Genomic DNA, 72,089 nt, shown 5'->3' with positions numbered 1-72,089 from the left:
ATAGAGAGTTCATCCAAGCAAGACGAGATGTGAGATAAAGCAGAAGAAAGAAAGGTTTGGTTCAATCCATTTCTCATTTCATATGCAAGTGTAATATTTATCGTCCATATAAGTGAAATAACTTCTTTATATATTAGTGATTTAAAAGAAGAGAAAATAGCCAAATAGAAAATTTACTGGAAATCTTGAAGAATATAAGGTAAATATTGTTTTCATTTTCTTTATTGCCTTTTATAATTACTCTACCCATTCAAATTTATATGTAAAAGTATATAATTAAATGATTGTATGTTTTCTTACCTGAAAAGGACGGGAAAGCTTCAAATGCACTTGCAATTGTAGTGCAACAAAATAGGTATAACTACTTTATGCATTGGCCACATGGCCTAATTGTATGCAGTGCAACATAAGAATTCTTGGAGGACTTATTTACATAAATTCGATCAAGGAGCTTTTAAGATTCTACTGCTTATTTTTAGTTGTTTTGACATTTGATATTGTTGACCTCACTTTTAGCCAACGACAACGAGTCAAATTTAGTAAGTGATAAGTGATTTGTAGCAATCGATATATAATAAAGCAATGTAAATACACAAGAATTTTATAGAGGTTCAGTCCCGAGCAGTTCGGTAATAGCCTAATCCTCGTTACTTGTATTGACTTAAGAACAAGGAGAAAGGTTCCTTTTCTTATAGCTCTTACAACAGTATCTCTAAATATATAATTCTTAGATAATATCTTTAGGGTATAGTCTCAACTGAACTATTTTCGACCCTTTGCCCAGTGAACATGCATCACTATTTATAGGGCTAGTAAGCTTGGAGAGGAAGTCTTTCCCCTCTCATTACAATGTGTATAAACAGAAAGATCGTTGGATCAATGCTGAGTACAAAGATCGTGGGATTGATGTTGAATACACTGATTGTGGGATCGTGTGTATGCCATATCCATGTAATCTGATCCCCAAGTTCTAGGGATTTTGTTAATGACTCACAATGCGAAAGCTGAATTCGCTAAGTGTTGGTTGCTCTGCGCGGATTGCTGATTGCTTTGCTCTGGGCATGCTAGCGAGGCATCCTGCTCGGACTATTCCCTCTGAGCAGATACTCCAAGTGGATTCCACGTGTCACCATTATGCGATGCCACGTCAGAGTGTAAAAATTGGGATAACAGATATACCATTGAACATATGAATTGGCTACTTTATTTTTGCAAAAAAATTATATTGGATGGGGTGGGTAAAAATTTAAAATGTTATCCTGTGCTTGTTAGAAATTTGGTTATCCTCTGCTTAATAGAAATTTGAGTTAATAGAGCCTAATTATATGATTAAATATTCTTTTTACATGTGTGATAATTACTGGTTCAAATAACATAATTATTATGAACCAACCAAATAGCCACTGATTAATTGTTATTTGAATCAAATACATGCCTATTGTTTGAGAAAAAATTGAATTTATATTTGGAGGATGTATTTTGATAGGATGTACTAACTATTAAATTTTGACCAGAAGGCAATATAGCTTTGTGGCATGGCAATATTAGCCATGTAGAACATTCAAATTCCTATTGTTGAGGGTCAGAGAAGTGAGGTCAAGTACTTCTTTCGAAAGATCTATTATCCGGCAATGTACAACACAGGCTCTACTCTTCCTTTATCTTCTCCTCAGCTCGGTGCTATCTCTGGTCTCTGCTCAGCCTCAGGATCCATGGTTAACTCTTAATGGTACTGTATATTGTGTTTCTATGGCTCTCCTAATTCTAATGCATTTGTTTTTACTTCAAAGATACACTGTTCCTTTTTTGACAAGCTCACTTTAGTACTACACTGTTAGATATGATTACGATTTGCTTGGGGACTTGGTTAAAGGGATTTTTCTAGCCGTCGCTATTTTTCAACATTATGGTTATTAATATTTCTTTATCATTGCTCGGTGGAGAATTTTGCCTATTATTGTCTATCATTTCCAAGTGTCAGGTAAAACAAATTTTGCCTATTAAACATTCAAACTATGTTGCGTACAAGTTCACATTGATAGCTAGCTCACCCAATACAGTGTTGTGTTGTGATGTCTAATGAATAAAAGATGATATTGATATCAGGCTTAACAATGGTTTTGATATTGTTGCTTACTTTAGGAGCAAGCAACCATCCAAACCTAAAGGTTACCTATTTATCACTATATAAACACTACTACTGAACACATTCAAGATGATATTTGTCTCATGTAAATTTGGCTTTCTTTACTTCGGTTGTATGCAAAAATCTCAAGTATTCTATACAGTTGATAGTCCAATAGAAAATTGGAAGGCGAGCAAAGGTTTTATCTCAAAGGAGTCCTAGTGAAGACTCTCTCATTCTTGTAAGTGTTACTTTGAAAATGTTTTGTATAAACCAAATTTGTATTCAACATACTTTTATTCACTATAACACTGTTGTTTTCTCCCGATTAGAATTATTCATTATGCGGGGTACTTTGCACACTTATATGTAATAAGTTTACGATTGAACTTGTAATTGAATTTACAAGCACCAAGTAAAACATATTTGAATTCCTTTAGTAGCAAGAATTGTATGTAGCGGTTCATATTTAAATTCATTTCCCTTTCTTGTGATGCAACCTTATATATAAATGTATAAATTTGAAGATAAATATTTACACATAAAAAATACACGTATATCATGTATGCAGACACCTTTCTTACTTGTGTAGGTATGTGGCAAGACTGGTCACAAAAAGAGGTATAATGGCCATATTTAAATTGTGGTACGATTTTAAACTTTTGAAATAACTATGATTTCAAGTTAAGTTTATTTTGATGTGTGGCACGTTTTATGTCACTGCGAGTATTTCTTAAAACTTTAGACAATATTTAAATTTAATTTACTTTTCATTTTAAAAATCAAAATACATAATTTAAAATAAAATCTAATTCAACACTATCATATTCTTTTAAATATTTAAAATTTAATTCAAATTTAAATTTAAACTTGTATCATATTTATATTACATTTTATCATAATTTTTTTAAAAAAAATAAAATTTTTGTAACATTTTTAGTATTAATTATTACGAAAAATTAAAAAAAAAAAACATTAAACCAATAATTCTTATAAAATAACATATTTTATATATTTATATATGTGGACATTTGGTAATCAATGAATAGTTATAAAAAGAAAAATAATGTGTACACTAAATATTTAGGAGAAATTTCGGGAATTGTATATAACAAAAAATTTTAAATATCTATTCTATATAAAATGTGTCTATATAACAGAATTCTTGGTTTGTGAGAAATTATTGGGTGATTTTTTTAAATAAAAAAAATAACAAATTATTAGATGTTGTCACGTAAAGGGTGAGCATCATGTAGTTAATCCACCTAAAGTGTTGCAATTAATAATAAATTTGTTCATATTGTTTATTTAATTTTTTATTAAAAATTATTTTCAAATTTTGATATTTAGAATTAGTTAAATTTTAAATATGATTTTAAATTAAATTTGAATGTTTTGATAGTTTAAGTAGATGAGCATTTTAATTGCGAAGATAAATAAAGGATGAATAATTATTTTTTTTAATTACTATTACAAAGTATAATAGTAATTTTTGTTTTTATTTAAATCACTATTATGCTTTCAAATTTCAATGATTATCAATACATTGAATATTATTAATTTTAAAATTATGATATTAAAAAAAACTAAAAACTAAAATAAAATTAACATACGTGGCTTGGCACGTAACTTCTATCTAGTATATGGGTGCACTCTTAATGTGTATTACCCATGAATGGGTAAAATTAGAAAATTTTGAGTTTTTATGCTTAATTTTTCTATTTAATTAAAAAAAATCTCTCATTTTTATATCATATGGGCGGAGATTGTTCCATCGGTAAAAAAAAATTAAAAAAAAAATTAAAAAAAAAATTTTAGCAAGAAAAATAAAAAGGAAAAAGTTGAGTTTGAGTTAAATATTTTTGTATGAACATATTTTTGATATAGTGTAAAAAAAAAGATATTTTTTGATATATTTTTTTAATTAAGTAGTTAAATTAAGCATAGAAATTCAAATTTGTGATTTCATTATTCGTTATTAGATCAAAATTCGACAGTTTGATATTTTAAAAATTAATATTTATAGTTAAATTTGTTAGGTACCGTTCATGGGTAATACGTGTTCTATATATTTGTCTTTTACACAGTTTTGACTCTTTAAATATTTTTTCCTTAAAATAAATTCTCTTGAAATATAAAATTATTAATTTTTTTTAAGGTAAATATTAATTTTTTTTACAAATATCTCCTTTTAGTTACATTTTATTTATTTTTTGAAACATTTGGTAATGTGTTTATACATCAAGAATATAATTACAGAGTGAATGTTACTTAACAACTTTAAATTACCTAAAATTCACTTTATTAATATTAAATGTATAAATATTAACTGGGTAGATACGTATTCCAATAACTTTTATAATTAAACTGTTATTTTGGTATTTTATTAGACTCTTAAATTAAGTAGACTAGTGCTACATGAATAATTTTTTTTAAAAAAAAAAAAAAATAAATTAGCATAATGTAACTAAAGGAGATACGTGCAACAGTTTAGTTTGGGAAAAAAAAATTATAAAATGCTACAAATGTTTTTTTTTTTTTCTGAAGACAAATCATATTTATTAAAATAAAAATGTATATCTATCGGTTTTGAATGGTTTGGCTATTGTTCTCCTACAATGAATTCTCCCTGTGGACGGCCATTTGCCCTACATTTTTACGGGTGCAATGTAAAAAGGAATTTCAATACCATATATTATCATAATAATAACAATTATTATCTGATCTTCCAAAAAAAAGATATAAAAAAAAAAATCATTATCTGTGGCTAAGGTTAAAAGAACAAAATACAGGAAACATCTATTTCGTCACCAACCTAATTGAATTATTTCTTTTTTTTTTTTTTTTAAATTCTAATTGAATTATTGGGTATAGCTATTAGAATAAGAAGAAGAGCCATAATGGGAATGAAGAAATTTGGCCACTTGTTGGAAAACAAAATATTATGTTTGGTTTTGCTTTTCTTTTTCAGGAAAACATGTTTATGTAGTATAAGATAGGCCTGTATGTTATATAAATATATAGGAGAAATCTACTGTACCACCTCTTATTTCTTCCTCATAGTATAGGGAATAAAAATTGACCAATCAAAACATATCTAATCATAAATATAAATATTTTATTAAAAAGGATAGGTAGCTGATAGAAAAAGAATGAAGAAGTACTTGCGCGTGGGAGAGTGAGAGAGGACAAGTTTGTTTCTATGGACCTACACTGGTAGAGGAGCTTGGAGCTCGCCACGTGGCAGTTAAAGAATTGTGGGCTGGTATTTTTTGGGTTATATTTAGAGAATTACTAAAGAGTACCAGTGGTGACTAGCACCCTCTTTAGTGTCATACTGCTATTGGTGTAATTAAATAGCGTCTCATATAACTTAAGAAAATAAGTTTTAGTAAGAAAATAAATTTTAGGGAATATCGCTAACCAATCATAGGGTGACACCTATAGAAGGTGTTGGGCACCACTGGTGGGACTTAGCATAAGTTCCCTACCGGTAGGGAAGCTTTTTTGACCATTGATTTTAGATCATGTGATTATTAAGATGTAAGGTATATACTCTTACGATAGGACTGTGTTGACCGAGGTTTTCGGCAACCAATAAAATAATAGAAGATTAGAGAGCTGTAAGAAATTAAGAGAAGGATTTTTACGTGGTTGGGGCGTTAATGAGTCTTAGTCCACGAGTCTGTGTATTTATGAGTGTATTAAATACAGAGAATATTATTGGTGAGTATTTACTCTTCTTGCACTTATGCAACCCAAAATTCTCGACCCCATTAATGAGCTTTGAGGGGCTATTTATAGTGTTTTTGGTAGGGTGATTCCCAGAATTATAGTACATGTATTTCTGTCACTATCAATAAAGTTGGGTATTCCCAATGAATATACCATGGGTAATGCATGGTCAAATCCCTAGGTGTTGTAGGGCTTTTATGTGGAATGTCCTTATTGCCTTTTGACTGACGTGACCCTTCACAGTGTAGCCGTCAATAGACTTAAGTGGTCATAGCTTCGTAGGTGCAGATTGGGGGTTGTGTCGTCAGAATTTATTGTGTGTGGAAATCGCAACACGTTTCCTCCCATGCGGCATTAAATGCGAGATGACTGCTCAGGGGATGCTTGACACCTCGCGGAGATGCTTTGATGTTACTTAGGCCTCCGGGAGCATAGAGGACTCCGGATGCCTTCTCCGGGAAGCAGGTCCCGGAGGACGCCTTTCTTCATCAAGACTTAGCAATTAATTTGAATGTTAAGATCTTTTGGTCCACGTGTCCCTGTCCGGTTGGTCCACGTATATTGGGCAAAATCAGGGGCAACATTTACCCCCCAAGCCTTGTTTATTTGAAAAATGAATCAAGGCTTGTTCAAGTGCCTCCGGTTGACTCCTCGGTTTCCTGGCACGTGCTTTGGGCGCGTGAAGGTGTATTTAATGATCACCATTATTGCAGCGATTCACTTTTTGCAGGCGTTGATTCGTTTCATGCCCATTGATTGATGCGGCGCATTAATGTGTGTCAGACGGATACTCAAACGTTTCCACCGCCTTAATTGCGAATCAATCTAACCGTTGATTCTTGGGAATTCGAATCGTGCGCCTCCCCAGCCGTTCGATTGGTAGGTGATTGTGCCTGTTCCACATGCACTTTGGACTATAAAAGCCACCACCTTTCCTTCATTTGGTTACTTTCATCCCTTCGCCAAATTTCTTCGAGTTTCCCAGAGAGACAGAAATTCTCAGACCAGAAAACCTTCAAACACTTTACAGATTTCTTTGCTAACCTTTGCTCGTTACTGTCAGTCTACATCTCTTTGTTGATCAACAACAACCCCCAGTTCCAACACTTCATGTAAGTCTCTCGCATCCCTCACTTTACTGTTTGGTGTTTATGGCATCCTTTACTGTTTACTTGTTTTTCTGGGTTTGGTGCTTGAAGTTTCTGGGTATGTATCACCTTGAGTTCTCATGTAATACGTCTAGATTTCCCTTCCCTGGTGTTAGGGTCACTCTTGTTACACATTATTGTTATTTATTTTTTTTTTTTTTTGTGAAGGCTCACTTATTCTCTGTGTGATGACCTTCGAGGGTATAGAGAAGACTTTGTCTTTCTCGATTTTCTGTCCTTCCCCTTTCCTTTTCTTTTATGCGCAATCTCACTTCCTATGAGACTTTTGCACCAGACTTTTGTCCAGGAAATCCTTCCAAGGCTTTCTTATTGACAACCGTCCGGAGGGGGCCTCTTTCCAGCGGTTAGGGGACCCCCATTCCCTTTTTTTGACTTAGGGTTTGGTATGGGACCTAATTGCTGGAATTTTAATTCTTTTTCAGAACCAAAATGTCTGCATCCGGTTCCAAATCTTCCAAGAAGGGTGGAAAGCGTCTGGCCACCTTGGAAGAAGTCATGGTGGGTCCCGTTGCCCAGGAGGGGTATAGACCCCGTGCCACGGGATGGGAGGCGGCTGAGCTTCACTCTACCTTGACTTGCCCTCACCAACTGGAGAACATCATGGAGGTGGCTGGTATCAAGCCCTCGACGTCCGGGACGTACCACCGGCCGCCCCGAGATGCGGAGACCCCTAACCACAATTACGGAGGCTTCGGGGCTTGGAGCCAGACGCATCTGATGACCGGGGCTATGCTTCCCCTTCAAGATTATTTTATTAATTTCCTTGTATTTGTCGGCCTCGCGCCATACCGACTTATTCCTCAAGCTTACCGCCTGCTTTCAGGCTTGTTTATTTTTTACTCCGCCCGGGGATGGGGCTCTCCCAGTCTTGCGGAGATTTTGTATTTTTACGAACTTGTTTCTGTCCCCAAGAAGGGGGACAAACTTAAGGATGGTTTTTACGGCTTCTGGGCCCACCCTTCGAATGAGGGCGCGGTCCCTTATAACCAGCAAAAACACGTCAAGGAGTACCGCCATCGGTTTTTCTTCTCCTCCGGGTTCCGAGCTGTGGAGCACCCGGAGCTTCTTACGGAGTGGGTTAGGATCCCTCCGTACGAGCGAACCGCGCCTACTCAGATCTTTCTTCAGCGGGCCAAGACCTTCGCGACTTATGATAGGGCAGATCTCAACGTTGGGGGATTGGTCACGACGGAGAATTGCCGAAAGGCCAAGCTAATCCTGGCACACCAGTCGGTGGAGGACTCTAACCTTTCCAAGGTCTTCTGCCCGAACGTGAGGGTTCTGGCAGCGGAGAAGACCTTCTGGGATGAGATCATTGCCACCGCGGAGAAGAAGTACCAGGATTATCTCTATCGGAAGGCCCAGGAGAAGGCTTATACTAAGGCCCAGGCGGCTTCCGGGAGGCCCCTTCGCGTTGGGAGCCCGGTCGAGAGGAGAAGCCAAACAGCTGCCGGGAGATCCCTTCGCATTGGGAGCTTGGTTGAGAAGAGGGCTCCCAGGCAAGGCCTACCGTCCAGGTGCCGAATACAAGGGCTCCTGACGCCAGCACTTTCGGGTCCGGTAAGTCCCCTTTAGCAATACATTATGTCCCTCCTGTTAGCGAATATGCTAGCCTTAGGCCTGTAGGGTTCGATGAACGTCTCCTAAGGTTTAGGATGCCCTCAACCCGGTGGGGGGATCACGCAAAGGAGTATTATTTCTCCAACTTAGGAGGAGTTTACAGTGCCTCCTAACATTGTGCTGACTCCGGTTCCCGGAGATGAGGCGAGGCAGGAGCTTCAGATAGCCAAGTACAATTATGCCATGGACGAATACTCCCGGGGGCATGCTGAGGTGGAGGCCTTGAGGAGGATTTTGCGAGAGGAGATGCGAAATTCCCTTAACGATCAGAACTACCAGAACCCGTGGGATCTTAACCTGGACCCCCTGACGGACTGGTTCAATCATTTCCTAGGTCCTACCTTGGCTCCTTTTGCTGCGGAGATGACCGGCGAGTTCGTCTCCCAGCTAACCCGGTGTGCGCCTAAACGGTTCGCTGCTTGTGCATCCTTGAACTCCGTCTTTCAAGTTCAGGATTTCAGCCATTCCCTGACTGTGGTAAGTATTCTGTGGTTTACCTCTTTTCTCATTATTTTTCTTAAGGCCTTCACTCACTCTTGCCTCCTTTTCCAGCTTGCTGCAGAGGGCGGCCGCCTTTCCAAGAACCTAGTCAATCACGGCTTTCTCTTGTCCGAATTGGGGACATAGACGAAGTCGTGAAGACCCTGCAGGACCTGTCTGCTGAAAGGCGGGCGTTCCAAGAGGAGGCTGCACGGCAGGAGGCCCTTGCTAAGGCCAAGTTTGAGGAGGAGGCTAAGCAAAGGGAAGCCCAGGCGGAGGCGATGATCCGAGAAGAGGTCCTTCAGAGGGATAGGCTGGAAGCCAAGCACCGGGAAGCACTAAGGGCGGAGGGGGAGGCTGTTGCCAAGGCCAGGCGCGAGCTCCAGGAGGCTAGGGAGGCCTTAGACGAAATGGCTGCCAAGGTGAAGTCCTTAGAGGAATTGCACCAGGCGGACTTGGAGTCTAGGGCAAACTTGGCCATGGAGCTAAAGGAGCTTAAGGACTTTAAAGACCAAGCCTTGAAGAAGGCTAAGAAAGATGAGCTCCTTTCTCCTGTCTCTTGCAGCCGGTGCATCAAGTGGTTCGACGATGGCGTCTACATGGCCTGGTCAACAAATGGCCAGAGTATCAAGCTCAACTTCTACCCAAACCCTGCGGAGATGATTGCTAAATTCCGGGAGAAGAAGAAGAAGCTTGGCGCCATGCTGGAGGCTCGCATTGGTCCTCGCCTTCCTCCTCGAATTGACTAGGCCGTTTTGAATACAACCCAGATTTTTCTTATCTCTCTTTTTTTATTTACAGCTGATTCTCTTTTATTTAAGACAATCTTTATTTACAGCTGTTTTATTTTCTAAGGGGAAACAATGGTTAAGGCCTGTCCCCGGGCCCTTTGTATAAATTTACAATTATTTTTTGACCTGGCCTTAGGGCTAGGATTTTTATATATATGTGATCCTTCTTGATGCACATATTTTTCTTTTTTGGACCTGCCCTTTGGGTCAGGATGTTTATACATATGCTTTTGTTTTTTGTGCATACTTTTTTTTTTCTTTTGGACCTGCTCTTTGGGTCAGGATATTTTACTTTTGGCCTGTTTTTTGTCTGTCTGTGTGGTATGCCCTAGTACCCCTCTGAGTGGCATAGAAATTTTGTTTTTAAGTCACTCAGTTTTATTTAAATACAGAGGCTGTATACACTTAGACGGTACAAACCCTTTAAACAAAGCCTAAGTTACACTTTTGGACTATTGGTAATATTTTTTGAGGTGATCGGCATTCCAGGCCCTTGGCACAATGGTTCCGTCCATCATTTTTAGCTTATAAGTGCCTGAACCGATTTCGTCCTCGATTTCATATGGTCCTTCCCAATTTGGCCCAAGTACCCCCACTCCGGGTCTTGGGTTGCTGGGAAGACTCTTCTTAAGACCATATCCCCAATAGAAAATTTTCTGTTTTTAACTTTGGAGTTAAAATATTTGGTCACCTTCTTTTGATGAGCTGCCATCCGTATTTGTGACTTGACCCGGAGCTCTTCAACTTGATCTAGAGCTTCTTGAAGTAAAGCTTGATTTGTAGCTGGATCGTAAGTCGTTCTCCTGTGGGACGGGAATAACGTTTCTACCGGGACCATCGCTTCACAACCGTACGCCATTGAAAAAGGCGAGTGGTCGATCATCGTTCTTGGGGTCGTCCTGTAGGCCCATAACACTCTTGGCAACTCTTCGGGCCAGTTGTTTTTGCAGGCCAGCAGCTTTTTCTTTAGGGTAACCTTTAGGATTTTATTGACTGCTTCTGCTTGTCCGTTTGTTTGCGGCCTTGCCACCGCAGAAAAGCTTTTTACTACTCCGTGTTCGTTGCAAAAGTCAGTAAACTCTTCGCAATCAAATTGCTTTTCATTGTCAGAGACTATTTTGTGAGGCAAGCCATATCGACACACTATGTTTTTGATAACAAAGTCTAGTGCTTTTTTAGCAGTTATAGTGTTCATGGGCTCAGCCTCCGTCCATTTGGTGAAGTAGTCTACTGCTACTATTGCATACTTTACTCCTCCCTTTCCTGTTGGCAGGGACCCAATAAGATCTATTCCCCAGACCGCGAAGGGCCAGGGACTAGTCATTAGGGTAATTTCATTGGGAGTAGCTCTCGGTATGTTCGCGAACCTTTGGCACGAATCACATTTTTGGATGTAGTCTATGAAATCTTTTTTCATTGTTGGCCAGAAGTATCCCTGTCTCAATATTTTCTTTGAGAGACTGGGTCCTCCTGTATGATCTCCACAGAACCCTTCATGGACCTCTAGCATAATTTGTCTAGCTTCAGGGTCCGATACACAACTTAAATAAGGCATGCTGAGTCCTCTTCGGTAGAGAATTTGATCCATCATTACATAACGATGAGCCTGATACTGGATCTTTCGAGCCAGTTCCCTTTCTTGGGGCAACTCACCTTTTGTTATGTATTCTATGATGGGGACCATCCAGTTGGGTTCTTGCCCAACCGTTATTATGGCCTCTTTTACTTTGATGCTTGGCTCTGCCAAGCGTTCCAGGGGTACCACCCCCAGCCCTTCGATTTCACTATCTGAAGCTAACTTAGCCAGACAGTCTGCGTGAGCGTTCTTTTCTCGGGGGATTCTTTCTACTTTGTAGTCCGCGAACTCGTGGAGCAGCTCCCGGACTATTGTTACATATGCGGCCATTCGCTCGCCGTGTGTTTGGTACTCTCCCGATATCTAATTTACGACCAGCTGGGAGTCGCTGTAGACTTCTACTCTTTTGGCCCCTACGGCTTTCGCTAGCCTCAGCCCTGCTATCAAGGACTCATATTCAGCCTCGTTGTTTGAAGCTGAAAAGTCGAACTGTAGGGCTGCCTAGAGTCGAAGTCTGGTTGGGGATATCATTGCGACCCCCGCTCCGGATCCGTTTTCATTGGAGGCTCCGTCCACAAATACTCTCCATGTGGGGATCGATGGTATCGGCGCATTCACGGTTGCCTCGACTTCATTGCATTCAGTGATGAAGTCTACCAAGGCTTGGCCTTTTATGGAGATGCGGGGGATGTATTGCAAGTCGAATTGACTCAACTCCATTGCCCATTTGAGGAGCCTTCCGGATGCTTCTGGCTTTTGTAGGACTTGCCGGAGTGGGTGATTGGTTAGTACCTTGATCGGGTGTGCTTGGAAATACGGCCTTAACTTTCTTGAGGCCATTAGGAGGCAGAAAACTAGTTTTTCGATGATGGGGTACCGCGTCTCCGCTCCTATCATGCGCTTGCTGACATAGTACACGGGATGCTGAGTTTTCTCTTCTTCTCGGACTAGGGCAGCGCTGACCACGTGCTCGGAGACGGCCAGATATAGGAATAGGTCCTCTCCGAGAACGGGTTTTGAAAGGATCGGAGGTTTGGCCATATGTTCTTTCAACTTTTTGAATGCCTCCTCGCACTCGTCCGACCATTCGAACTTTTGGCACTTCTTCAATATGTTGAAGAAGGGGATGCACTTGTCTGTAGACTGGGAGATAAAACGGCTCAGGGCAGCAACCTTTGGTTAGGCTCTGCACGTCTTTATGCTTCTTGGGGGATGGCATGCTCAGGAGAGCTTGGATTTTTTCTGGGTTTGCCTCAATCCCCCTCTGGCTGACGATGAAGCCCAGGAACTTTCCTGATTTGACCCCAAAGGTGCATTTCTTTGGGTTGAGCTTCATGCCATATCTCCGAACTACCTCAAAACACTCTTCTACGTCGTCTGCATGGCTATTGCATGCTTTAGACTTGACGAGCATATCGTCCACGTACACCTCCATGTTTCGCCCCAAGAGACCTTTGAACATCCGGTTGACCATTCTTTGGTAGGTCGCTCCGGCGTTCTTCAGTCCGAAAGGCATGACCAGGTAGCAGTATACCCCCTTATCGGTCCTGAAGCTAGTGCATTCTTGGTCCGCCGTGTGCATCTTTATTTGGTTGTACCTGGCGTAGGCGTCCATGAAGGACAGTAGTTTGAATCCGGAAGTGGCATCTACCATCTGGTCGATCCTGGGTAGCATGAAGCAGTCCTTCGGAAAAGCTTTATTTAGATCAGTGAAATCTATACAAACTCGCCAAGTCTCGTTCGGCTTTGGCACCAGGACCGGATTGGCTAGCCATTCCGGGTAGTACACGTCGCGGATCATGCTGTTTGTCAAAAGCTTGTCCACCTCTTTCTCTAGGGCCTCGGCCTTTACTGAATCGAGGGGGCATTGCTTTTGTTGGACTGGTGGCATGTCCGGGTTGACGTTGAGGACGTGGGTGATGACATGGGGACTTATGCCAGTCATGTCCTCTTGGCGCCATGCAGAAATGTCGATGGCGCCCTTCACTGTTTTTATTATTTTTTCTTTTTCCTCCGGATCTAGGCTCTTTCCCAGCCGGAGTACTTTGGTGGAGTCGAGGTCACACACTGATATCTCCTCGACATCCTCCATTGGTTCAACAATTTTTTCGGACCCCACTCGGGGATCCAACTCATCTTCTTCAGCCAATTCTGGGTCAATGGTTTCCCGGACCATCAGTACGGGCAGGTGGGTTGCAACGTTGTAACATTGCCTAGCCTCCCCCTGATTTCCTCTCACCGTTCCTATTCCAGCTTCCTGGGTAGGGAACTTTAAGCACAGGTGTCGTATGGACGTGACTGCGCCGAAATCTACCAGGGCCGGTCGGCCGAGGATCGCGTTGTAAGCGGTCGGGCAGTCCACCACCACGAAAGTGCAGTATTTGAATGTGCTTTGGGGGGTGTCCGGGCACAAGGTGACGGGAAGTCTCACTTTCCCCATTGGGATAAGCGTCGTTCCGTTAAACCCTGTGAGTTGAGAACCACTGGGTGAGAGGTCTCGGTCTGTCAGGCCTATTACAGTGAAGGCCTCTTTAAAAAGTAGATTCACGGAACTTTCGTTGTCAATCAAGACTCGGGCCACCACTTTATTGGCGATGGGGGTCTCTATGACCAACGGATCATGGTGGGGAAAACGCACAGTCTTCGCGTCCTCTTCCGTGAATGTGATGGGTTGACCCATCAGCCAGGGCCTTTGAGCTGGGAGTTGAGCAACCTCCCAAACCTCATTGTGTTTTACGGCTCCCGCGTACTGCTTCAATTCTTTGCGGGTAGTTCCCCCAATATGGGGTCCCCCTGAGATCATGGCCACTCTCCCATTAGGTCTAGGTGGCAGACGGGGGATATCCTGGGCAACTCCGGTGGGAGCAATTGGAGCCAATACTCCTGCTGCACCCCCTGGTGTTCCCTGCAGCAAAGCCCATGTCGCCTGACCCGGATTAAGGTGAGGCAGCTGATTCTTGATCCATTCATAGAGGTGCCCCAATCGGATTAGGTTTTCAATCTCATCCTTGAGATTTTTGCATTCATTGGTGCTGTGCCCAATTTCGTTGTGGTACTCGCATCTTTTATTGGGGTCCCTCTGGGAGCTATCCTTGTACAAGGGAGGTGGTCTCCGGTAGTGCGTATTTTGCCTGGTAGCAAAGTACACACGCTCTTGGGAGTCCGCCAACTCCGTGTACTGGGTGTACTGTGGAGTGTACCGCCTCTTTTGTCATTTCTCCTCCGTCCGGGTGCTGCCTTTGGAGGATCGTTTACTCCTCGAGCCCTGGGAAGGACCTGCCAGGCTGGCGGTTGGAGCGGAGTGCGAGGGAGCTTGTCCATTTATCCCTGAGGGATTTCCAAAATGGGACGATGCGGGGGCCAAAGTCTGGCCCTGACTGTATCCGGGAGTGGTAGAGAATTGTATGCCGCTCATTGGTGGAGCCGCGGTCGGGACAGTACCCGACGGCGGGGCTCCGGGCATATACCCTGCTATCCCGGTGGGATAGTATCCTCCATAGGCCACTATTTGGGCCTCTTCAAGGTTGATGTATTTTTGGACTCTCTTCTGGAAGTCCTGAAGGTCTGTGGCTCCTTCCTGTTGTAGTCGTTCCAGAATGGAGTCCCTGTACGGATGCCTGCTTGGAGAAGGGCAAGCTGCTGTCCGTCATCAACTTTTTTGGTCTTCGAGGCTTCCTCTCGGAACCTCTTTATATAGTTTTTCAAGGTCTCTGTGGGCAGCTGCTTGATATTAGTCAAGGCACTGACCTCCAGGTTGACCTTTCTTGTGGCGACAAACTATCTCCGGAAGTTGGTCTGTAACTTATTCCAACAGCCCACAGATCTGTTGGATATTATTTTAGCAGGATCTTAGATCTACTCACAAGTATGTTGTTTAACACCCTAAATATGAACTTTCTAAAACAATAAAATAAACACATATAAAGTTAAGAAAACCTTACATTGATGCAGCGGAATTAATGTCTCCTTCCACTCAGATCTCTAACCCTTGTATCCTTTCTGTCGCAGAGTATAATCAAGATCTGAGCCCGAATGTCCTTCTCTTTGAGTTTGATCCTTCACAGTCTTCCAATCTATGATTGAGTTACTGCTTGCTGTGTGTGGGCACTCACTCTTTCACTAGGGTCGAAATTTAGGAGAGGAAAAGAGAAGAGAGGGGTTCGGCCAAGGTATAGAAAAAGGGAAAGGCTCAGTTTTTTTGAAGAGAGTTATTTCTGTCAGAAAAGGTTATTCAAAGTTATTATTTTGACTGAGCCATCACTTTCTATTTATAGGCAACTACTAGGTTTAGGTTAGGAATTATTTGGCATTAAAATAATGAAAATATCAATTTGAAATACCACATAAGGTGGCAGGCCAAGGTGTAAGTAATGGGCTCCCACTTGATTTTGCAGTTTTAACAAATTTTATTTCTATTTTCTCAAAAACGCCAATTTTCCAATTCTAACCATTTAAATGCCAAAACTAATTATTTAATAACTAAAATAGATTATTAAATAATATTGTCATTTAATTTAATTATTAACTAGACATATAAAGTCCATTAATAAATAAGTAAACCCAGAATCTCTTTTCTTTACAATTTCACCCCTACTTAGTGAAAATTCACAAATTAGACATAGTCTAACTTTAGAATTATAATTGACTAATCACGAATCAATTATTGAGTCTTACAAGCAGAATGTTCTCAACTAGAATGGGGACCATGGATCTATATGCTGAGCTTCCAATAAGTGAACCAAATTTACCAAGTAAATTCCTACTTATTAATTCTTCGTTGAATCCACTCTTAGAACTTAGAATTGCACTCTCAGACTTATATAGAGCATATTATATGTTCCACGATATAGATATGCTATCTCATTTAACCATTGTTATAATCTTATTGTGATTTAAAGATCCTCTATATAGATGATTTACATCGAGATGGGATAATTTTACCGTTCTCACCCCTCAATGTATTTTGCCCCTTAAAACACTTAGCTACCTATAAATGGTGTTTAGTGATCTAATAATTAGTCAGTTAAATAAGAGCTCATCCATTTACTTCTATTTTCTAAGCTCGAAGGGAATCATCACTTGACTTCTATACACCAGTAGAAGCTATAGATTCCATATTTATGTTCATCACTCCCACTCAATCATACTATCATGTTTCCAAAATATACGTATCACCCTGATCCAAAATTAGGCTTAACTAATAAATCAAAGAACATGAATAGTACTCCTGAGTTGAGCCTAAGCATATCAGGATTTAGATTCTTTTAATCTTAAGATCAACTACTGATATTGACTTGGAAAGATATATAACGGTAAGTTTGTAATATCTTAACTTAGTTGCAATATCAGTCCCGTCCAATGTATACTCCATACATTCGAAACTAGTATACTTACTAATGTCCTGGAAAGAACATAACACTTACTCCAAGTGTAAGTACACATCATCGCTGATTATCACATTAGTGTAAATCTAAAACACTGATGAAACAGGGACTTATTCTTTTGATTCATATGATCACAATCACATTCCACTGTGTTGACGATACTGTAATTGTGAATAAACATATGATCTGGATTTAACTGATTTTGTGTGTGTGAATGTAATAAACATATTAAACCATTAGCATGTAAAATTCATGCAAACATTAATCACTTCAAATTTCTTATATTGATAACTAATCAGATTGTAAAGAGTTTTATTTAGGGCATAAAACCCAACAAACTCCCACTTGCACTAATATAAAACAAAGTGTGCAAATAGGTCAATCTGATGTCTTGATCTTCAGATCAAGTGTAGTATATTTGAATCCACCCAAACTTCTGGAAACTAGTTCATAAATACACTTATGAAACATCTTTACTATATGCTTTACTCATCAAGGGATACTGAAATCTTTACTGTTTTAAAGTGCATCTGAATAAACAGAAGACATATCTCTCATATTTTAAAATATGTATTTGAGATAATACAGTGTAGACTTTTCTTCAGTAATATAACTTTCTGGTAATCTCAAATTTACAAAGTTATAATTCTTCTCTGATAGAGCTTGAATTATTATAGAATAACTCCTCCACCCCAAAGTAAGCACCATCTCATGAATTTCGAAATGAGTTGGTGAGATATAAGGACAACTGATACACAGTTCCTTAATATCTAACATATAGATCACTCTCATAAATCTTTCTTGAATATCTTCTAATGCTCCTTATTTGATTACATCTCAGATAGCTCCCACTCAATAGCAGTTGTCTGGTTAAATAATACGTTTAACCTCTTATTGTTTGGAGAGTTATCTAGTTGTGACTTTTGTATTAGTCTAAAACTTTAAGTTAAGACTAAGTCATCAACATAGCAGACTAGTATTTGAAGTGAAAAATACATGCCAGAGATTAAGTAATCAAAATTAAGATACCATACAATTTTATGAGGATTAAGAATTCTTGGTTCAAGTCATTCGAATGGACTGAACTAGAGTTCTTTATCTTATTCTCATAGTTCTGATAAGTTATATCTATCCATGTGTATGGTTAGATTTGCTTTTCAGTAGTGTTCTTAAGTACCTATCACAAGTATCAACCTAATGAAGATGGGTAAAGAATTTTAAAATTCTCCCACTCAATTAAGGTAGTGTGAAACTTTATCAAAGAACTTTTATAGGTATCAAACTTTTACTTACAATAGTAAAACAAAATGGAACATACAATCAAGATCAAGGATTTATATTGATAATAGCTAAGTCATTATATTACTTCCATGTTTAAAGAAAAATATGTGTTACATAGGGAATTGTGGAATAGACTCCACCCCTAAGTGTATACATATAGGGTATTGTGGATAAACTCCACCCCTAAGTATATAGAGATTATGATCCACCCCTAAAGGTTGTAAAGATCGTGATTCTCTAAGTGTGATAGAGTTTATGTGGAGTTGAATACTATCCAGAGTTCATTAGATATAAAAGATCGTTGAACTGCATAGTTTTCTTAACTTCTCTCCACCCCTATCAAATCATAAGATCCTTTTATTAAACAAATTCTTAATAATTGTATTAGAATAAACAATTATTAATAAACATAGAATTAGTTTCTAGTGTTTATTTTAATATAACTCTATGAAGAGATGTAAATATTATAGAATTTGCATCAATAATAAAAATACTTACACATACAAACATATAAATATAATGTGGTAATTTTTAATGAAGATAAAATAAATGAAGCTCAATCTCATAAATTGCAATTGGTTTGAATTCGAAAAATTAAATAAACTTTATTAATAATAATAAAAATATTGCAACAATATGAGAAAAACAGGGATAAATATCCCTAACTAAAATTGGAAATCCAAATTGTCTTTAAACTAAAACAATTAATTCAAAAAATTGAAGAGCTTCATCTTCATCTGGACGATTTCACCCTTGGTCCAGCTTTCCGATCCAACTCATCTGAGTTCAAGTAGCTTGGCCTATAAGAAGAAGAAACAAATAAACAAAGTTAGTCCAGAATCATAAATCCAAGTGGATAATAATTCACTAAAACTCTTAAAGTTTATAGAAAGAAATACCTTGTTTCTTTGCAAGAAGTTTAGGACACTGGGGTTTCCAATGACCTTTCTCATTGCAGTAGAAACACTTTCCTTTAAGTGTAGCATCACCAGAAGCAGCAGCCTTTTTGTTTTTCATGGCTTTTGCACGCTTCTTGGTGTTCTTCCATTTCTTCTTCGATTTGGGTTTCGAAGCAGAGGCAACATTTGCTTCAGGTTTTATCGTCCCATTACCATTCCCAGGATTGTGAGGTTTACTCCCTTTCTTCTTGGGTCCTCCAATCAAATTTTCATAAGTTTGAAGGTCATTGACTAACTCATGAAAGTCTATTTCCTTCTTATTCATGACATAATTTGATGTGTATGGTAGAAATGCTGGAGTCAGGCTATTCAAGATAAGGCTTACTTGAGTAGCACTATCCATTTCAGCACCATGATCCTGGGCTTCTTGGAAATAACTTTCCATGAGGAGAACATGGTCACGCACGTTTTGATGAGGTTCCATCCGTGCATTAATATACTTCTTAGTCGCGTCAAAGCGAGACTGAAGTGATGCCTTACTGAATAGCTCATTTAACTTCGTCATTACTTCAGCAGCCTTTTCGGTTTTAGAAAACCGAGTTTTGAGGGTGTCTACCATGCTGGAAAGCATAAAGTATAGAGCTTTGTCATTTGCTTTCTGCCAACGCTCATACTTTTCTTTCACAGCTTTGGATGCATTATCCCTGTGCACTTCAAAGACGGCTCAGTTAAAACAAACAAGGCACTTTCTCCTATGAGAGCAATATTAATGTTCTCATTCCATTTAGGAAAGTTATATCCATTCAGCTTATTTTCAGTCAACAGTGATAACATGGGATTCATTATGATAATAGAGGATACTACAAAATAATAGAAATCAACAAATAGAAATTAATAATGGTTTAACACAAAATCAATTCAGAAATTATAAGCACATAGGAAGTAGGAATGATATGAGAAAATACTTAAAAAAAAATCAATCCTAAATAATTTCCAAGGTTTTTCAATAAACTGATATCAGTGTCCCGTTTAGGCGAGAGTCAAAGCTACCATCTATTGAATAGAGTTGTCAGCTCATCTAAAATGTTAAATATTCTAGCAACCTTTTATTCGATCAAGATTGGAATCCAGCGTTGTCCCGTTTAGGCGAGAGTCAAGGCTATTCTATCTTATGAGCTACTACCATTGTTTCGCAATTTGCAAGTCAAATTAGGGTGATCCATACCATATAAAACACTTACAAACTACTTATCTTTCGAGATTAAACGGTGCGAAATTGCTAATGAACGTTCCTCCATTAGGGAGGATTACTCACTAAAACAAACGCGATGTAAAACTAACAATGGAGATCGAATATCTTAATAATAATAAAGCTCCTTCTTTAAAAATGTATTTTCTTTATTATTCTAATAAATATATTCATTAAATATCAAATTTAGAATTAAAAAAAAATAATTCAAAAATAAGAATTTAATATAATATTTATAAAATTATACTTTGATGGTGATTGAAATAAAATTAATTATTTCCATCTTATTAGTAATTTTAAATATAAATATTAAGGAAATTAATTTAAGTTGTATTAATTTAAATTACTTAGCAACTTAAAAATTTCCATAAGAATATATTTATTGTATTCGAAAAATAAAGTATAAAACTATACAAAATTTCGAAAATAATAAAACTTAAAAAAAAATACTTCAAGCAAAAATATCACCTATCTAGATTTTCTTTTAACTAATTAATTCAATTTCTAATAATATATTTTAATTCATTTATTTTAAATTAATCAATTAAATGAAAAAATCATTGATTTAAGTTGGTCCAAGAATTAATTAAAATAAATAATTAATTTACAACTCAATCTATTTTTCAAGATAAATTCAAAAATATTGCATAATTAAAATGCAATTTTTGAAATTGATTAATAAAATTAAAAAATATATTTTAAAAATTATTTAAATTTAAGTTGAAAAATTAAATTTCAACCTAAAAATAATTTTCTATTTAATTAAGTGTCATGAAAAATAAATATTTAAGTTTCATGATAAGAATCAACTTAGATATTTAAATTTTTCAATTTAATTAAATGTATTAAATTCAAGAAATAAATAATTAAGTGTAGAGAAGGCTTAATTATTAATTTCTAGTTTAATACTACGAAAAATATACTTAAATAAAATTGTACCAAAATTAATTATTTAAATAATTAATTTCACAATATATAATATTTTCCTATTTAAATATTAGAAATAATAAGTAGTCTAGAAATATTTATCTAGAAAATATCTTATTTGACTAAGTATCTTTTCAACAAAAAAATTTGAAAAATATCTAATTTAAGTTGTTCAGAAAAAATCTAGAACTTAAATAATTTCAAATTTAGATTTAATTAAATATTCAAAATATTAAGTTGTAACCACTTAATAAAAAAAATATTCCATTTTAAGTTTAAAACTAACTTAAAAAATATCTTAAGAATCTTTAATAACTAATGCCTAGGATTTCTCAACTTAATTTAAAATTTAAATAAAATATTCAAATTTAAGTTAGATATTAAAAATTAGTTGATACAACTAATTTATAACTTAAATAGGAATATTTAATTAAATAAGTTCCAGAAAGAATCTAGTTTAAAAAAAAATCTTTATTTAATTAAATACAAGAAAAATACAAATAGTTTGTCTAAAAAAAATATCTAAAACTAAAAGTGTTTTTCTTAAAATTAACTTTAAAATATTAAAATGAAAATAAATTTTCATATATTTTAAAAGTTAACTATGTTGCTAATTCAATTTTATTAGGTCAAACTAATATAATTAACCTAGTACAGTTATTCAAATCAGGCAAATGGGCCTTCACAATTGGGGTAGTTCATGTGAGGGGGTGCTGGGTTCAGTATGTCGTACCCACTTCTATGGCTCCCAACTCTCACACAAGGCCCAAAAGAGAGGAATTTAACCTTAAAATAAATAACTGTTATTAATTGAATATGTCCAATAACTAAATGGACCTAAATAAAATCTATCATGGTGTGACATTTTATTTAGCAACAACCGATATGCATCTATATAATAAAATAAACATATAGGCTCACACAGGCACACACTTGGATGGATCCTATCATGTTGCTAGGTCATACACAGATGAAAGAAGATTGTAAAATTTACCTGTTACAAATTATTAACTTGACCAAGGGAGCCATGAGTTAAAATCAGATCATTGGATCTGTCAACAAGTTAACCATGGCTATTTGCAATCAAGTAATAATAGGTTTTAAAAACTTACACACAAGCTAAAAGCACATACTCCTGCAACAAGGTTAGCTGGATAGTTGGAAGTAGGATTTATTTAATTTAAATAAATAAATTTCGAAAATAAGATAATTAAATAAATAAATAAAATTAATATTTAATTTTCAAAAAAAAAATTAATTTATTTTTTGAAAATAATAAATAAAAAAAATATATATTTAATTTCGAAATTTAAAAAAATATTTAAAATTAAACCTACAATTTTGAAAAATTAGGTTTCAACTAACCTAAATATCATTTCAAAATTTGCTAACTACTTTTAAAAATTAAATGTTATTTTATAAATAAAAATTTATAAAAGATAAATTAAGTATCTTTTTCAGATTTTAAATTTAATTTAAATAAATAAAATAACAAAATTTAAAAGTTAGCAAAATATCTTACATCTATTTAAAATTTCATGATTATAGTTATCTTATTTTAAATTTAAATAAGGTCAAATTATTTAAAAAAAATAATAATTTAAAAAATTCAATATCTGACCTTAAATTTAAAAATAAGATAAGATATAATCAAATTTTAAAAAATAAGATAGATAATTAAGCAAAAAAAAAAATAGATATTTACTATTTTTCAAATTCAAATTACACTAATATCATGAATTAAATTTAAAAAATATTAAATAAATTAATTATGATAATTAGAATTGAATTAGGAATAGTAAATATATAAATACAAAACTACACAAAAAATCAGAACTTAAATCCATGAAAAAGCATGAAAAAACGAAGAAAAACGAAAAAATTGTGAGTTGTACGGACAGGATGCAGTGCATACCCGTCTGCGCGCGCACACTAGGTGCTGGGCCAAGAAACCTCGGCGGAATGGGTGTCACGCATGATTTCCGCGCACGCAGGTGTGATTCAGCAACCTTATCTTTTTTCGAATCTTCAAAAAATCATAACTAATTCAAATTAAATCGAAATTGAATTCTATCAAAAAGTAACTTGCTTAATTTTTTCCATACTATCCAATAAAAATAATTCCAGAAACAAAATTTCAATTATTTTTCACAAAAATTCACAAACATCAATAAATCATCATATAACACTCAATACAACATGAAACCATCCAAATAACAAATAATCGTTTTAAAGTCCAAATTTCTTGCAAGCAAATCAATTACCATGGCTCTGATACCAGTTGTTGGATATTATTTTAGCAGGATCTTAGATCTACTCACAAGTATGTTGTTTAACACCCTAAATATAAACTTTCTAAAACGATAAAATAAACACATATAAAGTTAAGAAAACCTTACATTGATGCAGCGGAATTAATGTCTCCTTCCACTCAGATCTCTAACCCTTGTATCCTTTCTGTCGTAGAGTATAATCAAGATCTGAGCCCGAATGTCCTTCTCTTTGAGTTTGATCCTTCACAGTCTTCCAATCTATGATTGAGTTACTGCTTGCTGTGTGTGGGCACTCACTCTTTCATTAGGGTCGAAATTTAGGAGAGGAAAAGAGAAGAGAGGGGTTCGGCCAAGGTATAGAAAAAGGAAAAGGCTCAGTTTTTCTGAAGAGAGTTATTTCTGTCAGAAAATGTTATTCAAAGTTATTATTTTGACTGAGCCATCACTTTCTATTTATAGGCAACTACTACGTTTAGGTTAGGAATTATTTGGCATTAAAATAATGAAAATATCAATTTGAAATACCACATAAGGTGGCCGGCCAAGGTGTAAGTAATGGGCCCCCACTTGATTTTGCAGTTTTAACAAATTTTATTTCTATTTTCTAAAAAACGCTAATTTTCCAATTCTAACCATTTAAATGCCAAAACTAATTATTTAATAACTAAAATAGATTATTAAATAATATTGTCATTTAATTTAATTATTAACTAGACATATAAAGTCCATTAATAAATAAATAAACCTAGAATCTCTTTTCTTTACAATTTCACCCCTGCTTAGTGAAAATTCATAAAATTAGACATAGTCTAACTTTAGAATTATAATTGACTAATCACGAATTAATTATTGAGTCTTGCAAGCAGAATGTTCTTAACTAGAATGGGGACCATAGATCTATATGCTGAGCTTCCAATAAGTGAACCAAATTTACCAAGTAAATTCCTACTTATTAATTCTTCGTTGAATCCACTCTTAGAACTTAGAATTGCACTCTCAGACTTATATAGAGCATATTATATGTTCCACGATATAGATATGCTATCTCATTTAACCATTGTTATAATCTTATTGTGATTTAAAGATCCTTTATATATATGATTTACATCGAGATGGGATAATTTACCGTTCTCACCCGTCAATGTATTTTGCCCCTTAAAACACTTAGCTACCTGTAAATGGTGTTTAGTGATCTAATAATTAGTCAGTTAAACAAGAGCTCGTCCATTTACTTCTATTTTCTAAGCTCGAAGGGAATCATCACTTGACTTCTATACACCAGTAGAAGCTATATATTCCATATTTATGTTCAGCACTCCCACTCAATCATACTATCATGTTCCCAAAATATACGTGTCACCCTGACCCAAAAGTAGGCTTAACTAATAAATCAAAGAACATGAATAGCACTCCTGAGTTGAGCCTAAGCATATCAGGATTTAGATTCTTTTAATCTTAAGATCAACTACTGATATTGACTTGGAAAGATATATAACGGTAAGTTTTTAATATCTTAACTTAGTTGCAATATCGGTCCAGTCCAATGTATACTCCATACATTCGAAACTAGTATACTTTACTAATGTCCTGGAAAGAACATAACACTTACTCCAAGTGCAAGTACACATCATCGCTGATTATCACATTAGTGTAAATCCAAAACACTGATGAAACAGGGACTTATTCTTTTGATTCATATGATCACAATCACATTCCACTGTGTTGACGATACTGTAATTGTGAATAAACATATGATATGGATTTAACTGATTTTGTGTGTATGAATGTAATAAACATATTAAACCATTAGCATGTAAAATTCATGCAAACATTAATTACTTCAAATTTCTTATATTGATAACTAATCAGATTGTAAAGAGTTTTATTTAGGGCATAAAACCAAACAGGATCCTGGTTCCAGCTTCTTGAACCATTCCTCCGCGGACCCACTTAGAGTAAGCGGGAAGCACAGACATTTTGCGTCATTGCCGACTTCATGACCGCCATGACACGGTTAAACCGCGACAAGTGGTCGCTTAGATTGGAGTTCCTGGTGTAAGCTGCCATTTCGGGCATCTTAAAGTTCTTGGGGAGCTCTGCTTCCCGGATGTGCTTAGCACACGGCTCCCGGTCCTCACAGTCTGAGTCGGAGTCGTCCCCTTTCTGTCTCCGGGAGACTCGGGCGATATCTTTTCGGAGTATGGCGAGTTCCGCCATGATTCCTTTATTTAACGTTCCCGTGGAGATCGCGGGCCTGTATTTCTTTTGGTCAAGGTGATCCCGGAGGTCACCTTGATTCCCATTGATTTGATTTCTCAAATCGACGGGAGGACATCTCTGTCCTCTTCTCCCTCTACCTCCGGGCTCCTGGTGCACGGAAACGCTTTTTCGGTCCTCTCGATCCTGAGGGCCAAGACTCCCTTTTTAGAGTTTGCCCCTCTGCGGACCTTTCCCTTTTGGGAAATCAGAGCGGACCTTTCGCGGAGCCTGCACCTTTTTCTTTCTCCCAGGGGTAGAGGTAGGGTTTTTCTTTTGGTTCCCTTAAGCGGGATACCTTATAGGGCTAGGTTCCCTAGACTTCTGCTGTTGGGTACTAGGCGAGGATTCCTCTGGTTCCTTGCCAAGTCCAGCAGTCATTGCCTCGGGATGAACGTGGATGCCGACCGCCTCCATGGCTTTTTGCATGGCCAGCATTACCTCTTGCATTTTTCGGTTTTGTGCTTTTGGGGCTGCGATCTCAACTTCATGATCGACAGCCTTTTGTCTTAGAAGCACCAACTCTAAGTATCTACCTTCATCATAGGCATACTCATCGAGGTTTCCCTTGTAATCATCATCAGGAATTCCTTCTTCTTCCTCGGAGCCCTCAGCTGCTCTTGAGGCAACGTCTTCCTCATTCGGGTCTTGAGCGTCTTCCAGAGGGCGAGGTTGACGAGTGCTTCTAGTTTCCACCATTGTTGTAACGTAAAGTACGTTTACAGAAGCTTTCTAAAGCTCTCAATGAAAGCACCAAAATGTTGACCGAGGTTTTCGACAACCAATAAAATAATAGAAGATTAGAGAGCTGTAAGAAATTAAGAGAAGGATTTTTACGTGGTTGGGGCGTTTATGAGCCTTAGTCCACGAGTCTGTGTATTTATGAGTGTATTAAATACAGAGAATGTTATTGGTGAGTATTTACTCTTCTTGCACTTATGCAACCCAAAATTCTCGATACTATTAATGAGCTTTGAGGGGGTATTTATAGTGTTTTTGGTGGGGTGATTCCCAGAATTATAGTACATGTATTTCTGTCACTATCAATAAAGTTGGGTATTCCCAATGAATATACCATGGGTAATGCATGATCAAATCCCTAGGTGCTGTAGGGCTTTTATGTGGAATGTCCTTATTGCCTTTTGACTGACGTGACCCTTCACAGTGTACCCGTCAATAGACTTAAGTGGTCATAGCTTCGTAGGTGCAGATTAGGGGTTGTGTCGTCAGACTTTATTGCGTGTGGCAATCGCAACACGTTTCCTCCCATGCGGCATTAAATGCGAGATGACTGCTCAGGGGATGCCTGACACCTCGCGGAGATGCTTTGATGTTACTTAGGCCTCCAGGAGCATAGAGGACTCCGGGAAGCAGGTCCCGGAGGACGCCTTTCTTCATCAAGACTTAGCAATTAATTTGAATGTTAAGATCTTTTGGTCCACGTGTCCCTGTCCAGTTGGTCCACGTATATTGGGCAAAATCAGGGGCAACAGACTGCATGTATATAATTAAAACTTTATATATATTATAATAATATTTAATTATATATTTATTTTAAAAAATAAAATAATATTAATAATTAAAGTTTTTATTAATTTTTAATTTGAATTATTATTTTTTTAAAAAAAATTAATTAATTTTTTTTTTATATAAGTGTTTATTTTCAAAAAAATAATTTTACTTACACACTATGCTATTTTTTTTACACTAATAGTTAACTATAACATAATTAATTACTTAAGACTTTCGCAACTAATTTATTTAGATACATAATTCTATCATACTTATCTTTTAAATTAATTTACTTTATTAATTTTTTATCAATAAAGATAATTTCTATTCATCAAAGTGAGTCAATTACATCCACAAGAGGATTCTTCTTGAAAAGAGAAACTTACAACTCAATTTTAACTCAATTTTATTCATGCTAGACAACTTCATTTCTCGTACAAGATTAAATTTATTTTTAAAGCTCTCTTTAAATCTACTATCTATACAACTCGGATTCATACACTTTTTCTTATTTATACACAAATTTTGATTTAACTAAATGCCATAAATTACACCTCCTAATACATTTTTATGAATATAATGTTTATGACACATTCTAATATATATATATTTTAAAAAAATTATATATGTGTTTTTTTTAAACATATGTTTTTTTCAATAACAAAAAAAAAAATTAAAATAACAAAGCTCATTAACTTAAAGCCTAACAAAAAAAACTCTATTTATGTATATATACACACTATATATATATATATTTTAACAACTTCTTTTATAAAGCAGTTGCTTTTTTTAATTAACAAAAAAAAATCACATATATACGTACACACTACCATACCATGTAACTTCAAGTTGAATTTAATATAATTGACCAAAAAAAAACTACCCCATGACTATAGTAGGAGACTCCATTATTACCCTATGAGTGAAGAAGCTTTTAGAGCCTTTAATCATACATCTTATGGCTAGAAAAGGCTTGGATGCACAATAATGCAATGAATCTTATTGTATCGATTATTTTCTAAATTTATTTTTTTAATTTTATAATTAATTATATTTTTTTCTTACTCTAATTAATATTTGACTTTTATTAGCCATGTGTGTTAAATATTTTTATAGTAATATTTAGTAATTTTTGGATAAAAAAATATATATGTTTATTTATTTTATTTTTTTTTTTACATAAAAGTATATTTATTTGTTATTGGTACGCTCCATCAGATGCTCTAAACTCTTTCTTAATTTTAAAGTTTTTTTCTTTTTAAAAAAAGATTCACTATTCTACATTTACAGAACATTATTCATTGCTCTAAATATATTTTATTAATTGTTTTAGGGTTTTAATTTTACTTTTTATACAGAGATATGTACATACAAATATTAATATTATATATTTGAAATAAATAAAATATATTAACATTTGATAAAAGTAGAATTTTGATGATGTATTTTAAAGAACTTTATGTATAGTGTAATATAAAAGTTTAAGGTAAAATAGATAAAATAGAGTGTTGATAATATATTTTGAATAATAGAGTAGAGAAACTGATGAGAATGCTCTAATCAGATTTTTTTTAGTTCAAATTTTTTATTTGATTTAATTTTATGTCTTCTTGCAAAAGTGTATTTTGTCATTCTTAAAATAAAATAAATTTGAAGCAAAAAATATGAAATGGGAAAATAAAATGTCAACTAAGAGTGTTCGCGATGCGGGTGGTGCAGGTAATAGCTTTTTTTTAAACCAAACTGCATATGCAGTTTTTGTAATTTCTCAAACCGCAACCGCACCGCAAGATCTTAAAACCGCAAAAACTACAGTATGAAAATGCAGTGTGGTGCAGTACGGTTTGAGCGATTTACACTATCATAATTATCAAACATTATAATAAAAATTTATAAATTAATCTAATAAAATTTTAACAACACAAAAAAAAAAATTATTAAAATTTTAACATTATAACATATATACTAATTATCAAATCATTATATTAGATTATTTCTAAAAAATAATGTAATATACACATATTATATATATATATATATATATATATTTGTTTTTCTATGAAAAAATGAATAAAAATCATATTAAAAAGTTAGTAACTTTGTAATATATAGTGCGGTGTGGTTTGAACTGCAAATATTAAATTCCAAACCACAAATTATAGTACATCGTGTGATTTGGTAAAATGCAAACTACAACCGCATCGCAAAGAATTTCAAACTAAATTTTTTATGCGGTATGATGTAATGTGAGCAGTTTATGTAAAGAAAATTTGCTAGTTTTCAACTCAAATATAAGAGCATTGTTATTGGGCACCAGTGGTGCCCAACACCTTCTATAGGTGACACCCGATATTCTCTAAAACTTATTTTCTTAAATTATATGAGACCCGCTATTTAATTACACCAATAACAGTATGATACTAAAGAGGGTGCTAGTCACCTGTGGTACTCTTTAATAATTCTCCAAATATAACCCAAAAAATACCAGCCCACAATTCTTTAACTGCCACATGGCGAGCTCCAAACTCCTCTGCCAGTGTGGGTCCCATGGAAACAGACTTGTCCTCTCTCACTCTCCCACGCGCAAGTACTTCTTCGTTCTTTTTCTATCAGGTACCTATCCTTTTTAATAAAATATTTATATTTATGATTAGATATGTTTTGATTGGTCAATTTTTATTCCCTATACTATGAGGAAGAAATAAAAAATAAGAGGTGCTACAGTAGATTTCTCCTATATATTTATATAACATACAGGCCTATCCTATACTACGTAAACATGTTTTCCTGAAAAAGAAAAGCAAAACCAAACATAATATTTTGTTTTCCAACGAGTGGCCAAATTTCTTCATTCCCATTATGGCTCTTCTTCTTATTCTAATAGCTATACCCATCTCAATTATCGTGGTCTTTCTCACATACAATCTCTTCTACCGACTCAGATACAAGATTCCCCCCGGTCCACGGCCCAAGCCCATCGTCGGAAACCTCTATGACATTAAACCGGTAAGGTTCAGGTGTTTCGCGGATTGGGCCCAGTCATATGGGCCCATCATATCAGTTTGGTTTGGGACATCTCTAAACGTCGTCGTCTGTAACTCGGCGCTGGCCAAAGAGGTACTCAAAGACAATGACAACAAGCTCGCTGACCGCCACCGTACCAGATCGACGGAGAGGTTCAGTAAAGGCGGCAAGGATCTTATATGGGCCGATTATGGGCCTCACTATGTTAAGGTCAGAAAGGTTTGTACACTTGAGCTTTTCACACCCAAGATGCTTGAGGCTCTTAGGCCCATTAGGGAAGAGGAGGTTATGGCCATGGTTGAATCCATTTTCAAGGACTCTGCCAATCCTGGTACGTCACTTGATCTTGATAAGACCATTTTCTTTCTCAAATACTATTTTAAATGTCGGTGCCGAACTGTGTTACTTGAGTCCTTTAAAAATATACAAATATATGTATATAAATATTTGCATAATAGTGTTTATTACATTGTGTAAATATTTTAGAATTTTCGATTGTAGTTTCGCAGCAACGACATTTTAGTGCTGTAAAACAATCTCTATAGTTATAATCCTTTTAAAAGAAAAATAAGAACAAATGACAACTCTTTCAAAAATACATGTCGATTATTAACAGAGGATTTTTTTTTTTGGTACATTTATTGTATTGTGTAAAAGTTACATATTAGATTTTTTTATTTTGTTAAATAATAAAATAAATTTTATATTTTTTAAAATAACACAAATAGGATTTTAAACTCAATTTTTAATAATTATTTTTTAATACAATGAACTTGAAGATAATTTATGAACACATGTAGAAAATTTAAGGAGTTTTATCATAATACCTTAAAGTTGGATTATTATATAGTTTTATTTTGATAAATATTAATATAGAATTATTATTGTATTATTTTGAAAAATATAGAATCTATTTTGTTATTTAATAAAAATAAAAATTTAATAAGTAATTTTTATAAAATACACAATCAAAAATAATATTTACTCTTTTTTTTATTTTTTAATAAAAATAAAATTTAGTAAGTAATTTTTATAAAATACACCATTAAAAGTAATATTTATTTTATTTTTTTTTTTTTTGTCAAGGGAATTTGAAGTTTTGAACTGACAACTTAAGGCATTGTATTTAAATATGAATTGGGATCGGTGATCAGATAGATAGTTAATATAAATGTTAAAAATTACAAGTAATGGTTATTACTTTTTTTTATGTATTAATATTATTATTAATCTAATTAAAGAAAATATGTTATTTTTATATATATAAAAAAGATATTATGACATTTACCCCATTATTATATGGAGTCATTGGGATTTGGTAACATTTTTAAAATTAATTTTCTGTTTTTAAAATTAGAATAGTGAAAATATTTTTCAAAAACATGTTCTATAAAACTGTTTTCACTTTTTAATTTTTTAATTGGGAATTAAAATTTTAAAAACAAAAAAGACCACTTTTAATATTTTTTTAAACAGATTTGTTTTTTTGATCAATATTTTAGACACCAACCAGATTCGGACCCAAATTCGCCCCACGACCCTAACGTTAAACCCGACGTCTGACCCGAACCCGAATTCAACTCTGAACTTAGACCCGACTTAAATATTATCAAAAATAAAAATGAAAATAAAATCTACAGGACACACTTTTGCCTTCTGTTTTAAAATTAAAAAATAAAAGTGGTTGCAGAACATATTTTTGTTTTTAAAAAACAAAAATTTTACTTTCATTTTATGATTAAAAAATTAGATTACAAAAATATTACCAAACGACACTCTCATTTCAGAATTTTAATGTGTTTTCTTTAGCAAACGAAAAAAAATAAATTAATGAATCAATATATTTATCAATTAATTATTGTTTTAAAAAAAATATATTTATCAATTAATTAAAATTCAAAACTTTATTTTCATTTAGATTTTATTATTTTTGTTATAAATTAATCATGTAATAGTTGACTGAGATAATTATATAGTGCACAAATATGGTCGATGTAGTGTAGATAGGCTATTTGAAGTTGCAAGCATGCTAATATTAGGCAAAATATCCGGTGGGCTAATTACCTGAACAGTATTAATAACCATTGAGTGTGTGAGTGTTGGACCCTGAGTTGAAGTGCCATGTAAAATATATTGTAATATATAAACGCTTGAATTAAGAAAAAGAAAAAATTACCTGAACAATAATTAACTATATAAAATTAAACCTGTCTAAAATTCTCTTTCAAATAATTTATGTGAACGGTAATTTTTAATCTTTCTTTTTTTTTTTTAAAAAAAAAAATGTAATTATATATAGCCCAAGGAAATCATTTGTTTTTGTTGAATAATATAGGACGACAATAATTTGAGAAAACGATTGATATCTACCAAATTAGGTTGAAACGTGTTTTTTTTTTTTTTTTTTGTTCAGCTAGAGCTGCCATTTTAGTAAACTACTTTTATTCATGTTGGTGTACTAAATTATGTCACTTTTCAATAATTTCTTTTTTTTTTAACAAAAAAAATATGAATTATTTAAATTATCGAAAATAAGTTAAAGTTTGTAGCTGTAACAAACGCATAAATAAAATAAAAAGAAATTTCTCCAACTACATGTCAAAAGTTCAAAAAAAAAAAAAATTAAAATAAGGTTGACTATAAGATGCATCTTTTATTTTTTATTATTATTTTTCATTTTAGCTTTACACTCTATGTATGAGGAATGTAACTTGGTTTCTGTTAAAGATAGTTCATAGCTCATATTACAACGTCAATGTCATCAAACTTGTAGATTTTGTTTGAACTTTGGATTTTTAAGAGTGAAAAAAATAAAATTCTAAGGATTACATTTTCTCATGTTTGTTTAGATTGAATCAAAAAATTGATAATTCAAAGTTAAAATTAGTATAGTATGATTTATAAAATCTAAAACAATTACAAATATATTTAAGATTTTTCATATACATTTCAGAATAAAAAAATTACAATTATTTACATTGAACCAAGTCTTTTATCCTATTAATTTCTTACTACTTTCCCTCATAAAAATCTACTAGACTAATGATTCTTTTAAAAATAAAATAATATTGAAACCATTTTTCTCATTTTATATAGTAATTGAAAAATAAATCACTATTCATAAATGCGTTATTTCTATAGCTAATATATAAGGAAAATTTGATTTTTTATACTTACATATACCTAATATTTTTCCCCTAAACACATAACACTTAATATTTGTGGGATATGACATATTTTAAAATATCCCTAAAATACCCCCATTTACATTACCTCCTCCCCTTTCTCTTCTTCTCTTTACTGCCGACCTTCCCAGGGCTAAAATAAGATACCCATCGGATCCCAATTGGGTCCCCATCAGACCCGTTGGACCCAAAAAAAAATTTTAGCACATGCATCGGACCCCATCAGGATCCCCTTCGGACCCGTCGGACCCACAAATTTTTTTCCCAGCACGCACATGCATCGGACCCCCCCATCGGGTCCCCATCGGACCCGTCGGACCCAAACAAATTTTTTTTCCCAGCACGCAAGCATCGGACCCCCCATTGGGGTGCCCATCGGGCCATCGTCTTCCCCAAACTGTGATTTTTCCGAATCGCATATCTGAACCTAAATCGAACCTAAATCTAACAAAACTCACAGTGCACACATAAACACATACATTATACATCCCTAAAATCAATACCTATCAATACTCCAAATCATATATCATAAAAAAAAATATAATGACAAAAAAAAAGGGGGTCGACAGTGTAGGCGGTAGGCGGTGAGAGAGAAGTGCTCGGTTTTGGTTTGGGAGGGGGCCGGTGTTGTGGACGGTGGTGAGGGGGGTTTTGAGTCGTGTGTGGTTCAGTTTAGAGAGAGAGAGAGAGAGAGAGAGAGAGAGAGAGAGAGAGAGAGAGAGAGAGAGAGAGAGAGAGAGAGAGAGAGAGAGAGAGAGAGAGAGAGAGAGAGAGAGAGAGAGAGAGAGAGAGAGATGGGGTTGAGTTATGAGAGGGGTATTTTTGAGTTTTAGATAAAGTGGTTATATGCTTTCAATGGTGATATGTATTAGTTTAGGGATAAAATATTAAGGTATTTGATTGATATTTTTTCAAATTTCCCATATATAATTATGATTAATTTTTTTAATTATAATTTTAACAAAAATAATAAATTATACTATTAATTATTCAATATTCATTTTCTCACTCATTTTTTTTTTAAAAAATATTTTCTAATATATTATTAAAAACGAGATAAGTTGAAGAATATCTTTTTTTGTATCAATTAATCAAAAATACTATCATATTATATTTCATTAAAAAGTAACTACTTTTATGAGTGAGTTGTTCAATATATCTTCACCCTTCACTTAAGTTTAGCACATAATTTACATTCACCTAAGGGTATAATAGAAACATTATCTATAAAATTAGGTGTATCTTAAAAAATATAAAAATAAAAGTAAAAATTAAAACAAATAAAATAAAGTGGGTATATAATGAAATTTTCTCGCTAAAAATAGATTAAAATTTTTTGGACTATGAAAAATTATAAGGAAAAAGACTATACTTTTATAATTTAGAATGTTTATTCATTCTTGATATTTTTAGAAAACATATAATATTCGTATTAGTGTAATGTTTTATTTATTTTCGGGAGCAGCCTCCTCTTTGGTTGGAGAAATATTTCTTTTTTAAAAAAATACATATAATATTTGTGTTAGTATAATTAAAACATAATAAAATAATTAAAAACTTGAAATATAAACAAATTTAGCGTTAGTGTTGAAATAGTCTATTTTGTATTACTTTATGTTTACACAATTAAATTTTTTCTAAACTTTACATTTATATTTTGACAAGAAAACTTTTACATTTATACTTTTTTTACCTAATTTTTTTCTTCTTTTAATATTTTTTATTTATTAAAGTTTCAAAAAAAACTTTTTTTTATTCTCTTCTTTATATATTTTTAGTCACATTTTTTTTCTTTCTTTTCTCTTTCTCTATTGTTCTTTTTCATTTTTTTTTCCAACTCTCTTTTTTCTTTTTTCAAATTAACTTCTTTTTTTTTTTTTTTTATCTTTGTATATATCCATATAAATATATATAATAAATTTATAATTTTATATCTCGTTTTTTTTTTAATATTTTTACACTTTTTCACAAATTTTATTTTATTATATTTTTTAAAAAAACACAAACACTTATTCTATTTTTTTTTTCTTTTTTATTCATTTCCTTACTATTCCTGCCCTAACTATTTCATACTATTTTTGTTGATTAATTATATTTTTTTTAAAAAAACTTAATTAATTTCTTTCACTATAATATGATTTTTATACTTTTATCATTTTTCTCATATTCTTTTTAACACTCTTTATCTCTCTTACAAAAAAATTAAGAGCACACCTCCTATATATATATATATATATATTTTTTTTTTTATCTTTTACGTAATTAATAAAGTAGTATATTTTTTTTTTGGTATTTTGTAGTATATTCAAAGTTGATTTATGAATGATTTGCATATTTTAACAAAATTGATGTCATATTATTTTTCTATTTATTTATAGCTGTCTTTTTGTTATTTTATAGTTATTTTCATGTTGTTGTTTAGGTGCTCTATATAGTTGTTTTATAGTTATTTTCTGTTATTTTTATGTGTGTGTTTTGTACAGTTGTTGTTTATTTTATGTGTATTATTTATCGTGTATATTTTCAGTTTATTCTAGACAATATTTTTGTTGTATATATGTGCATTTGTTTTGCTGTTTTTTTGTTTTTTTTTTTAATTATTTTTAAGTGGTTTTCATCATTTTTTATTTTTTAGTTATTTTTTTATGGGTAAATACCATTTTCGACCCTGTATTTTACAAAAGTTACCAATTGGACCATCTGTTTTGTTAAATGACAAAATGGACCCTGTATTTTCTAAAATGGTACAAATAGGACCTTTAACTTAATTTTTGACAATCTTTTTTAATATAACCAACTTGAAAATACGAACAGATATAGAAAACGTAAACAATTTTGTCATAACACTTTTAGATCAGATTATTATTAAATTTTATTTTGACAAAAAATCAGTTCAGGGTCCTATTTTTACTATTTTGGAAAATACAGGGTCCATTTTGTCATTTAACAAAACAGAGGATCCAATCAGTAACTTTTGCAAAACACAGGGTCCAAAATGATATTTACCCTTTTATTATTCATGTGTATTTTTTATGGTATATATTTTTACTTTATTCTTGATAATTTTTTTGTTGTATATGTGTTGCTTTGATACATATATTTAGTTTATTTTTTTGATACATTTTTTTTTTCAAAATACAATGATAAGATTTTTTGTTTTTTTTTAATTGACACGATGTGCAGTAGTAAATATTAACATATTAATTATATATTACCTATTATATTATATACCAAATTTTAAAATCATAAGATTTTATTTTTTTTTATTAATTTATCTATTTATTTAACTTTTAAAAAATAAATTATTATTTTAACTATCACTAACTCAAAAAAGAAAAGAGAAAAAAAGTTGAAAGAATTAAAGTTGTAACAACAAATTTTATGGAAAAAAGAATAATGTAATAGTATAAAAAGATAAATCATATTTTCAAAACTAAATAAATAAAATTGTAATACAAAAATATATTTCGGTGTTGATATTGTTTTGCTTATTGTAATTAGGTTAATGTTTTATTATTTTTTTTTTTGTTGTTTTGTAGTGTTTTTTTTTTAGTTGTTTTGATATTGTTTGTTAAGTTGTTTAAGGGTTGTTTTCATACATTATTTGTAATTTTGAAACTTTAATACATTATTTTTGTTAACTCAATACAAAAATGTAAAAATTTCCGTGTCCTAATATTTTGGTAAATTTTCTCCCATCTTACATTATATTTGTTAGTAGGCTATTTTCAATCTAAACTAGTTGTTTTCATAAGATAATATTATAATCTTGTTGATTTATTTAATGGCAGAAAATTATGGGAAAAGTTTGCAAGTAAGGGATTTTATTGGGGCAGTGGCTTTCAACAATATAACAAGGCTAGTGTTTGGAAAACGGTTTAGAAATTCGGAGGGAGAGTTAGACGAGCAAGGAAAGGAGTTCAAAGGAATAGTGACAAACGGGATTAAGGTAGGTGCGTCCTTGAGTATGGCCGAACACATCCATTGGGTGCGTTGGATGTTCCCAATAGAGGAAGAGGCTTTTGCCAAACACGTTTCTAGGAGAGACAAACTCACCTCTAACATCATGGATGACTATACTCAAGCTCGCCGGGAAATTGGTTCTTCCAAACACCATTTTGTCGACTCCTTGCTCACCTTTAAGGACAACTATGATCTTACCCACGATACCGTTATTGGACTCCTTTGGGTAAGTACCTTCATCTTTATCTCATAATCATACATCATTGCATCCTTATTTATTAATTTATCAGTTAATTTTTTTTTTTCATTGTTATTGTTATGTACGCTATATTTATTTAAGATATTCTGTATTTTTTTTTTTTAAATTAACATGTCAAAAATAAAATTTAAACATTGTGTTGCACGTGCGAAATATACAATTTTCTATATTGTAAATTATTTTGAATTACTTAACATTTTTTAGGATAACTTAAATAATTATAACGTACACGAATATTAAAAAAAAATAGACTAAATTTTTTTTCTTTGATACATTCATTTTAAGAGAATACATTATAAAAACACTCTATATATATTTGCATTTTGTATAGGTTTTCTTAACTGAATGTGACTGGTAGTGTGCAATAATTATAGTAACCATGTAGTTTATTGATTTTGAAAAAGAATAATAATTAGAACACTCTTTAAGTTGTTTCACTCTTAATGGTGCATTGTAGAATTCTATGATATATATTTAGAGTAGAATAATTAATATTGTTGCCTCCTAAACTTTCAGCCCTACCTCATCGTGCCTCTGAAATATATAGCTTGTTAAAATTTTTCCTTAAAATATAACAATTACATACGCATGCACTTCTGTTAGATTCTGTTTCTTTTGCCATTAAAAATTACTATTTTTATGCCCGAATTTTAACTATACTAATTTTTTTTCCTCTTTTATTAAAAAATATTATTTTTTAAAATGATAATTTCTATTAAATCTAAAATAATAATAAAAAATTATTAAAAAAACTGATAAAAATATTAAATTAATAATAAAAAAATATTAAATTACTTACAAAACTTAATTGCTCCAAAAAATATTTTTAAGTTTTATTTTAATTATAAACACATATCTTAAAAAATTAAATCAAAATTATTAAAAATCCAATAATTAATTTATATAAACTAAGATTTTGTGAAAAAAAAAATTAAAATTTTTTATATTTACAAACTCATATCTTAAAATATAAAAAAATAATTAGAAATTCAATAAAAATATAAAATTATTTTTAAAAAAATAGAAATTAAACTAAAAAAATTATTATGTTTACTTAAACAGATATAGATTTTTGGATAAAAAACTAGACTTCAACTTGTTCCTATAAAATTTAGTTTTAACACAAAATTGAATTTTTCAATATACATTTTTTTTATATATAAAGGGATTTTTTAATAAAAAATAAATTTTTTAAACTGCTTAATTGGTTTTAAAATTTTTATTTATTTTTTAATTTTTTTAATAATTTAAAATTATTTTTTTAAGATTTACCAACGAAAATAAATGTTGAATCTCTTTTTATTTTTGGGAGGAGGGGTACAATTTTATAGTCGTCGAAGCTTAGGGGGGCAAAGTTACTAATTTACAAAGACATGCTCGTATTTAAATAGAATAATGAGAAATAACCTAACAGAAGGACTGTAAATGTAAAAGGAAATTTTTTAACAAGCTTTATATTTTAGGGACAGGATCAAGTAGTGTCGAAGGATGAGGGGCCAAATTTTTTAATTATTCTTTAGAGTAATGTTAGACATGCATTTAAATTACACACACTTATTATACACGGTAATGTGTAATAATATTAGTCATTTATATTTTTAAGTGGGACCATATCACTTTTAATTACATGTTTATGATCAATTACACATGATTGTGTATAAGAAGTGTGTGTAATTTGAGTGTGTCCAAATTATTTCTCATATATTTAAGGGTGCTTCTATGGCACTCTCGAGATGGGTGTATGATACACACCCTTCGTAATATTGATATATGGATAGTAGGGGTGCATATCAAGTGGATTTTTAACGGTTTCGGGTTCGGGTGTATAGAATTTATAATTAAGGTGCTGTTTGGTAACACTTTTGTTTTTTTAATTTTTTAATCACAAAATGAAAGTAAATTTTTTGTTTTTTTAATTTTTTTTTGAAAAATAAAAATGCGTTCTGTAACCACTTTTGTTTTTCAATTTTAAAAACAGAAAACAAAAGTGTGTTCTGTAAAGTTCGTTTTTATTTTCATTTTTTGATTTTATTTATGTGGGGTCTAGGTTCGGGGTCGAATTCGAGTTCAGGTCAGAGATCGGGTTCAACGCTAGGGTCGTGGGGAATTTAGGTTCGGGTCTGATCGAAGTCTAAAATATTTATTAAGAAAAAGAAAATTGTTAAAAAAAAATATTGAAAGTGACTTTTTTTTTTGTTTTTAAAATTTTGATTCTCAATTAAAAAATTGAAAAATAAAAACAGTTTTATAGAACATGTTTTTAAAAAATATTTTCACTTTTTCAATTTTAAAAACAAAAAATTGATTAAAAAAGTGTTACCAAACGCCACCTAAATCTGACAGTTTGTGTGACTGGGTTTTCAAGTTTCGCATTTGGGTGGGTTAGGTGCTGGTTGGTCCGGGTCCGAGTGGGTTGGGACCGGGTTTCGGGTTGGGACTCTTTTTGAAAAATATACATTTTTTTTCTTCATAAAAGTACTCAAATTTCAGCAACCTTTCAATTTTTTTTTTAAAAAAACTGTTATTTTGGCATTTTACAATACAATATTTGTAACTTCTATATTATAAAAAATCATTACTACTTATTATTAACTACTTCTAAACTTATTAAAATTTCTAAGAAGTTAATATAATTCAAAAAAACAAAGTCCATACTCCAAAACAAACCAAAATCCATAGTCCAAAAAATAAAATTCATAGTCCAAACAAAGTCTAAACAAAATAAACAACAAACATATAATCAAATCAAAATATCAAACTATCAAAGTTTGATATGATCAAAGTCCAAACTAAAACTAAGCAAGAAACACATAAACAAATCAAACTAAATTGTCTAACAAAGTCAAAAATTAAAGTCTTGGTGTAGAATAGGATAAAGATGTCAAAGTAGTACTAAAGTGCGTGGTGGAGATAGAAGCTGAGCCTTGTGAGCTAGTAGTAGTACCAGCAGCTGCTGCACCACCTCTATTATCGATCTTCTCTACAACTAGTCAATTAAAGTTAAACATTAGTATAAAAGTGATTGTAAATTGAATTATTATTAGAAAACTAAACTAAAGTGTAATAAAATATTGTTTTCAAAAATATCTTCTGGCTGTAGCTCGACCTCATCTAGATCTAGATCATCATAGCACTCTTTCACAATGATGGATTGATGTGATCTACTCCACCGATTTTTCAAGAATATTAGAACTTCAACTGTCACGAACTCAATGAAGTCCTAAAAGGATCTAAAATCTGACCCCATGGAGAAAGTTGTCTCAGAAGCTACAGTGGTGACAGGAATCGCTAAAATATCACAAGCAATGCTTGACAGGATTGGATATTGTGATGAATTTACGAACCACCATTTTAAAAAATCAAACAGACCCCCTGCACCATTGGTTCAATTGGGTCTAAGAAGTATTGCTCAACTTCATTCCTTGTATTTCCACCATACTCTTTATTTTGTCTGCAAAATTCACGATGCACAATAGCAACATAACTCTTTTTGCTACTCAGTAGGCCTAGACTAGACATCAACATAGAAGATTCACTTTCACTAGAATGATCATGAGAATGAGGAGTTGTCTGAGTCACAGGTAAAGGTGACTACTCTTCTAAGATAGTGGATGATCCTGTAGCATCACAATACAAATCAAACAGCTCACAAAGAGTATATTCAATCTTGTTCACCATTTTAATGATTGTTTCTGCATCATGAAAAGTACTAAAAGAATGTTTGAGGTACTTGATCTTGTATCCAGGGTCAAGAACTAAGGCAATAAAAAGTGTCTCGTTACATTTGTCAACATCTCCCCAATACTTGTCATACTTATTCACCATGCCTACATCCATTTCCTTCAACAAGAGGTCTCCTATATTATCTTGCCATCATGTACAATTCTTGTTGCATCTTACTTATTTCAACAAAATACTTATTTGTAGTAACATAAGTTGAGCCACTAAACCTTAATATCACTTGATAAAACCTCTCTAGAAATTTAATAAAGACCAAAGCATGAGCTCAAATTTAAATCTTCCCATCTTTGTCAAATTCATTAAAATAATTTTTGTAATTTAAATCTTCGTCAAACATAAACTAAAACACCTGTTTAAATCTGTCAACAAGTAAACATGAGGAATGTCGATTTCCACCTTGTTGGGACATCTAACGTGAGAAGTCCTCTCGCTTGAGCACCTACTTTGGTGACAAATTCTTTGAAAGTTTTAAGCCTAATAGGGGAAGACCTAACATATCTCACAACATTTCTGATGGCAGAAATTGAGTAGTTTCTCTCCTTTAAACCTTCACCAACAATTAGGTTAGTGATATGAGCACAACATCTCATATGTATGAATTTCCCATCTAAAATGAGAACATTTTCATTTTCTCTAAAAATATACTTCAAATATTGAATGATCACATCATTTGAAGGGGTGTTATCTACTGTAATAGTAAACAACTTGATAACTCCTCACTTTTACAAACAGTATTGGATTTCTTTGCTTATGGTCTCCCCCCCGTGATCAACAACTTGACAAAAATTAATGATTCTTTTAAATAATTAGAATCAAAATCAATCCAATGCATCGTGATAACCATATAATTGATATTATGAATACTTGTCCATGTATTGGTGGTTATTGAGATCCTTCGATCCTTCAAAATATCGCTTAACTTTTTTTTCTCTTCTTCAAAAGCCTTTGAAACATCTCTAAAAATAGTCATCCTAGAAGGGATCTCAAACCTAGGTTGTAAGGTCCTAACAAATTCTTTGAAACCCTCCCCCTTGACATGTTTATACAACGATTCATCAACTGCCAAATATTTATATAAATCAACTTTGCATGCTATTTTGTTATATGCTACCACCACTAGACTCTTATCCCCTCTTAAACTTAAAATATTCTATTTATTTTCGTCATTATTACAAGGACTCTTCTCACATACTTGCTTAAAGTGATTTCATAAAGAAGTACTCCCGTGCTTTATAAGATGACATTTTAACTCAGCACCACAATAATTGCACCTACACTTGGGGTCATCTTCTCTGTTTTAAGTTTTGGTGATTTCTCGAAATGGTTCCATATATTAGATCTAGATTTAGAAGCTCGAGAGAGTTTAGTAGCTTTCCTTTTTTTACTACCTCTATCATCATCAGTAGGTTGTGGCAGTTGGGGGGAGGAACAATTTTATTTTCTTGATCCAATTCTATATCTTAAAAATGAGCAAACACATATACAATAATAAAAATTATAAACAATAATTAACAATTTCAAGATTTCTGCCAATCCGATCGCAATACATTTGTTTGCAGAACCTACTTCACTATGGATGAATATCTAAGATATTCAAACTCCTCTAAAATTTTAAATATATAAAATAACATAATATGTCACACACTCACAAATATAACAATATATATATATTTATATATATAACTTATTACATTAACACACACTCACAAATCACAAATTAACAATGCATACTATATAATTTTTAAATATATATAAAAATTTTGAAAAAAAATAAATATACAGGCATAATATATGAAAAATAACACATTAATAACTTAACACTAACACACACTCACAAATCATAGTTTCACAATCATAGATTCATAGTTTTCATTTTCAAAACAAATATATATATAGTTATATATAATTTTAGAAAAAATAAATATAAATAAATTAACACATTAACACCCCTAATATGTACATACTCATTACTCATTAATCACAATCTTACTTTTCAAAACATATATATATTTTATAACATAATTTCAAAAAAAAAATATAATATATATTTATTTACCATTTTCAACATGAGAGGAAGGGGAAGAACACACCGATCGTAAGAGATTAAGGGGAAAAACTGAAGAGGGGCCAAAAAAATTACAAAAAAAAGCTAGAAGAAAAGGAAGAAGAAGGGAAATGCCTGCGGTGCCAGTGGTGTGCCATCATTAGACCTTCTGAGGCGGAGGATGGGCTTGGGCTTGATGAAGCAAAGGGACGGAGGGTGGGCTGGGTGGTTTGGTTGGTTGGGTCTGGGGTGCTGCTGGGGGGAAGATGGGTTAGAATTAGTTTTTTTTTTTTCTTTTTTATAATGTTTTAGGGAACTAATTATATTTAGATTTTGGGGGTTATAAAAAAATATTATCAATATTTTTGGGTTTTCGAGTGGGTCTGGGTATAACTCGATTTTTTGAGTGTCAATTTAATCAAATCTGCACCTGGTCGAAATAGTTTTGGGTTACACCCAAACCCGACCATTATTTTTTAAAATCCTATTTTTTTTGGGTTTTATGGGTTCAGGACGGGTGGGTAGGTTTTTCGGATCCAAATGTTCAGCCCTAAATAGTTTTATTTCAATTTTTTTTAATATATATTGTAGAAGATGATCAAGCTTACATATGGAATTAAGCACAAATATAGATAATGTTCACAATCAAGACGGAGGAATGGCAATGAAAAACTTAAACAACATTCATCATTCTCCCTAAATAGGAGTTTAGTTCAAAACAACCATAATCAAATCCATAATTAACATTGAAACAGAAAATAACATAGAAAAATTAAAGAGAAGAGAAAGAACTAGTTGAAGCAATTGATTCGGGTCGCCACAAGCCGCTCTTCTAGCCTCCTCCTTTGTTTCTAGGGTTCCAATTCTGAATAATCCCTAATTTTCACGAACTCTCACTATTTAAACCAAGTCTCAACTTAAAAATTCGTGAAATTACGAAACTGCCCAAAAATCCCGTCACTGGGGTCCCCGTCGCGACTGGCAAAGCTCCCGTCGCGACGGGATTAAACTTTGAAACTTCGAGATCCTCTCTGCCAGTTCCCGTCACGACTGGCATGTTCCCCGTCGCGACGGGAGTAAACTTTGACTCCTTGAAAATCTCTCTGCCAGTTCCCGTCGCGACTGGCATATTCCCCGTCGCGACTGGAACAGGCAGCGACACCAATCTTGGATTTTCTTCTTGATTCTTTCACAACTTTTCCTCAATTCTTAAACATACTTTCTTTAAATGCCCGAGGCCCTGAAACCAAAGAATCAAGCGTAATATAGCCCTAAAACTAGAAACAAAGAGTGAAAATTAACCGAAAATATGACCCGAAACTTAGACTAATTTTAGCCTAACCAATTCCCCCCAACTAGATTCTTACTCGCCCTCGAGTAAGATAAATACTACTAACTACTAATCTACTAACTACGCTAAGAGATAATCACAATACTACTGCTCATGTGATGTTCTCTTTCATTGCCCAAACTAGAATTTCAATTCCACCAACTCTAACAATTAATTTCGATGCTCAGTTTATCACATACTGCACAAACACAAGAAGACTTCACAATCGAAACAGTGTTATAATGGTTTTACTCTTTCCAACCATTCCACTACACGATAACTCATATGCTTGCATGCTTACCTCTCTCCACTAATGTTGACAACATCCTTTCGGAATCAATAGGGCTTTTTGAGGTTTAGAGAGTATGGGTTAGATCTTTGGAAAATGAAAACAATTTTGGCTAAAGATATCATAAGCACAAAAATAACCCTCAAGCTTCTTCTAATTTCAAATTTCTGAAAGTATTCCCACAACTCGCCATGATTGAGAAAAATTATTTTCCTTCTTATCCTCAACGTCACTGAATTTTATTATTTTTTTCTGAATCATGTTTTTTTTCTTTTCTTTTTCTTTATTTTTTTCAGTGATATTGATCTTACAACTTATATTTTTTTTCTCAATCTTGCACGTTTTTTTTTTCTATCTTCTCTCACACCATGCATTTTGCTCCCCCAAACTAATTATATAGCTTATGATATCATTGATAAAATAGTGAGGACAAAATTTAACAGTGTGGATACATATTTCGGTTCAACATGTGAAGAACAAAACAAGTTTAGGCTCAAGAGGGTTAACTAAGGATAATCATTTCATGGTAGGCTTGAAAGGCTCAAACTATCCAACAAATGCCTAAATCATATTCCTATTGAATGTTGTCAAGGATTTCGCCTCAAAAGAATAAGACATGCAAGTTCTAAGCTATTCAGTCAATCTTACCACAAACCATTGTAAAACAATTATAACATATTTCGCAGATCATCAAATTGCATTCTTACACATGTTATACGAGCATCCAAACTAATCCAAAGAGTTAACAAAATTAAGCACACAATTATTTTGCAATTTTAGAGCACATAACATTAACAGCAGCACACAATCATCGTTTAGCTTATTGCCAATTCCTAACTAAAACAGAAAATTAAAGCAGAAAATTAAAAGTGCAGAAAATAAAAAATTTTAAATCCCTCCCCCCAAACTAAAGATTCACATTGTCCCCAATGTGATATAATATTCAAGGTGAGAAGGACTTACCTGAACGCCACATCAACAAGCGGTTGACGCCCGTAATAAGTGTCATGCAAGAAAACTTGAAAATTGTTGTTATACTTGCCTTCAAGCTTGGCAAGTGATGAGTTTGAACTAAAATCAGCACCAACAACATAAGACTTTGGATGATGTTCTTGGGGAGAAGCCCTTCGTAGCTCGTAGAGGATATAATATGATGTAGATGAAATATATGGATTCATTGGTGGTTTATCAGTCAATATCATTGATGAAGTCGAATCAATGATGCCATGTTCTTCTTCATCCTCCAATGTCACAGTTTCTACACTTTCATCTAACAACTCTTCTTCTTGTTGCTCACTCTCCACTTGGCTATCTATACCCTCACTTGTGATTTCATATTCAATGATTTCCTCTTCACAAGGATCTTGGTCTTCAATTGTAAGCTCATTATCTTCCTTGTTTTCAAATAATGACCCTTCTTCATTGTAGCAATAACTCTCATAACTTTCATTATTGGAGTTATTACATTCTGAATCATGAGCCACTGAATTATCACATAAGGATCTCACCATGTCAGTTAAGCGATTAATCTCTCCGGGAAGTGATTGTAGAAGTAATAGTAGTTGCTCCTCTTTTTCAGCTTGTTGGGATGAATTTGGGCAATAAGGTGGGTATTGGTGACTCCAACCCTGAAGTGATGAATCCTAATGCCAGTCGTAATCAAAATCTGCCATGTTATTCAATAGATCTATTACGTCATAGCCTCTCATTAATAGAGGTGCTCCAGTGACCTCTGCTCCATAATTAACCCAGCTTCTTGTTTCATCATTAAGTCCATTATAAAAGAGCCACGTAAAACATCCACTTGAGAAAGTGGGATAACATCTCTCTCCAAGCTCTTTAAATCTCCTCCAAGCAGAATAGAATGGTTCATTGTGTTGTTGAGCAAAATCCTCAAGATATAACATCTGGATTTATCTTGCAGGTCAAACTCATAAGTAAAACATTAGTAAAATAAAAAATAAAAATAAAATAAAACTAAACTAGTACTAAAAAGATAAAAATTTGAAACAACAAAATTAATACTAAAACTAAAAAGAAAAACCAAATCAAAACAAAATTTAATTTTTAATAATATTACAAAATTTAATCTAAAAAAAAAAGATTAGAAATAAGCAAAAAGAATTAACCAAAGTAGAAGTTAGTATAATTTTATGTAATATCAACCTTTATACAATTCCCCGGCAACGGCGCCAAAAACTTATTGCGAAAATTATTAATTACTACGCAAGTGCACGCAATCAAGTAGTATACTCACGCAAGTGAGGTCGAACCACAGGGAATTGGATTAATTACTACTAAACTATACTTATAATTCTATTTGGCAAATCAAAAGTATTTATGATTGAAAAAGGAAGAAAGAAATTCAAGAAACTTAAAGAAACAAGTGAATATTAATCAAGATGAGAGATTAGGGAGGAGAATCCTGTTGTTAGTTTACCACAATCGTTAATGCCTAATTGCTATCATTTTCTTGAAGTGAATGACAGATTATAAATTAACCTAACTCTTTTTAGATCTTTTAGGTTCTAAATCACATGTTCTCTAATTAATCTCTTAATTAAACTAACATGAAATCAGCATTAAGCAATAATCTAATTGTCACAAAAGCTATGCAAATACTCTCGTTTCACATCAAAACCTAGATTATCCAAGTTTAGTATTCTCAATTCTCACTTTTCAGATTTTGAATTGAGATCATAGAACATGTAGAAGGTGATCAAGCTTACACATTGAATTAAGCACAAATATAGATAATGTTCACAATCAAGATGGAGGAATGGCAATTGTTCATTAACTAGGAAAAACTTAAACAACATTCATCATTCTCCCTAAATAGGAGTTTAGTTCAAAACAACCATAATCAAATCCATAATTAACATTGAAACAGAAAATAACATAGAAAAATTAAAGAGAAGAGAAAGAACTAGTTGAATCAATTGATTCGGGTCGCCACAAGCCGCTCTTCTAGCCTCCTCCTTTGTTTATAGGGTTCCAATTCTGAATAATCCCTAATTTTCACGAACTCTCACTATTTAAACCAAGTCTCAACTTAAAAATTCGTGAAATTACGAAACTGCTCAAAAATCTCGTCACTGGGGTCCCCGTCGCGACTGGCAAAGCTCCCGTCGCGACGGGATTAAATTTTAAAACTTCGAGATCCTCTCTGCCAGTTCCCATCGCGACTGGCATGTTCCCCGTCGCGACGGGAGTAAACTTTGACTCCTTGAAAATCTCTCTGCCAGTTCCCGTTGCGACTGGCATATTCCCCGTCGCGACTGGAACAGGCAGCGACACCAATCTTGGATTTTCTTCTCGATTCTTTCACAACTTTTCCTCAATTCTTGAACATACTTTCTTTAAATAACCGAGGACCTGAAACCAAAGAATCAAGCGCAATATAGCCCTAAAACTAGAAACAAAGAGTGAAAATTAACCGAAAATATGACCCGAAACTTAGACTAATTTTAGCCTAACATATATATATAGATATATGATAATCTGCATTATAATTACTTAACACATTATTTATATTTTAAAAATTTAGAGTATTTTTTTGAAACTGAAACTTAGAGTAATTGAAAATATAAATAATATATATCGTTTTTAGTTTTTTGCTTAAAACTAAAAAAATATATATGAAATAGCTTATTTTACAAATGTACAAAATAAAACATGTAGATGTGCAAATGATTATTTAAACCTTATTTTTAGCATGATAAATTATTTTGATACTTTCAAAATTTTGAAAGATATCCTAAATAATTTTTAGGATATATACTTTGTCATATTTATATATATATATAATATAGAATAATTGGCATTATTACTCCCTGAATTGTCGGTACTACTTAATTTTACTCCTTAAAATATACGGTTCGTTAAAAATTCTTCATAAAATATAACAACTACATAATTATGCCTCTTATGTTAGGTTTTGTTATCTTTACCGCTAAATTAGCATTTTTACTCCTTGAACTTTGACCAATACAAATTTTTTCCCTGTTTTATTGAAAAAATAATTTTAAAATTATAATATTCTAATTTTTTAAGCAATTATAATATTCTATTAATTTTTATAAAATAATAAATTATTAGAAAACTTGAAAAAAATATAAAACTAATTAAATAAATATTAATTTTACTTAAAAAATATTAAATTATTCTTAAAAAATATTTTCAAACTTTATTTTATTTATAAACATGTATCTTAAAAAATTAAATCAAAATTATTGAGAATCTAATAAATAATTTAAATAAACTAAATTTTTTTGAAGAAAAAGTCAAACTTATTTATATTTATATACTCATATCTTAACAAATAATATAAATAATTAAAAATTCAATAAAAATATAAAATTATTTTGAAAAAGAAAGCTATAAATTTAACTAAAAAAATATTATGTTTACTTAAATAAATCTACATTTTTTTAGAAAAATAAAATATACTCAAGTTTATTCTTGTAAATTTAGTTTTTATAAAAATTGAATTTTAATATTTCTTTAATATCTGAATGAATTTTTAAATAAAAAATACATAATTTTTTAAATCGCTTAATTATTTTTAAAATTTATTTTTTAATTTTCTTAATCATTCAAAATAATTTTTTCTTTAGATCTATATTAATTTTTTAAGATTTACTAAAAAGAAAATATTGAATCTTTTTTATTTTTATTTTGTGGGGGTGCGATTTGATATAGTTGTCAAAGTTTAGGGGGCAAAGTTGCTAATTTACAAATGCATGTCACGATTTAAACAGAATAATAAGACGAAACTTAATAGAAGGACTAAATTTCTATATATGTAAAAGTTCAAGGGGAATTATTAACAAGCCGTATATTTTAAGAGCTAACATTAGTATTGTTGAAAGTTCAGGGAGTAAAATTACCAATTATTCTAAAATATAATTATAAGTATTGAATTGTCAAAGACATAAAAGGGTACCTCTATACACCTATTTTTAGGAGTGTATTCTAGATTTTTATTATAATTAATTTCAACAACATAATAAAAAGAAACAAAATTAATATTGGGATTTTTTCATTTATACTTTTATTATTGTGCATAAAATGTGTATTGTAGCTTTTATGTGTGTATTGTTACTCTTTTAAAAATTGAGTTACAATTAATTAACTTCGTTAATATATCATAAAATGTGTATGTAGCATTAGTTTTTTAAATTAATGTTCTAAATATAAGTTTTATTGGTAATATTTAAATTTAGAATCACTTTTTTTTTTTTTTTTTTTTAAAAAAAAAAATAAAGTGTAAATATTTAAAACGAAAACACTATTGTTGGGATTTGAACATTAACTCCCAATTATGCATGTAAGTATCTTAACTATAAAAATAAAACTAACGCTTCTTAATAAAAATATCATATTTAATTAAAAATACATATTATATAACTAACTATTATACATGTTGTAGTTTACTGAAATATAAATATATAAATATTTATTTTTTAGAGGGAAATGTCCCTCCTTGCCTCCACGTGGCTTAAAGTTACAATTATAAAAATTATAATTTATCTCTTAGGCCTCAAATATCCAAATTTGTCAATATCAATAAATGAGTGGACTTAGTTATTATAACTTTATATTAATTTAAAATGCAACAACTTAATTTGTGAAAAAAAAAATGCAACAACATAATTATATATTATTTAATATTTATTCATACTATAAACATAAAGTAAATATTTATAATCATAACTAATTAATTAACATGATTTTTATTATGTAGAATCTGGAATGGATTTGTAGTGCAATAATATTATAAAAAATGGAGAGAAAAATATCAAATTTCTAATAAATTGTAATTTATTTGAGACAGGATATGATCACAGCTGGAATGGACACTACAGCCATATCAGTTGAGTGGGCTATGGCTGAGGTAATCAAGAATCCAAGAGTGCAACAAAAGGCGCATGAGGAACTAGATCGAGTTATCGGTGTGGAGCGAGTTATGAATGAAAATGATTTCTCAAACTTGCATTACTTGCAAAGTATAGTGAAGGAAGCAATGCGTTTGCACCCTCCAACACCACTCATGCTTCCACACAAAGCTAACGATAACGTCAAGATTGGTGGCTATGATATTCTAAAGGGTACAATTGTCCATGTCAACGTTTGGGCTGTTGCTCGTGACCCCGCGGTGTGGAAAGACCCGCTTGAGTTTCGGCCCGAAAGGTTCCTTGAAGAGGATGTTGACATGAAGGGTCATGATTATAGGCTACTACCGTTCGGGGCAGGTCGTCGGGTTTGCCCGGGAGCCCAACTTGGTATTAACTTGGTTACTTCAATGTTGGGTCATTTGTTGCATCATTTTTGTTGGAGCCCATCTGATGGAATGAAGCCAGATGATATTGACTTGAGTGAAAACCCAGGAATGGTGACTTACATGAAAAGCCCATTACAAGCAATTGCTTCTCCAAGACTACCTTCACACTTGTATAAATGCGAGGCTATGAGTGTGTAGTGTTTCACTTTTTTTTTTCTATTATGTTTATGTTTGTTGTTAACACTACTCTTTTATATTTTTGTTTGTTGGGTTTGTTGGGCATTGTGCCCTAAATAAAACTCCATTTCAATGTTGGGTTTTGTTAACACTATCTTTATTATTCAATTATCAATAAAGAGACAAAAGTATTTTTATCACTTATTTAATGTGTCATTTGGTTCATGTTATCATTTATATGTTTATTTAATTTATAAATTCATCCTATACCCGTATCACATTAATATTCTTGTTTATTGTGTCGTCAGCACAGTGGAAAGTTTTCAAGATTGTGTGATTAAATATATATTCCTATATTTATCAGTACACAAGTTTTAAACTGATATGATAATCTACAACATAGTTTACTTGCACCTTGGATAAGTGCTATGTCCTTTCCAGGGCATTGGTTAAAGTAAAGCTTGGGTTGGATGCATGGAGTATGCATTGGAAAGGACCGATATTGAACTTTGATTAGATATGACAAATTTACCGTAATATCTATTCGATTCAATATCACCTAGTTGATCCTAGATCAAATGATCCTAATCTTGACATGGTTAGGTTCAATCTCAAGAGTATTATTCATGTTCTTTGATTTAATAGTTAAGCCTACTTTTTGGTCAGGGCGATACGTACATTTTGGGAACATGGTAGCGCAGTTGAGTGGGACCGCTAATCATATATATGGAATCTATAGCTTCTATCAGGACATAGAACTGAAATGATGATTTCCTTCGAGCTTGGCTAAACAGAGATTAATGATTGAGTACTCATTTCAGTGATTATGTTAGTTCACTGAAATATCATTTACAGGTGGCTAAGTATTTTAAGGATAAAATACATTGAAGGGTGTAACGGTATATTAATCCCTATACAATGTAGATCATCTATAGAGGATCATTGATTATTAGGATTATAACAATGGATAACTAATAGCGTATCTATATCGTGGAACATATAGAGTGTTCTATATAACTGAGAGTGCAATTCCAAGTTCTATGGTGGATGCAACGAGGAATTAATAAGTCAGTGAATTTACTTGGTAAATTCTAGATCTGCTTATTGGAAGCTCAGATATATAGGCCCATGGTCCCCATACTAGTTGAGACAATACTACTTGTAAGACTCAGTTAATTGATTTTAATTAATTAATTATAATTCTGAAATCAGACTATGTCTAGTTTATGAATTTTCACTAAGCAAGGGCTTAATTGTGAAGAAAAGAGATTCTAGGGTTTATTTGTTAATTAAGAGACTTTGTTAAGTCTAATTAATAAATATATTAAATGACAATATTATTTAATAATTAATTTTTAGTTATTAAATAATTAGAATTGACATTTAAGTGGTTTTATTGGAAAAATGACATTTTTGAGAAAATAAGATGAAAAATGAGAAAATGGCAAAATTGTAAAGTGGGGGCCTACTATCCATGGCCGGCCACTAGGGAAGTAATTTGCCACTTTATTTATTTTTTTATTATTTTAATGCTAATTAAATCTAACCTAACCCTAAGTGGTTTCCTATAAATAGGTAGTGATGGCTAAAGGGAAAAGATGATGCATCTAAATCCTTCAGCAAAACCCTTTTTCACATTTATATTCTTGTTTATTGTGTCGTCAGCATAGTGGAAAGTAATCAAGATTATGTGATTAAAGATATATTCTTAGATTTATCAGAACAGAGGGTTTAACTGATATGACAATCTACAACATACTTTACTTGCATCTTGGATAAATGCTATGTTCTTTCTAGAGCATTGGTTAAAGTAAAGCTTGGGGTTGGATGCATGGAGTATGCATCGGAAGGGACCGATATTGAATTTTGATTCAGATATATTAAACTTAGCGTGATATCTATTTAGTTCAATATCACCTAGTTGATCCTAGATCAAATGATCTTAGTCCTGATATGGTTAGGTTCAATCTCAAGAGTATTACAGATGTTCTTTGATTTGTTAGTTAAGCCTACTTTTGGGTCAGGGTGATACGTACATTTTGGAAACACGGTAGTGCAATTGAGTGGGAGCGCTAAACATAAATATGGAATCTATAGCTTCTATCTGGCAAATAGAAAGTGAAATGATGATTTCCTTCGAGCTTGGCTAAACAGAGATAAATGGTTGAGTACTCATTTCACTTCGCTGAAATATAATTTTTATTGGGCTAAATGTTTTAAAGATAAAATACATTGAAGGGTGTAACGGTAATTTAATCCTATACAATGTAGATAATCTATATAGAGGATCATTGATCAAATTAGGATTTTAACAATGGATAATTAATAGCGTATCTATATGGTGGAACATATAGAGCGTTCTATATAACTGAGAGTGCAATTCTGAGTTCTATGCGTGGATGCAACAAAAAATTAATAAGTCAGTGAATTTACTTGGTAAGTTCTTGGTCTGCTTATTGGAAGCTCGGATATATAGGCCCACGGTCTCCATACTAGTTGAGACAATACTGCTTGTAAGACTCAGTTAATTGATTTTGATTAATCAATTATAATTCAAAAATTAGACTATGTCTAATTTATGAATTTTCACTACGCAAGGGCAAAATTGTAAAGAAAGAGTTTCTAGGGTACATTTGTTAATTAAGAGACTTTGGTTAGTCTAATTAATAAATATATTAAATGACAATATTATTTAATAATTAATTTTAGTTATTAAATAGTTTAAATTGGCATTTAAATGGTTGAATTTGAGACATTTTTGAGAAAATGAGATGTAGAAATGATAAAACAGCAAAATTGTAAAAGTGGGGCCCAATATCCAATGCTAAGGCCAGCCACTATTGTAGGCTTTTATCATTTATTTTTTCATTATTTTAATGCCAAATAATTCTAACCTAGCCCTAGGTGGCATACTATAAATAGGTAGTGATGGCTTCAGAAAAAGATGATGCATCTTATTCCTTCAGAGAAAAACCTGAGTGCCTTCTACCATTAACCTAGCCGCCACCTCTCTTCTCTCTTCTTCACAATTGAAACTGAACCCCTTGAGTGACAGAGTGAGTGACCACACACATCAAGTGGTATCTCAATCATAGTGTGGAAGATCGTGAAGAATCCAGATTCAACAGAAGGACATTTGGGCTCAGATCTTGGTGATACTCTGCGACAGAAAGGATACAAGGGTTAGAGATCTGAGTGGAAGGAGACATCATATTTCGCTGCAACCACTGTAAGGTTTCTCATACTTTATATGTGTGTTGACTTTGCTTTTAGCCAACGACGAGTGTCTTTTTGATAAGCGATAAACGATATATCGTAATGGATATATATAATAAAGCAATAATAAGACACAGAAATTTTATAGAGGTTCAGCCTCGAGCAGTTCGGTAATAGCCTAATCCTTGTTATTTGTATTAACTTAAGAACAAGGAAGAATATTCCTTTTCTTATAGCTCTTACAACAATATCTCTGAATATATAATTCTTAGATAATAGTATATCCTTATCTTAGCTGTGTATCGACTTATAATTTTTCGGTTCCTTGCCCAGTGAACATTCCTCACTATTTATAGGACTAGGAAACTTGAGGAGGAAGAGTTTCCTCTCTCGTTACAATGCGCATAAACAGAAAGATCGTGTGATCAATGCTGAATGCAAGGATCGTGGGATTGAGGCTGAGTACACTGATAGTGGGATCGTGTGTATGCCATATCCACGTAAATTGATCCCTGAGTTGTAGGGATTGAGATGATGACTCATGATGCGAAAGCTAAATTCGCTAAGTGTTGATTGCTCACCACGTCTTGTTGAATATCTCATTCTGGATGTGCCAGCGAGGCGTCCTGCTCGGTCTATCGTTCTGAGCAGATGCTCCAAGTAGACTCCATGTGTCACCATTCTCGTGATGCCATGTCAGAGTGCAAAATTTGGGATAACATTTGCCCCCAAGTCTGTACGGGACCTCTGAGGTTACATGTAGACTTATTTCGAGCTGGCTCTGCCTTTGGATGGGGACACGTGTCGAGCATGAGCGTTCGAGACTCGATGTGAAGCTGACTGGGCGTCTCTTCTGTTTTCGGCTAATTAATGCTCTGACAATTAATATTTTGAAATCCGATTTTCTCTCTCCACGGTTGAGGGTTGCACTCGATTACTTTTGATTTCCCATATTCGCTTTTGAGGCGGGAAGCCGAGGCGTCTAAGGTTCCTTTTGATACAGTTACCCCTTTGCCTATAAATACCCATAGTACTGGCACATAACTCTTTTTATCACCTTTCGTTGTTAAGTAAACTCCAGAGTGAAAAGAGAGTTTTCTGGCTTCAAAGTTGCAGAAGTGCCTTCAGACGATTGCTGGTTGGCTTGAACTCAGACATTCGAATCTTTGAGTAAGTTTTTGATTTCCTTTATGCTTTTCTTTTCATGTTTACACTTCGAATGCAACTATGTTGTAGAAAGAATGCTTAGGAAAACCCTAGGGTTAGAAACTTCTGCGACTCTTCTTTACCACGTCTTCATGTGGGCTTACAGCCATAGAGCTTGTCTTTGACCCACATTGTGTCTTTCTTCCATCTTGCTTATTCTAAGCTTCATGAACTTTTTTGCCCTAACTCAAGAAAACTTTCTGACTTCTTGAGTTTTGAATTTTCTTTAGACATAGTCGTTCTTTAATCTGTTGAGTACTTCTAGTCGGCATATTTGCTTGTTTCTCATTTGATACTTCGTCCAACACTCATCTTGCGTGTTGTCTTTTCTAGATGAACCCAAGTGAGTCTTGGGAACTCGGGCATCAGATCGACCAGGATTCGCTTCAATTTCTGCACGAGGTTCATCCTCGTCTTCGTGCTAGTCCTCCTTCTAGCGAAGGAAAATCTTCTGACCTTGTACCCAGCCATAGGATGATGGCTCGTACAAAGAAAACCACGCGTCTGGCTGACGCTTCTGATCCTCAAGTGGCTCGGCTTGCCACTCTGCCCGACATTGAACAGGATTCGGCCGTCCCGATGGAGGAGGATCGTGAGGGGGACGCTGAGGTCCAGGAGGTTGAGGAGCTAGACGATGCATTCCGGGCAGTCCTTCCGAGGTGGAGGGAGAGGAAGAGGTTGAACCCCCTAACTTCGGGAAGTACAACGAGGCTGGGCAGCCAGTCGATGCTGACGAAGACGTCCTGGTTGAGGGCGTGGACTACGTTAGTGAGGAGCTTGCTGTGGCGGTTCCTCATAGGAGGCAGGGTGCCTTGGGCGCCAGTGTTGGAATTATTTTACCAGGATCTAGATTACTACCAAGTATGTTTTATTAACATCCTAATATGAATTCTAAAACAATGAAATTAAACACATATTTAGTTTAAGAAAACCTTACATTGGGTGCAGCGGAATATTATGACTCCTTCAATTCAGATCTCTAGCCCTTGATTCCTTTTTGTAGCAGAGCATAATCAAGATCTGAATCTGGATCTCTTTCTCTCCTTCTTGTTGGTGCTGATTTTCCATAGTCTTACATACTATGATTGAGGTACCACTTGATGTGTGTGGGCACTACTCATTCACTCAAGTGTTTCGAAATTTAGAGAGAAGAAAAGAGAGAGAGGGGCGTGTGGCTTTTCTGAAAGAAACCAATGTTCAAAGTTGTGTGTTTCCTGAAGCCAACACTTTCTATTTATAGAATACCCTCTAGGTTTAGGTTAGAATTGTATGGCATTAAAATAATGGAAACTATAAATGGTAATTTTTTGTGCATGTGGCCGGCCATACAAAGGGAATTGGGCCTCACTTTGCAACTTTCCCATTTTGTTATTTCTCAGGAAGACTTGGGCTTTATTTTGTATTCGTTGTGTGACATGTTTGTAAAAACTATTTTAAATGTAACGTTTAAAATAATGAGATTCTGGTTTTGTGTGAAAATATATGTATATGTTTGTAAAAGTTTAAAGTTAAATCAAAATTTTAATTTATCACGATTTTCGAGAAATCCTTTGATTAGCAAAGGCGTGTACTGTAATTAGAAAGTCATTATAGCGTGCTTAAGCATTAGGGAATTACATTGCTCCAGGCTGTTCTTTAGCGTATCTTTAAGAGTTTGGTTAACCACTTTTACTTGTCCATTTGCTTGTGGGGAAGCAACCATCAAAAAAACTCTTAATGATTTCGTGTCTGTCACAGAGGTCAGTAAAGAGATTGTTGTGAAACTGCATCCCGTTGTCTGACACAATTTTTTATGGGAGTCCAAGGCGAAAAATGATGTTCTTGACCACAAAATCAAGAACTTTCTTTGATGCGATTGTGGCTAAGGGTTCTACTTCGGCCAATTTGGTGAAGTAATCTACCGCCACTACGACATATTGAACTATGCCTTTTCCCTTAGGTAGTGAACCTATGAGATCAATTCCTCAGACAGCAAACGACTAGGAAGTTTTCATACTCTTGAGCTCATTTGGGGCGGCCCTAAGTATTTTGGAGAATCTCTAACACTTGTCATATTTTTTGACATAGTCCATAGAATCTTCAATCATTATCGGCCAAAAGTACCCTTGTCTTAATATATTTTTCAAGAGGCTTTGCCCCCAGTATGGTTGCCACAGAATTCTTCATGAACTTCAATCATGAGTAATTTGGCTTTTATGTAACAAAAAATAATTTTAATATTTAATAGTAACAAATAATTATTTTTTCATTAATTTGAAAAGAATTTTTTTTTTGAGAATATTAAAATAAGGGCATTTAGATATGATATTTTGGGCCTCTTACTGTATAATTTATCGTATTCTAATAGTAGCAATTCAGAATATATTATTTATGTGATATCCTTTTAATTTTTTTTAAAAAAACTATAAACTGAACATCTAAAATATAAAAAATATAAATAATTTTGATAATTAATATTAACTGATAGTCATAAATATTTGTTACTATTATTTTTCACTTATTGGGGGCTTATACTTAGCTAAAGAAGTTAAAGTTCAAAATATTGAAATTTAGAGCAATTCCCAATTGGTAGTAAATCAAATATCTAGAGATTAACAGACAAAAGATGAGAAGATAGACGCTTACGTTTCTGGATCCAAAGAATTTTTTCAAAACTTTAAAAGATATACCATGAAACAAGTCCCTCGGGACCAGAATGCATTCATGGATATGTTGGCAAAGCTGGCAACATATCCGAAGATTAAATAGTACAGAGTGGTTCCCATAGCTCACCTAGTTGTTCCAAGTACAGAATCACTAAAAGTAAATGTCATTAACACTTATATAAATAAACACATATATGTATAAATTTCTCAATTTTAACTTGAATTTTGTATTTTTAATGGGATAGGACAAGTTTTGCACAATAATAAATTCTTATTATAGAGGTGTGTATAGAATGCAATTGTAAGTAAACGTCGTTAATCATTCTACCTCATGGATATATCCTATATATATATGAAAATCTTAGCTTTTAAATATAACGATAATCCTTCAAACAAAGGGTTCACAATTTATTTCTTTCAAGCTAAGGCTGCGAATAAAATTCATAAACAGTGCAAAAATACTTGTGTAATACTCAAAGGCGCCTTTTCTAGTCAAATAATATTGACTTGTGGACCAGAGTTTGTTAATACTCGAACCACGTAGAAATCTTCGTCTAAATCTCAATATTTTATCTATTTTCTTTGGCTTTATTATATTTTACATCGATTTTAGAAAAATTCGATAAACAAATGCATATTCATGAATAGATTTTTTTTTTATTAAATAGTCATGAATAGATTAAATGTATTGGATTAGTTGAAGTTGCATACTTGCAATTGCATTCTAAGCACACCTCTATAATAAAAACTTATTACTGTGCTAAACCTCTCTTATCCCATTACAAATACAAAATTCAAGTTAAAATTGAAAAATTTACACATATATGTATTTATATATACTAGGTTCCCATGAATGGGTAATATTAGAAAAATTTGACTTTTTATGATTATTTTTTCTATTTAATTAGAAAAAATTTCTTATTTTTACATTATATGGGCTAGAGTTGTTACATTAGTTGAAAAAAATAATAAAAATAAATTTTTGGCAAAATTATGATAAAAAAAAATTGAGTTAAATAATTTTTTTTTTTCCATATAAACATATTTTTGATATAATGTAAAAATATGTATTTTTTGATATTTTGGTTAATTAAAAAGATAAATTGACCATAGAAATTCAAATTTCTATTTTATTATTCGCTATCGAATCAAAATCAAATGGTTTAATATTTTTAAAATTAATATTTATAGTTAAATTTGTTTTATACCTATTAATAAGTAATGCTCATTTAGAAGTATTCCATATATGTTTATTTTTTAATTAGGTAAAATTATTTTCTTAATATTTTTGAAATGGGATTTGAGATTTTAATCTTTAAGGATTCTTTTTTTTTTAGCTATTGGCGCTATATTGGTGTGCCGTTTGGATGTGATTATATATTCGTATTTTATATGTACAGTAAAATCTAAGTGAGATATCATGGTGAGTATATGATTTGGAAGGCAAGAAACAAAGTTGGTTGGTATAAAGATGTACAAATTGCTAATAGTTTAGTCAATTTTGTGAAAGTTGTTGTAAAGAGAGTTTATAATTTACATATACTTAAATTAGGAGATAAATATAACATATGGCTTAACAGATTGTTGAGCAAAGTGTAATAAGAGGTATGAGTTTTAAAGGGATATGGTTTGTAAAGATCATTAAACTAAAGGTTGATGTACGTAATTGATTTGAAGTAATATAAATTTATTTTTGTCAGGGGTGAATCTACAAATCCATAAATATTTTCAAAAAATAATTCAAAAATAATTATTGAATTATGTTAATGTAGAAAAACAACAAGTTAGGATTTAGAGCCAAATTAGCTAATGCAGAAAGTAACAAAAATATATATATTTGTTTCGAGATAATTAATTAAATTTATAATTAATGTAAAGCAACCTTCCCCACAAAATAATATAGCTAAGCTATATTTATAGAAAGAAAACACATAAATCACACAATTAATAATATAATTAAATATAAATTTAAATTAACCATTAATAATATTATTCATTTTTTGTACATTGTGACAGTACATATAATATTTTTTTGATGAATCAGGACATGTATTAACTCAAAATACTTTGTTTACATCTTAATAGCACCTCACTCGGGGCCTAAATTAATCACCTTTACAATTTAATACTTTGTACATTTCATATCACTTTCCTATACCATACTGTTTACGATGTTTACAAAGTAAAAAAACAATTCTTTATCTTCCTCTTTAATCTTCTTGGGTCAGAACAACTCAATTCTCTGTGTAACACCAGCTTTGAACTCCCTGACCACCTTAATAGGATCTTGCTACTCTTTATCCTAGAAATATGTGTTTCTCATCTTCCAAATGTTATGAACCAGACTATCTATTGCTGCTGCTAGAACCACTTTCCTGAACCTACTCATTTTGGCTCTCCTAATCCATCTGATTAAATTAAGAAGACTAATGCTAGCAGTATTCCAATACAATCAAGCTTTAATCTCCTGCAAACATTGCTTAGTAATTGAACATTCAAAAAAAAAGTGATCTGTTGTTTCATTCTGAGAGTTACAGAGCAAGCATTTCTGTTCCTCTATTACTCTCATCTTTAGCAACTTGCCTCTAGTTTTGAGCTTCTGCTGTACAGCCAACCAAAGCAGGAAACTGTATCATTGGTGTGTTTAGCCTACTCCAAACTTGTTTACTGTAGTGTGTCTTTGTTTGAGATGGACACAGAAGATTGTATCCCTGTGAGACACTGTATTTTTGCTGCAATACCATGTGTCCATTCATTACTTCCTTGAATTGTTCTTTGAGCATGACTAAGCTTCTCCAATACCAGCTGCACTAGTTTGTTGCTTTATAGCTCCACCAATCTACATCATGGATATACACACTATTAATCCATCTTAAACATAGATTATCTTCTTTGTTTGCCACTGCCCACACATATTTCCCCATTGCAATCATGTTCCAAACAACCACTTTTTTGAAGCCAATACCACTTGTTGACATAGGTTGGAAAATAGTGTCCCAAGAGATAGCCCCAAGCCCCTGATACACTGATTTCCCTTTCCACAAATAGTTTCTACAGATAGCTTCAATGGCTTTAACGATTTTCTTTGGTAAAATCAAGATCAGGCACCAATAAGCATGGATGGCTATCAACACATAATTGATAAGCACCACCCTGCTTGCAAATAATAGATTTTTAGAACTCCAAATCTTAATTCTTGCTATCATTTTCTCAGCCAACATTGCACATTCCTTCGCTAAAATCTTTTTTGCATAGATTGGCACCCTCAAATAGGTAAAAGGAAGGTTCTGAATAGTGAAACCAGATGCATCTAAAATTCTTTTTAACCGATCCTTAGGCATGTTGCTCCTATATACTACAGACTTAAAGGGGTTGGGTTTCTATCTAAAAGTTATAGAAAATAGTTTGAGCCCATGTAGCATGTAATACACACTTCTAAAATCCCCTTTACAGAATAGTAGGACATCATCAACAAAAGCCAAGTGGTTGAGTTTGATTTCTGCACATCTGTCATGAAAATGGAAGTCCCTTTTATCCCCAATCTTCTCCATTATTCTTGATTGGTATTCCATACCTAACACAAATAATAGAGGAGACATAGGGTCCCCCTGCCTAAGACCCCTTTTAAACTCAAAGTATCCATGCATAGATCCATTAAACATTAGTGAAAATCTAGGTGTTCTAACACAATTCATCACTAGTTTAATGAAAGCAATGGGAAAATTTAATCCATACATCATTTCTTGTAGAAAATCCCATTCTATAGTATCATAAGCTTTTTGCAAATCAAGCTTGATGATGCAACTAGGCTTATTGGATTTCCTTCTATAGTGCCTAATAATATCTTAACATATCATAATATTGTGCCATATGAATCTACCTTTGATAAAAACTCCTTGGTTTTTGGAAACTAAATCAGGTAGAATAGTTTTGATTCTAGAACGCAAAAGCTTAGTTGCAACTTTTTGAATGACATTACAACAAGCAATTGGCCTAAAATCTTTAACTATATCAGGACACTTTATTTTAGGCACTAAAGTCAATACAGTGGAGTTTATCTCCTTGAGAATCTTACCTGTTGCCAAAAAGGATGTAATAGCTCTGAACAGGTCCTTTCCAACTGTATCCCAATTATCCTGAAAAAAAGAAGCTTGAAAAGCCATCAGGGCCTGGGGCTTTGTTTCCAGGGATATCAAATAGAGGCTGTTTCACATCATTCTTGGAGAATTTCTTGATTAGCATATCAGCTTGTTGAGGGGTCAGTACAGGACCTCTTTCAACTATATTGGGAGACACTCTTTTCCTGCCTTCCATTTGAGATCTCAGCAAGTCTTTATAATAGGCAACAAATACCGCAAATACCTGATTTGGCTCATTAACCCTAGTGCCATCCTTTTGTTCAATTGAAAAAATTTGGTTTTGCCTTATCCTTTGTTTTATGCTTGCATGAAACAAAGAAGTGTTACTATCTCTGTATCCAGGTTGTCTTGGCCTTTTGTTGCAGGAAGGAGAGGTAGTCCTTCTGCACCTTAACCAATTTTGCCCTGGCATCCAGTTCAACATCAATCAGAGTGTCATTTAGGGGGTCATGTTGCAAAACCTCCTGAATTTCCTCAAGCTCAACTTTGGCTTGTGTTGCAGTAGCGTGTAAATCTCAGAATCCTTCCTTGTTAATCTCCTTAAGAACTAGTTTAAGTGCCTTGAGCTTGCTTACCACTTGATACATCATTAAGCCATTGATCTACTTTGACCAAATTTCCTTAACTTTACTTTCATATTCAGGATGGCTTCTCTACATCCCATGAGAATGATCAAACAATGCTTCATTTAGAAAAATGGCTTCTGCATTTGGGAAATGATCAAGCCAAGCCTGATTAGCCATCACCCTGTCAATTTTTGAACAAATTCTATCTTTCTTTCCCTTGTTGCTTGTTTGTCCAGGTGAAAAAGTTCCAGTAGCCTTTACATCCTCCAAACGACATTAAGTTACATAGTCAATGAAGTTTGTATCAGCATGATATTTGATCTTGTGTCCAACTCTCTCTTCTTTGGCAAGAATGTCATTAAAGTCCCCCATCAGTAACCAATTATCCTTAGTAGCCAAGTCACATAAATCTTTCCATAGGACCTTCCTTCCACATCTATCATTGAAAGCATAAACTATAGTAAGCAAGCTACTATAGTTATTATCCATTGTAGTTATTCTTAATGCGTAATCTGACTTGTGCCCTTTATAATATCCATAATGTATCTCAAAGGATTCCACACAATTACTATTCTCCCTCCTTGGTGCCAAGCTATATTAGAGGGAAAGCACCAACCATCAAAAACATCAAGGTACAAGGTTCCCAGTTTTTAAACCTTGACCCTTGTCTGAAGGAGCCCAATAAAACCAACATTTTGTGACTAAATAAATTGCTTTATCAGCCTCTGTTTTTATTGATTGTTGGCTCCTTAGACATTCCAACACAAAAACTTATCCATTACCAAGAGAGGGCACTCCCCCCTCTCTTACTTTATCCCTGTTACTTCCTATTTGAACTATCTCCTCCTATGGCTCAGTTACATTACCAGAGAGTATGCTGATGCTGAATGAGTTGCCTATTTTTGTTTCTGCAGGTTGCTTTTGCTCCTGGACTTTCTTTTGCTTAGTTACAATTTGAAAGCCTTCTTCATCTACCTGGACTCTTTCATGTTCTTCCTTTTTGTCTGTCTTAATAACCCATTCTTACTTGGGCTTCAATTTTTTCTTACATTCAACAGTTAGATTTCCCATACCAGCACAGTGAGTGCATGTTATAGGCTTCCATTCATATTTGACACCCACATGGGTACTCATACCATGTACATCCTCAAATTCTAGCATATTAGGAAGGTCTTGGTTCATCATAACCTCAATTAAAACTCTAGGGTAATTAAGTGGATCCCTCTCTTTTGTAACAACATCCACCACGTCAGGGTTACCTAATTGTCTCACAATCTTGAACAATGATTTTGTCCCCAATACTTGAGGTCTAAATCTTCAAGTTGTATTCAAATAGGTATTTACTTCACATCCTCTTTCTTGAAATTAGTATTCGGGTCCCAGGGCTTCATGATTACAGATCTTATATTGAAGATGTAGCCCCAGTTCAAGACTGACTCCTTGTCCTCAATGGAGCAAAATCTGATGATGAAAATGCCATAGGCAAGAAATCGTACCTTATCCACCTAGTCCTTCCAAATTCATTTCGCAAAACTTTCAAGGATATGTAATGGGGGGTTTAAACCGAGCACATAACATACTAAAGAAGGTTTCCAATAATTCACCTCCTCTTCGATGTCCTCCATATCAATCTTGACTCTACTACTTTATCCTGAACTCTTAAAAGAGTTCTCCAAATTACGTACAACAGCAGCAGATCTAAGAATAGGAGGAGTCGAGTTCATACCTTTAGCAATTGTACTGTTACATTGCTCATTATCCCGAATGAAGTTCATGAAGTCCTGTCGAGCATCTTCACTCCTTTGAATTTCCTGTAGTGAAGCTCTTGGTGACAGTGGAGATTGAAAAAAGAACCTTTGAGCGTGAATCGATTCCACACTCTTTCTCCCCTCCTGTTCTCTGATGTCATCTTCCTCATCTTCAAACTGCTCCAACGACTCTACTCCAATCACAACATCTATCTTCTTGGTTTGAATAACATCTGAGGCAGAATTTTGTCCATTCTTCCTAGATTTCTTGGTTGCAGATTTAGATTTTCTATTCATTTTCGACCTTGTTTTAGCCATGGCTCTAACAAGAAGCTGTAAGAGCAAAAATGAGGAAAAATCTTTTTATTTGCTTATTGTTTACAGTACATATAATATTAATAATCTACAGTTAATGATAATTTATTGTGGTATGATATTTCAGTTAATTCGGATTAGTATGTTATATTTTTATTTATTTTTAATTTAAAAAAATAAAGAAAAAAAAAAGAAAAAAGCCAAGTAAGAATCAAGAAAAAGAATATACTGTAGCTATACTACAATTATATTAGCTGTTGACCTCGCTTTTAGCCAACGACAGTAAGTCAATTAATAAGCGATTAGAAATATAATAAAAATAGAGCAAAAATCAATAAGCAATAAAGAACACTAAATTTTAAAGAGGTTCGACCCTTTAATTTGGTAATAGCCTACTCCTCTTAGATTGTATTGACTTGAGAACAAAGAACACAATGTTTCCTCTCTCCTCTCATAATAAAATCTCTGAGTGTTTCCTCTTAGATCTCTCTCTGAAGCAATTCTTTCGATCCCTTTTACACTGAAGCTAGATCACTATTTATAGGGGCTAAATGCATGAGGGAAGGTTTCCCTTTTGCTTACAATATCTATAATTCGTAAGAACATTTATTACATAATTAGAAAACATGAAATGGGGGATTGAGACTGTAAAGACCGCTTAGCTTTAATTTGAAAATTAGTAGATAATTAGGATTTAATTATGAAAATTATTTAAGTCTAAATTATTAATTTATAGTGATTTATTTGAATTGAGAATGCATTTTATATGCCATATATAGAAATTTCATAATTTTGCATATTCAGTGTCCGGCAACATTGGAACGCCATGTTTGGCTATTAAAATCACATCCTAGTATTTTTAGTATAACGAGGCGGTATAGTTAGACATGGAGATGTCGGGAATATTTGGGATCTAGAATTTCCCAAAAATACCCCTTAGTGACCTTTAGTGGCTTTTAGTGTGGAAGGGCAAAATGGTCTTTTCGCCCATTTGTATTTTTGTCCTTTAGTGGACTTTATGTTGTTGAGTAATCTAATTTTTAAAGTTTATTTAGCTGAAATGATTTAATAAAACCATTCCTTTATTTCATTTTATCCATTTTCCAAAAATTAGAAAATTCTTAAGGAAGGAAGCTCTTTCTCTCTCTCTCTCTCTCTCTTGAAATTCCTAGGGCTGCTAGGGTTTGAGTTTTTCTTCAGCAAGTCTAAGTGATCTCTAGCTAGTTTCAAGTGTATCCAAGCCAATGTAAAGTCTCTTGTAGCTCCCTCTTTGATTTCTTGTTTTTGAAGAAATGAATTATGCATGTTTTAGGATTTTAGTTGCTGTAGTTGCTGGTAGTGTTTGTTTTTGTTTTCAGTGGATGAATTATGCTTAGATATGTTATTTTAGGCTTGTTGTGTTGGCTGGTTTGATGTTTGATCAAGCTTTGAGTTTTAGAACTCAAGCTTGGCTCTTTAATGGCAAGTTTTGTTCCAGTGCTTGTAGCTGTGTTTTGTTGCTTGGAAAATGATCTTTAGGATGCTTAGAACAGGTTTGGCAGGTTTCATGTGGATTGGGGTTGTTTTGGTTGAGATATGGAATTTTTGGTCATTAATGCACTGAACCGAAATTCCGGTTCAGAAGGGCCTGTAGGAACCGGAATTCCGGTTGGTCCCCAGGAAACCCCACAGAACCGGAATTCCGGTTGGGGAACCGGTCTACCGGTTGGGGCAGTTTTGGGAACCCAAATTTTTCTAATTTTTGAGATATTTAGGGTATTGCCATGTTATTTATCGATAAAAAAACTTTTAGTTTCAAGTTTAAGTCCCCGGAAAGTGATTTAGCGTGTCACTTACCTGTGTTGTGATTGATGTGATTTAGGATCCTGTAATTCGCCGAGCAGTTGTTCCACTCAGGTTGGCCGGCACACCTGAATTCGGAATCAAGGTAAGATTAGTATAATATTTTGCATATGTTTATACATGTTTAGTGTGCATGTTAGTTGCCGTCAGTATAGGCAAATCTATAGCCCTCAGATTCGCATATCATGGCATCGGTGAGGTGTACATAAAGATGCATCGAGATGCCAGCAGATATATGCTAGGCTATCAGATAGTATGAATTAATTGCAACCACATCAGTACGATTAGAGTACTCAGTATAGGCTGGATTTGCGGTTAGTCATACTTTGTCAAGATCGATCCTGATTCAGTTAGGGTTATGGTTAGGTGTATGGGCGCTTGATTATAACCCGGGATATTAGTATGTTTATTATGTTATGCTTTTCTTACTGAGTCTGTCGACTCACAGTGTTATTGCTATGTGTAGGTAAGGGCAAGGCTAAAGCTGAGGAGCCGTGAGAGTGAGCAGATGAAGATTGTACATGTCAGGGCGGTTAGGCTTGGAGCGTACGTTCCTCGGGACACCAGGGCTTTTGTTGTTTTGTCGCTAGGCGACAAGTACTTTGTAAATATGTAGTAAACTTTTGTAACTGTATTTTGTAAATGGGATCCCGAAAGTTTATAAAAGTTATATGTTGTATTTTAATTAAATAAGCAAAATTTTAATTATTCACGTTTTCCAATAACCTTGTTGATTAGCAACGAGCTGCACAGTACGTTAAAAAAATCACGCTAACACGCCTATGCTAGTTAGGGTGTCACAGAGACAATCTGTCATATCCCTCTGACACAATCCCATGATTGTAGGGATTGCCTTCGTGCTTGGGCTTCACGATCCCATTCTGAAGTAGTCAAGTCATGGTACACAGCTCGGAGAACTGACCTCGTTCTTTGCTCGGATAATCTGCCTTTTACTCTGCTCGGCCAAGCAGACTTTGTGCATGCATATATGTTGCTTGAAGTCTGTTCGGAATATTTCTCCGTCCAAGTGCAAGAAATGATAGACATGTGCCACTCGTGCATGCTGCCACGTCACAGTACAAAAAATAGGATAACATTAGCCTAAAAAAAAAAAGTAATTAAAGTATTTTCCTAAAATTCTACGAACTAATTAAAGACATATTTTTCAAATATATATTCATAATTATTTTAGAATTTATAAAATTACACTCATTTAAATTTGTTTTGATTTATTTTATTAAAAAAAACTCTCCGAATCGTTTATTTGAATCTAAGAAGAAAGAAAAAAATGAAATTTTATATTCGAATTAGTATAAAATATCTACAATATTTTAAGTATTTTAAATTTAAATTAAATTTTCTTCTGTAAAATATTTACATAATTTTTATTTTAAAATATATATAATAATATTATAAAATTAATAATGAATATTATGTTAAGTGATAGTATATTCTGTTAAAGTTAACATAAAAAATCAAAAAATACTGTTAAACTAAAATTTCGGTTACATAACACACTTTAAATAGAATAGATATAAGAGTTAAAATATACTATTCACATCAACACATGTGAGTGTCCTACATTAATAAAAGAAAAGAGAGCTAATCACTTTATAAGACTAAAGAGTTAAAAGCTACTCCCCGCCATATAGTTTTAAGGTTAATTATCTTATCTTTGAATTTGTAAAGTGTTTTATTTCTCTTAATGATAGGCGCAATTTAAACCCGTATTTATTTTATTTATGTAATATATTTTTTAATTTTTTTTTAATAAAAACTAAAAGCTGAAATTTAAAATATAAGATATATAAAAAAATTTATTTTATAAAAAATAATTTTGATAATTAATAGTAATAAATAATTATTTTTTTTTGCATTAATTTTAAAATATAGACTTTTTTTTAATAATATTAAAATACGGACATATAGATATAATATTTAGATTACTTACAATATAATTTATGGTATCTTAATAGTAGCAATTCATAAAATTTATGTGATATCTTTTTAATTTTTTGTTAAAAAAACTATAAACTTAAGATTTAATATATAAATAATTTTGATAATTAATAGTGAGAAATTATCATAAATAATTTGATAAATAATAGCAAGTCACAATATATAATATTTTTCTTATAAAAGTGTTCTTTTTGCAATTTTAAGTAGCAAAAATGGGAGTATTTGAAAAATGAGAATAACCAGTAACTGCAGACAGGGCACAAAGGCACGTGTAGCAGCACTACCTTCAAATCTTTCAAGGGGTAATATAAACTTATTTTTGTTAAGGGTGAATCTACAAATCTACAAATAATTTAAAAAAAAAAAATCTTAAAATTATTATCGGATTATGTTTATGTAGAAAACAATAAGCTAGGGTTTAGAGCCAAATTAATTAATGCAAAAAACAACAAATACATATATAGGAAAATACTTAGGTAGAGTCACAAAAAACTTCTCTGCATACAAACATTTTTTTTTCATTATGTGGTTTAATATTAATATTTAATTAATTCTTCTTACATTATTTTTTTAATAATTTCTTAATATCAATATAAGGAAAGTTACTTGTTCTCAAAAAAAATTACTAATTAAATATATAATAAGAATACACCCTTAATAACTCAAAAAATTATTTAAAAAAAAAATAACAGTGCAGTGTAATTTATCCTCTAAAAAAACTAAAGAAAAACTCTAAATAATTTTCTTAATAATAAATAAAAAACAAAGATAAATTACAATGCATAATTACATTAATAAATACATCTTACAGCTTTCACCGAGATAGTTTATCTTATCGCTGAAACTAGTGTCTGACAAGAAGAATTTATTGTAAAATTGTGTTCCTTCTAAACTCCAATCGTTAATTATCTAATGAAAAAGAAACTTTATCACCGACCAATTAACAAGGTCTATCACCAAGTCTTTTTATTTTTTATTTTTTGATAAAAATTCCAACACCAAAATCTCTTATAAAAGATATCTATAATACTTCTTCTTATTAGGATAATTTTATTTTTTGGTAGTTATTATTATTTTCTTTTTTTTTTTTTTAAAAAAAATTATTTAAAGTTAATAGGAGTGTATCATATATTTATTTAATAAATTTCCTTATCTATTATTTTTTTTAAGAACAAGTAACTTTCCTTATATTGATATTACAATTTTTTTTTTTAAAAAATAATGTAAAATGAATTAATTATATATTAGTATTAAATGTAAGAGTGACACATAATGAAAAAAAAATGTCTGTATGTACAAACGTTTTTCATGACTCTACCTAAGTATTTTCCTATATATATTTGTTAAAAATATTTTACCAGGATCTAGATTTACTACCATGTATGTTTCATTAACATCCTAATATGAATTCTAAAACAATGAAATAAACACATATAAAATTTAGGAAACCTTACATTGGGTGCAGCGAAATATAATAACTCATTCCGTTCAGATCTCTAGCCCTTGATTCCTTTCTGTAGCAGAGCATCACCAAGATCTGAACCTGGATCTCTTTCTCTCCTTCCTTGATGTTGATTCTCCTTCTTGTTGATAGGATTCTACACAATCTTCCACACTATGATTGAGATACCACTTGATGTGTGTGGGCACTCACTCATTCACTCAAGGTTCGAAAATTTAGAGAAGAAGAGGGTGGCGGCTATGGTATAGAATAGGAGGCTCAACTTTCATCTGACAGAGTTAAGTGTGAATGTGAGCCATCACTATCTATTTATAGGTCACCACCTAGGTTTAGCTTAAATTTATTTGGCATTAAAATAATGAAAAAATAAATGGTAAATTTCATTAAGTGTGGCTGGCCATAGATAGGATAATGGGCCCCACTTGCAATTTTGCCATTTTGTCATTTTTCCATCCCATTTTCTCAAAAACGCCAATTTTCTAATTTAACCACTTAAATGCCAATTTTAATTATTTAATAACTAAAAATTAATTATTAAATAATATTATCATTTAATGTATTTATTAATTAGACATATAAAGTCTCTTAATTAACAAATAAAACCTAGAATCTCTTTTCTTCACAATTTTGCCCTTGCTTAGTGAAAATTCATAAACTAGACATAGTCTAACTTTAGAATTATAATTGATTAATTAAAATCAATTAACCGAGTCTTACAAGCAGTATGGTCTCAACTAGTATGAGGACCATGGGCCTATATAACCGAGCTTCCAATAAGCCGAATCGAATTTACCAAGTAAATTCCCTAACTTAGTAATTTCTTGTTGAATCCACGCATAGAACTTAGAATTGCACTCTCAGTCATATAGAACGCTCTATATGTTCCACGATATAGATACGCTATTAATTATCCATTTTTATAATCTTAATTTGATCAATGATCCTCTAATAGATGATCTACATTGAATAGGGACTAAATTACCGTTACACCCTTCAGTGTATTTTATCCTTAAAACACTTAGCTCCGTATAAATGATATATCAGCGAAGTGAAATGAGATCTCAACCATTTATCTCTGTTTAGCAAAGCACGAAGGATATCATCGTTTCACTTCTAAATTCCTATAGAAGTTATAGATTCCATATCTATGTTAGCGCTCCCTCTCAATTATACTATCATGTTTCCAAAATGTACATATCACCCTGACCGAAAAGTAGGCTTAACTAAAAAAATCAAAGAACATGTATAATACTCTTGAGATCGAACCTAACCATATCAGGATTAAGATCATTTGATCTTGGATCAACCAGGTGATATTGAATTGAATAAATGTTATGGTAAATTTTAACATATCTAATCAAAGTTCAATATCGGTCCCTTCCGATATATACTCCGTACATCTGATACTGATAAACTTTG

General features: G+C 32.8%; 1 protein-coding gene across 1 annotated transcript; it reads left to right on the top strand.

Moving 5' to 3' along the window:
• The first annotated feature begins 29,955 nt into the window (after nt 1-29,955).
• On the top strand, nt 29,956-51,773 carry LOC115724660 (cytochrome P450 98A2). The gene is made up of 3 exons (XM_030653999.2): nt 29,956-30,632; nt 37,278-37,675; nt 50,949-51,773. Exons 1-3 carry the CDS (start codon nt 30,137-30,139, stop codon nt 51,591-51,593), a joined length of 1,539 nt encoding a protein of 512 aa, XP_030509859.1. The 5' UTR covers nt 29,956-30,136; the 3' UTR covers nt 51,594-51,773.
• The last annotated feature ends 20,316 nt before the right edge of the window (nt 51,774-72,089 follow it).

This window comes from Cannabis sativa, chromosome 6 (assembly GCF_029168945.1).
Source record: "Cannabis sativa cultivar Pink pepper isolate KNU-18-1 chromosome 6, ASM2916894v1, whole genome shotgun sequence".
In the NCBI taxonomy this organism is placed as follows: Eukaryota; Viridiplantae; Streptophyta; class Magnoliopsida; order Rosales; family Cannabaceae; genus Cannabis; species Cannabis sativa.
The sequence above is the reverse complement of the archived record's forward strand: the minus strand, read 5'-3'. Positions and strand labels throughout refer to the sequence as shown.

What these genes read in the sequence shown, in the direction of transcription:
- LOC115724660 (XM_030653999.2), top strand. Translation starts at nt 30,137, where the DNA reads ATGGCTCTTCTTCTTATTCTAATAGCTATACCCATCTCAATTATCGTG. An exon ending in CAAGGACTCTGCCAATCCTG is followed by an intron (nt 30,633 to 37,277) that starts GTACGTCACTTG and finishes ATTTAATGGCAG; the next exon opens with AAAATTATGGGAAAAGTTTG. An exon ending in CCGTTATTGGACTCCTTTGG is followed by an intron (nt 37,676 to 50,948) that starts GTAAGTACCTTC and finishes TATTTGAGACAG; the next exon opens with GATATGATCACAGCTGGAAT.